Genomic DNA, 72089 nt, shown 5'->3' with positions numbered 1-72089 from the left:
CTAGGGCATTCACATACCTCACCCTCGCAAGATGGAAAAAGAGGGGCTAAGAAACAAAGGAAACCTCGCCGTACCCTGAGGAGAAGACTGAGAGGAGTGGAAAGAAGAGGGAAACTTCACAACGATCAAAGAGGTTTCTAGGTTGCATCTGCGAGAAAAAAAAAGAAAGAAAGAAAGGATTAGAACAATCATTTACTCCACCGTAACAAGATCGAAAGAGAGGGGAATACGAAACAGAAGAAATCGCCCGAACCTGAGGAGGAGATGAAGAAGATTCCAGGGAAATGAAGAACCTCACCACAATCAGACGGGGTTTCAAGGGCATTCAAATACCAAACTGTCGCAAGATCGAAAGAAAGGGGAAGAGGCAAAGAGCAGACCTTCGGTAAGAACTCCAGAGTCTCCGGCGAGAACTCCCAGAGAAGGAGAAGGAGGAGAGAAGGAAAAGAACAAGGCATCGGGGTTTGCGTTCAATGGGATGGGATGGGACATATATAGAGAAAGAGAAAGTGGGACGCGGTAATGAAATGGGACCGGACCGTTGGGAAACGTTCTCAAGCTAATAAATTTGAAAAAACAATTATGACAAATTAAATCAGATTTTTTTTTCTTCTAAATTTAGTAGGTATTTGGATTTTGGAAAAAAAGATATTATTATTATAATTTTAAATTTTGAAAGTTAAAAATAAATAACAAATTAAAAAAAAATCATGTCAGATCTTTAAAAATTAAGTAGGTATTTGGATTTTAGAAAAAGATATTATCATCATAATCATATTAAATTTTGGAAGTTAAAATATAACAAAATAAAAAACATTTATGACACATTAACTGTCAGATTCTTTTTTTTATTAAGTAGGCAGTTGAATTTTTGAAAAAGATATTGTTATTTCAATAAAAAAATAACAATTTAAAAAACAACTACGCCACATTATCCGTCCAAATTTTTTTTTTTAATTAAGTAGGTATTTAGGTTTTAAAAAAATATATTATCATCATAATAATCCTTTTAAATTGGGAAAGTTATGAAATAACAAATTAAAAAAAAAAAGATTATGACTTTTTTTAAAATCAACCATATTTTAAATATGGGAATCATTTGTAATAAACTGAAAATAGCACTTATGACTTTAACAATAAAATGTTAAAAAATATTATTTGTTAGTTGTTTGATTAATGGGTCCTGATGCTATTTGAAGAAATATTCAATTACTCGTATGAATAATTAGATTTGTACTTTTTTTATTGAGTTTTAAGCTTTATTTTTATTAAAAATATACGTGATAAAGAAATTTCATTAATGTAACATCTATAAGAATGCTAGTTCTTGGTTGTCATTTTTATTATGCTTTTAATTAGTCCATTTGATTTAGTTTTTTATAAAAATAATATTAAAAATTGTTTTGTCATTATTTATTTAGCGTTGATATTTCATTTTTACTCAGCATTTGTAAACGAATACATGTGGGTTTTAACATAAAAAAATATATACTGTAGAATAATTTAATGGTCCATTTTTTCTCTTATTAGTTTTTGTTTTTTATTATTTTTGTGTGATATCCATTTTTAATGGAGTTATTAAAAATTCTTTACCCCTCATGATGCCGTCACCTTGGATCAGTATTCCAACACTATCTTTGGTGAGTATGCAAGATGATCAATAGTTGACAAATCCATGAACTGAAATATAAAGTCTAAAAATTTACATGAAACTAAATTAGTAATATAAAAAAAAGATTTAAAACAGAAATATTCAAATTAATCCAACGTGGCAAATTACAAAGGGCATCAACTGCATAATTTCTTACCAAAGACAAAGCACAAGTACTCAATTTCAAAGAAATTAAAAAACATGAGAAATTAGGAAGTACAAAGACAAATATTTGTGAATCTAACTATTAACTTCCCCACCAGACCAACGATCCGCAGGTTCATTTCTTCCTCCAAAGCATAAGTTACTTGACATGGGCCTTTCACTGGAGGTAACTCCATGTTAAGGCACTCTCAAAGGGCAGCAGCACAACTATGCCAGTGACCAGGTGACAAATTTTAAGACCATGGTTAAATCTAAAAGAAAAAAAAATACATAATAAAAATTCATTTACAGTTTACACTTTATACCAAAATATCAATAAATTTTAAAATAGTATCAAAGTTAAAAAGCTGCATTCCTATAATATCAGTTTTTTTTTCAAATAATAAAAGAAATAAACAACCATAGGCAAATCACTTCACGTTATGGTGATTTGAACCGCCCATCCTTCACATACACAATTCAAAGTGTTGCACAAATTCTATACTTTGAATATCTGTGAAGAATATGTTTAACGTGTCTTGTGAGATATGCTGCCATATATACATATAATTTTTATTAACAAAAAATATTAAAATTTTAAATGTATATTTTGATGTAATCCCCAAAAAAATCCAGATGACACCAGTTCAAATGCAGGAGCGTTACAACCATTGTACAGTCTACTCTCATTATTTACAACCAAACTCCATAACTTTTTGCTATCAACCCATTTGTATAAAACTTTAAAAATTTCAATAAACATATTTATTAATTAGAATTAAAAAATACTAATACTAAAAAATATATATTATTAATTTTAATAATAAAAATTCAACTTTAATTAATATTAATTGACTCATAATTTCTTACAAAGGACAAAATATACGTACTCAACTTCAAAGAAACTTAAAAGCACAAGAAACTTAGAAGTACTTTGAAAATAGAAGTTCCATATTAATGGAAACACTACTTGAGATCATATCAAGAAAAGTCAACTTATCACAAACCCTATTACATTCATGTGACAATGTATGAACCATAACAAAGTAAAAGAGGACAATCATGAAGTCAATGGGCCACCAGCCACCTCAACTTTGAAGAGGCTTATAATTTATGGCATTCTCATTACAACATTGGAAGGACACTCAGTCAAAGGCTCTCCAACTCTTAAAAAATCCTTTCAACAACTGATTGCAACTAAAGGCCTCTATCTACAACCTGCATTTCATACCTCTTAAAAAGTTCAGTTTCAACACTTCCACAAAATTTGTCGATAATAAGATGAATGTAAGAAGGAAATTTAATAGCAAATGTACAAAACACAACCACTTGAACTAAACTTGCACATCATTAGTCATCCCTTCGTAGCTTAGTACATCATACTAAGGTTATTTTTTATACATTCAAAACAAATGATTATTTTTACAGATAAAACACAATTCAGTCAAACGGTTTAAGATAATGAAATTAAGCAAAAAAAATCTAAAACGTAAAAAAAAAAAAAAAATCCAACCATGTAAGATAAGGTTCATAATTCAACAAAAGAAGCAGTCATGCTGTAGAATTTCTATCATCCAGTGACTATATGATCAAAAGCATGGTTTTTCAATAAATAAAATAAATGAAGGAACACATCCACAAATAAAGTAAATTCATCTTCAATCAAATGCTGAATTACCAACAAGGACAAAATTATCCCACTAATTTTCTGTTTCAAAGTTAGATCAACTCCAATAAAAATCTCCCACCAACTAAATTTTCAAAGAAATCCTTTAACCTATCTTTATCCTTAAAGGAAGACCACACCTAAAATTTGACTTCAGCTAAAATAGTCTAAATATCTAAGTGAAAATTTGATCTAAGAGTTCTCCTCCAACTAAACTTTTGAAATAGATTCTTTTACCCTACATATAGCACTTAAATCCATGCAAACACCTATATATTAATTTTTACAGGGCTTCTAAAGCTCAATCATGTTAAATAATAATGGTGCGGCAGGTTATACATCATAGTTACACAATAAACTCACAACAAATGGTGAATAAATAACAATCCCATGCATTAGAGCATCATGCACATATACAATAAAAGGCAAAATTTTCATTGAAATTAAAGCAGAAATAGCACCAACCAAAGAACCGCTTATTTCAGTGAACCAAACAATTATACAACAGAATTACTTGTTAAATAGAACAAATAAAAACAACCACACCTGCTAACTAATGATGATCGAAAGCAACCTTTATTGTAAAGATACATTCACGAATAAAACAAACAAGATTAAGCAATGACATTTCGCCAAATGACAAACATATAACGGTGACATCACTGACATGCATAACATAATCCAGATGTAAAAAACCAAAGTTTCTGCATAAAGAAGTTGCAGCGAAAAAATGACAAAAAATCTGCATATAAAACAAAGTTCAGATTCATAACGCCTGTGCTAGATCGGAGCAACCAAATTTCTATAAAAAAGATAAATAGATGACAAAACCATGCATGCATACTGCACAAACACAACCATTGCCCATGCCAGAACCTCATTCTCTACTTTATTAGCAAACAAAAGATTTGCAAGGAAATTGCAAAAGCCAAGCCATAAGCTCATGCAAAATCAGCAAAAAGTATGTACCTTCAATTACAAACCAGAAAATTTCTGTTCCGGACTTCTAGCCATCTCAGAAACACCTGCACACTTTCTCATTTCATATGTATTGTCCATCCCTCAAATTCAACATCAAAAGCATTCAGAGAAAACAGTCACAGATACTCCAGCCTCGAGAAAGAAATTCAAGACCAACAAATCAACCACGAAGCAATTGATTGTAGAAACGGTCAACTAGCAGCGTAACCCATTTTCTTTCCTGTGAAAGATGAAAGGAAATACTACACAAGCACTGTACAAAAACAAATAAAGACACAGATCAAACAGCGGGCATTTTCTCATTTCAAATCTTATTAAATATCACTACTATCTTCATCATTTTTTTTCATTTTTTTTTTTCTTATTCTGTTTAATGACTGTTTTGGCCATTCTCCACACCAAGACCATACAAGACGCCTGCATACTTCTCAGGAGACCCATTGAAAAAGGCTTCCTTGAGCTTACGGAAAGCACAAGCAGTAAGCAAACTATCAGAACCAGCCTGATGGCAGATCCCAACACGCTCCACCTCAAGCAGCTCAGCAAGCTTGTTCAGTCCACCATGCAGGCTATTGCAGAACTTCATCAGATGCTTGATATCGTAAACAGTTGGGAAATACATGTTGATGAGATTAAAAAAGCCAACTTGGGTCTCAGGAAGGTTCTGGCAAGTCAGAAGCTTGAGCAAGTACCCGAAATCATATCCACTGTGGAAGGTCACCCAATGAACGGAGTCATTAAGGACGATCCCAGAGGACATGAGGAGCTCAGCGAAAGCGCTGAGCTTCAATACCCTTCTCGATGTTCTTGGTGAAATCGATGCCGCTCTGGCGGAGCAATTCGATGGAGTCATTAGCAAAGACATCGCTTGAGGGGTCAAACTCACGGAAATTGAACTGCCAGACGCAGCCACGACCAGTGCCACAGGTCGGGAGGTGGCCAAGCTCGTCAGAAAGGGTGAGACCCAGCTGGATAAGCTTCAGCATGTCGACGTTCGCCTTAAGGGTCGCATAGTTGTATTCAGAGCTCGAACGAAAGCTAGCCACTGGACGGCAAACGATGCCAGGGAATTCGGTATCCATGGCCACATAAGGGAACTCCTCCACGATCGACCGGATCAGCGCGAACTCCGCTTCGAGGTTGTCAGCCCAAACCTCCCGGATCTCCACCGCATCGCTTTTCGGCAGCACCGACGACATCGCCACATAAATCAACGAAAAAAAAAGCAAACAAACCCTAGAACTTCCAATCTGGAAAAAAGATCAACAGTCCCCTTATCAAATCCCCATCCAAATCGCCACACAAACCCTAAAAACACGATTCAAACACCAAATTCGCCATAGATCTATAGAGGAAGTCGAGATCTAACCTGAAAAGAGGAACTCCGAGCGGATCTAGGCTTCGATTTGGGGAAAATTAGGGTCAAAGACGGGGTTCTCCGCGAACGCCCATCGAGGGTTTCGAATTGGGACGATGAGGAAATGCGATTTGAGGAGGAAAAGAGAGAGAGAGAGAAAAAAAATAACAATAGGACACGGTATGCTGTGCCATCGGAACCGGATAAGGTTACCGACGGATGGATTACGTGTTGGACTTTTACATGGTTCTCATGACATCCATTGAGATTGTAACACGTGGATAAATTCGACAGTGGAGATTTTTAGGAAGGAGTAGCGGGGTCCACTTTTCGTTGGGGAAGCCGACATTAAGACGTGGGAGGAGGGGGATTTTTTTTTAGCTTTTTGCCCCCTTGATTTTTGGTTTTTATTCTTTTCTTTTTATTATTGTGTTGAATTGCACAAAGGCCCCTCAGTTTATTTTTAATTATATTTTATTGGTCTAGAATTCTTGGACTTATTTGTAAGTTTGAAAAGAACACTTGGGTTGAGATTTTTTTATAATTTTATATTTATGTTTGATAAAAAATTGAGTGAAAAAACAAATTTTGAGTGAAAAGTCTTAAGCGAAGGTGACGGTATCTTTCCATGGAGATCAGGTCAATATATTTTAAAATTGAACCTCTTCACTTATGGGAAAAAAAAACCTGTTTAATTATTTATGATTCAAATATATGACTTGTATTTAAAAAAACTTTTTTTATATAGACATAGATATTGTAAAATGAAAAGAAAAATAAATAAACAAAATTAATGGAGTTTGATAAATTTAACATGTAGAAGCTAGATTCATACAATGCACCCAACATCCAAGACCCACATAATTGCAACAATTCAGGGTCTTCTTGAGGATGCATGATTTATATATTTAAAAATAAAGAATTTTTTATATAATGTTTGCATCTATGATGTGTCTTCTTTTGAAACAGAAGTACTCAAATAATTAATAAAATAATGACAAATAATTTTAGAAAATTTATAAAATAATACTTTGCATTATTAGTTTACTGCCAAAAAAATTATTAGAAAAAATCTCACTTTTCAACTTTATAAAAACACTCCTATTTAGAGGGGAAATATAATATTTTTTTTTGTTTTCTTCATTACCAAAATAATAATTTCAAAGCTACAAATTATGTTATCAACACCGAATTCACATGGTTTTTAAATTTAATAATTTAAGTTTTTCTCATAAATAACCCTGAAAAAAAGAGAAATCATACGAATCTTAATAATACTTCCCAAAGCATAAATATTAATTATATATCTCTCAAAAAAGAGTCTATTTTTTTGTTTATGGTAAAAAAAAGAGGATATCTTCGATAATTTTTAAAATATGTTTTTTAGATATATTTTCACTAATAAAATCTAAGATAAATATATAGAATAGTTATAAAGAAACCAAACATTTATAAAATAAAAAATAATAAAATTTAAATTTAAATAAATAAATAAATAAAAAACAAAGTGACGTTTGCAGGTATACCCTCCAATTTTATGATTCCTCTGGTTTGATGAATAAAACAAAGTCATTGGTTTTCCATAGTACGGTGCATTAAGGAAAATGATTGTTTTTGTTTTATCGATGATATCTAGTCATGTCCTAGTAAACGACTTTCATCTTTTTGTGCGTGGTTGTCATAAAATTACTATTTCACATGGTTATATATGCATATATATAATAAACTTATTTTTTTTAAAAGAGTATAACAATTATTAATTTTAATATATACTTGGAGAAAAGAATTATATTTGACATGCTCAGTGCATTAGTGAGGTTTGATTATCTGTGATACATACAAGGGTATATACATTATATATGCAACGCTGTCTTTTATATATATATATATATACACAAAAAAATGATAAGTACAGAAATACATTAATTTTATAATTCCATAAAAATTCATCATAAAAATTTGGCTAACACTAAGTAATAAAAACTTGTCACGTACGCGTAAGATAATAAATTTATGAACTATAACCCATAATAATAAATACCCATTATGCAATTTTATTGGAGGTGAAAATATGATTCAACTCGATAAATACTAAATAAATAATGTTTTATGATACTGGAACTAATGCATAAATAGTACTATCATGCATTGCCAAGTCCCCTTATCACTGTCTGAGCAAGTGCTGGCTCTAAACTTTTAATACTATTCATAAATGAGCATTTAGCATATTAATGTGATAATTAAAGTAATTCATGCATTTGTATTATATATAGATATATTATATATATTGTAGCCGCGTGACAGTTGACGCTGACCAAGAATAAAAGAAGCGTTTATCATGAATGAACGACGTGTGTCTCACGTTTTTGTTTCTTTAATATGTTTTTTGCACAAGCACCCCACTAAAAATTGAAATCATTCTACACACCTTTATAAACCAAACTTCTTATTGACTGATTTTTTATAAATATATATATATATATATATATATATATATATGTAACTCTTTGAAAATGGATAATTAGATTTTCCAAAAATTACACTACTTGCATATTTCTAAGATAGATTAACATTCTTGTGTATCTATCCTCTATGACTGTTACGTAATTTTTATACTTATAATAGCAAAGTATCTAAGGTGGATAAATACTAAGGTACCTCTAAACTATAGAACAATATAAGCTCGGTTGAATGTTCACTAACAGATTTTTTTAAAATATATATTTTATTATTATTATTATTATTATTATTATTATTATTATTATTATTATTATTATTATTATTATTTAAAACCTATATAAGAGAGTATACGTGTACATCCAATTATGAGATTTTATTAGGGGGTCAATATGTAATTATATAAGCATAAACTGGTCAACAATGGATCAACAATGAAAGCTCTACAGAACTTTACGGAACATTAGTCAATTTAGGCTACCTCATTGACCTGGATCCATGCACCCCAGGTCAGTCTAATTGTCCCTTGGCTTGGCTCTTGACTGCCCTAAGTCAAAAATCAAATGTGCAGGTACCACTATGCTTTTGAATTATTTTATTCACAAGAGTGACTATTATGAAAAAGACACATCAAGCTTTTTTTTTTTTTGGCAAAATAATTGGTTAAAATAAAAAAAAAAAAAGGTCAAACTTCTCACTTGCTTTCGAATTTCCTCACTTGTTTCCTAACAATCATTCTCCAATACTCTACCCATCCATGCTAAACAAACAAATAACAAGCACAATCATTTAACAAGATGCTCCTCAATTCCACTTGAGAATAATGTTCAACCAGTCAGTAAAAATGATTTAATCTTCTTATTATCATTATCTTAAATTTTCTTTAATGAAGATATCTTTGAAATATTATATATACACAGATCACTCTTTTACTACACATACTCTAATTATAAATTTACTTAGTGTATAATAGCCTGCTCCATATAATAATAGAGTTTGTACTTTGGGGCAGAGCTAGTTTTTATAATTTAAATTTTATGTTATATTTTCCTTACCCAAATTCCCAAATATTTTATTTATTTTTAAAGAATATTTCCAAATTGGTAAGTTGGAAGATGTTGATGTAACATTGTGGTGACGATGAAGAGCATGTACGTTAATAACTTATATTGTACGATAATATCATGTGGATAACATCTCAAGACCTACTTAAAAACGTTCACCTTAAGCAAAATTAAGACCTGGTCCAAAACACATCTCATGATGACTCATCATTCCATTTCATGGTCCAATTTGCATCAAATGGCAATATTTTGTATTACTTTGCATCAAACTTCTCTATCACAAACTATTGGTTTCAACATGAAAAAAGCAAGACAAAGTTTTTTGCAGTTTTAACCTCAGCAAGAAGCAGAAAACAAGTGAACTGTAAAAATTCGGGGGTAATTTTATGAACACAGAAAGTAAAAAGGCTATGCTTAAAAATATATATGAGAATTTAAACCAATGACTTGATACATCGACATGCTCTTTAAACATATATATGTAGGAAATGATAAGAGACCAAGCAAGAAGAACAGTACAAGTAGAAAGCATTCTAGTAATACATACCTGATGATCAATGAAGTCAAGCTGTACTTTGTTCAATGAGCAGCAAAGTGAACTACTGAGGAACAATGGTGTTCATGAACTTCCTCTTTGCAAATGCCAACCACCATTTGTTTGGGGTGCCATTGGGCCTGTAAGCACAGCTGAGCAATCTCCCACTTGTTTCTTCCCTTATCTGCTTCAGGTAATTCCTGAATATCTCTGTTTTTATGAGAAGAATAAACAAACGGCAAGACATCTTAGCAAAGGTGATCGATTTATTTTCTTTGAAAACGAGACATTGATAGCAAGATCACAACATGAACATTTAGCTATAAGTCTGAGGAGTTAAAGAGAAACCTGCTTCTTCCTGAGATTGAGGGAGGGAAAAGAGGCCACCAAAAGGAAAGCCAGCTTCTCCCGGCACGGGAACATTCTCAAGACCTAAGTTAATAATCGCCTTGGTTCCTACAGCTAAAGTTCTGCAGCCCTCGAGCCGTTTCAATGCCACGTTAATGTAAAATGTTAAATAAATGAGAAGCTTGTCAGCGGAACTTTGAATGTTAAAGTTTCTGAAGAAGACGTTTGCTCGAAAGAATGATATTGCTTCATCAACAATGTCAACTTTATCTGAAAAAACATACATGACCCAGATATCGGACAAGTGAGAAATGGATGGAAAGGGGTGTGAAGTTCAGATACCATGGCAGAAACTTGATCACCTTGTTCAGAGACTGGTGCAGGACCCTTGATATGACTCTTCAGGGGAAGTAGAGGGCAGCCACAAGCTTTGGTGATTCCCTCTTCATCAACAAAACTAGAATGATACACCTGCCATACCAACAAAACATCAAATTAACAAGTATGAAAATTGATGCAATTAAAACATAAATCTGCAGGGAGATGAATCATTTTAAGAAATTAGGCTTATGACTACAACTACAGCTTATTTTTCATACTCAACACACTCCAAATGTTTATCTTCTTCATCCAGAGCAATTTTTTTTTATTTTTGTCTTTCCTTTTCACCAAAATTCTAGTTTCTTACGGCTCTAAGGATTTTCAAACAAACTACAGGCAACTTCCATAGCCTTTGGCTATCAAGGAATCAACCAATAAAAGCAATTACTTAGCCGCCAATGCAAAAAATTGCAAGCTGTAAAACTTGGGACGAACAACTCCCATCTCAGACAAAATGTTCACCATCTTCACCTACCTGGGCATTAGTCTTTGGCAACCAACCTGATCATAGACAACCAGTGAGCTTCCAGAAATATGTTGCATTCACTCAACTGGAGCTGTAAAAATAATCTATTGGAGTCCAATTCTTAAGGTAACATAAAAAATCATGAGCTACATTCATAAATCTTCTCTCGTCATACTTGCAACATGTTAAGAGTTTTGAAAATGCTCTAGAAACAATGCATTAGGAAAAAAAATTCATCATTCCCATCCTTCCTCAAGCAAAATCATACACAATGATCCATAAGCGATGGAATTCAGACTACAGTCATCCGAGAGGATTTGATCTTTCTGAAGAAAAAATTTTGCTTTCAGCTTCCTAAATAATTTAATGTGATGCAAACCTTATATTTATCTTGACTGTTGAGTAATGAGAACTCTATCTGCTACATGTTGCCCGATAGATCCAAAAAAAGAGTTTTCATTTCATCAAGAGGCTTTATGCAGTACAATTGCTAATGCATGCATTTCCACTAGGCCATGCAACAAGAGTTGCTCCCTCTTCAAGAGTTGCCCTATCTTAACTCCATTAATTTTAAAATTCCACCATATCTCAACTTCACATAAAGAAGACATCAGGAAGAAGACAATCATGCCTCTTTAATATCATTTATAATCAAGTATGGCCATCATCTTGGTTGCACTTTTATCGTGTACCTATTTTTCACAGAAGATTTGAATCACTCTGGCTATTCAACTTTTTTGCTGACCTCGTAGATAATGGAATGATCTAGGGTTGACAGTGAATCTCAGTCTCAGGTAGATGACAGAAACATTTCATTATCATTCATGATTTCTCCATAAATCTGCTTCTTCATCTCTTAAAACCCAAAAGCACACTATACTAATCACCCCAATTAAACAACAAATAGCCTAAACTGCATCGGCAAACATTGCAAATTTGGTAAACTTGATGTTGAAGCTATGAAAGGGCCCAAAATGAATTATGGACAGCCACTTATAAAATGAAATGCGACAAAGCTGAGCCCACTATAAACCCAAGCAACCACCTTCACTTCTCCAGACTAAATTCTCTAGTTAATCACTCAGCCGGTGTATTTACAGGATTTCTGCTCATAAATGTAAATGAAACATCAAGATCAAGATAAAAAAAATAAAAAATTGCTTAAACTAATTTAAACATTCAATTTACTAAACATGGGAGACAACCAGCAGAACCAGGAACCCTAGACTGATTACCAGGGATGAAATGAACACCAACAGTCAGGGACAAAGAATTCTCCAACGACCTCACAAATTCTTAACCTTCTATACAATACAATCCACAAAAAACCAATCAGGCTTTCAATTGAATCCACAAAACTCCATTTCACTAAAAATCACAGCAATTCATGATTATCACTTGAAGATGCATCCTTAGAAATGGCATTCATCAAACATACATGTAAAATTATATAATTTTTTTACAGCAATACCAATTCAAAACAAAATGAACAAATGGGCACAAATCAACGAGCAATTATGAAATATAACAGAGTAATTGTAAAGAAATTGCCGATCAATCAAATCGCGGAGAAAAATTGAACGAATTCAAGTAGAATTCAATCGAATTCGGGGGCATGAACCTAGATCTAAAGGAAAGATGGAGAGAGTACCATTGCTGGGTTGCTTCTCCGGCGACGAAGAGATGAGAAGGGAATTGCGTGAAGAAAATTCCCCAAGGGTTCGGATGAATCAATTCACTCTTTGATTGTGAACTCCGAATCTCAAAGCTTGTGTGATTAAGCAGGCCGGGCCATATGAGATGGGCCATCCATAAGAATCTTTGCCATTTTGTATCCAAAATTAAAACTAAGATTGTTTTTACCACCCTTGCAAAAGTAGAGTGGTGATTCATTCCTATCCCAAATTGGATTGTTATTGTCATTATTTTGTTATTAGAATATTTGATATACAATCATTATGATTCTTACTAATAACAATGGCAACATTACTATTTAATTATTATAAAAATAGTTTAGCTCTGGTATTTTTATTATCTAAAAACATAATTTTTGTCAACTATATTTATAGTGTATATATATTTGTGCAATAGATACATACGATCAAAACAAAGTTAAAAAAATTAAACTAACAATGCCGTCAAGTTCAAAATATATAATAATATATCTTCAATAATAATACAAATTCCAAATGCAATTGTCTAAAAGTAATTTTTTTATCGTATTTAATTTGACTTAAACTTTCTATTCTCAAAAAGTTTATGATCAACACCTTTCCAATAAATTGATAGTAACCCTCTTGCTTGCTTGGTGAGAGATGGAGCATCAACTCTCTCTTAGAATGATTAAAAAAAAGTCTCATACGCACCATATTAGCCAAAATTTTGAGAATTGAGGAGAATTAAAGTGCATCCAAATACCTAATAGAACTATACATGTTTAAATTTTAATTTAATTTTAAACTATAATTTGGTGGCAAAATTCAAATTACTTTTAACATCTTCCCATTGATAGTTGAAAAAATTATCTTAAGATCGTTCCCCATTACCGTCTCCCTCTTTCTCGCCCTATATATATATATTCCCTATTGAATGCAAACCGATACCATGCTATTTTCCCTCTTTCTTCCTTCCTTCTCCTTTTCTTCTTGATCTACCCACATAAGAGTTCTTCTTTGAGACTTTGACGAGGTATGTTGTTTCTCTTTCCCTTTTCTTTTTAATTTTGCGACATTGAGATTTGTGATTGTGTTTCTAGTTCATGGATTTGTCAACATGGATTTGTCAACAGTTCATTCTTTTGCGTGCCATAATTTAAAGGCCTCTTCAAAGTTGAGATGGGTAGTAGCCCTTTGATATTTTATTTTTGTTTATTTTTTTTATTTCTTTATTTTGCATGAAAATAGCTACTCAATAGCTGTTTATTAAACAAATGACGATAAAGCTTGCAAAGGGAAACCAAAAAGAGCAACGACTAGCAAACCCGGACTAAAAAACACATAACAAAAGTTACATATTATAATCAATTTTTTAAATGGTTGTCATCAACCACCTAAGAAGATCAAGACCCTAATAATAAAGAGAAAGACAATGGGAGCCCTTTCCTCTAATAGTAAAGCAATAAGCCAAATCATTCCAAATACGGGGGATAACAAAGAAGCCTGAGTTGTTTAAATTATAAGTAGCTTTCATTGAAACAATGTAATGTCTGCATCTCCAATTGATATCATTATTTGCTTGATCAAAAGCTTGTTTAAGATTTTTGTAATATGTGAAAATTGAACAAAGCTTTAAACCCCAATTATCAGCCACTTTGAAAGCAATCTCTACATCTCAAAGCTCACCTTCAAAAGTAGATTCAACTTCAATTTTAGAGGAGACAACAACAATGATTCTATTATTAGAATTAACAATAACAAAACCAAGCCTCCTATAAGGTCACTATTAACCCAAAACCATCAGAAAAAAAAATAGCAATTAGTGGAAATGGAATTAAAGTGATTAAGGAAGAATATCTCCCGTTGATAGCAAGCAAACTTGTTAAAATCCCCCATATGATCAATGGCGATCCAATTGAGATCCCAAGGAGTACACTTGAAAATAAGATTGCATTTGGATTTCCATATAAACCAAGAGGCCTTAGTAATTAAGGATGCAACCCAAAAGTTTTTATCATAAGAGATATTCTCCAACAAGAAACCTATGGAGATGTTATAAAAAAATGCACTTTGAATATGTGTCCTTTCCTTGATAGCATCCCAAACTACAAAGAGTTTTGGGATAAGAATTGAAGAGGTGGTTAATATTTTCCATGCCATTATCACATAGATCACAATTCTCATCCGAAATCAAATTTAGAGAATGAAGAAAGCTTCGAGTTTTGAGTCTTCTGAGGAAAAAAAGCCCGATAAAAAACTTAGATCCAGTAAAAGAATTTAGTCTCCAAAGATTGCTCCTACCCTGCCATTGATCATTGGAATCATAACTAGAATTAAGTGCATATAAATTTCAAAAATCAGAGTGGCTTTACTGGAGTTTACCATCCAAACCCAAGAATTAGGAGACATTATCATTGTCTCCTTTAACTCTGTTATGGCACATAGATTGTCACATAAAGGTAAGGTTTTTGTAATAAGTTGATTAATCTAGAGTGATAGTGTTGTGGGAGAATTTTTTTTTTAATAAGTCCACTAAAAATGAATAGCGCATCCCCTAGGAGAAGATATGGCCTATTAAATTATTCTATAACTGGGTTTTCTTTTTAATATATTTTTTGTTAAAACCTTATTGAATTCATTACAAATGTTGGGGTCAAAATGAAACCTCTCCGCTAAATATATAAATGGCAAAATGAATTTTAACATTATTTATGTGAAAAACTAAATCAAACAAACTAATTAAAAGCATATAATCAACGAGACAACTAGCATTCTTATAGACGTGACATTAATGAAATTCCTTCATCATAAATATTTTTAATTAACTTCATCATGAATATTTTTAATAAATTAAAGCCTTCATATAGACGTTGCATTAATGAAATTCCTTTATCATAAATATTTTTAATAACTTCGTTATGAATATTTTTAATAAATTCAAGCCTTCAAACTCAAGACATACAAATCTAATTATCCACATGAGTAACTGAACGTTTCTTCAAATTACCGTCACGACCCATGAAACAAACAACCAACATATAATATTTTTTAACATTTTATCTTTAAAGTCATAAGTGTTATTTCAAGTTTATTAGCAATGATTCCCATATTTAAAAATATACTGATTTGAAAAATATTCTGACAGTTAATTTGTCATAATTATTTTTTAATTTGTTATTTTTTAACTTTTCCAATTGAATGATAATATCTTTCCAATTGAATGATAATATCTTTTTCCAAAATCTAAATACCAACTTAATTTTTTAAAAAATCTGATAGTTAATTTGTCATGATTGTTTTTTTAATTTGTTATTTTTTAAACTTTTCAAATTTAATAGGATTATGATGATAATATCTTTTTTTTTCCAAAATCCAAATACCTACTTAATTTTTAAAGATCTGACATGATTTTTTTAATTTGTTATTTATTTTTAACTTTCAAAATTTAAAATTGTAATAATAATATCTTTTTTCCAAAATCCAAATACCTACTAATTTAAAAAAAAAAAATCTGATGGTTAATTTGTCATAATTGTTTTTTCAAATTTATTAGTTTGAGAACGTTTCCCAACGGTCTCATTTCATTACCGCGTCCCGCTTTCTCTCTCTCTATATATGTCCCATCCCATCCCATTGAACGCAAATCCCGATGCCTTGTTCTTTTCCTTCTCTCCTCCTCCCCCTCCTCCTCCTCCTCCTTCTCTGGGAGTTCTCGCCGGAGACTCTGGAGTTCTTGCCGGAGGTCTGCTCTTTGCCTCTTCCCCTTTCCTCCGATCTTGCGACAGTTAGGTATTTGAATGCCCTTGAAACCCCGTCTGATTGTGGTGAGGTTCTTCATTTCCCTGGAATCTTCTCCATCTCCTCCTCAGGTTCGGGCGATTTCTTCTGTTTTGTATTCCCCTCTCTTTCGATCTTGTTACGGTGGAGTAAATGATTGTTCTAATCCTTTCTTTCTTTCTTTTTTTTTTCTCGCAGATGCAACCTAGAGACCTCTTTGATCGTTGTGAAGTTCCCCTCTTCTTTCCACTCCTCTCAGTCTTCTCCTCATGGTACGGCGAGGTTTCCTTTGTTTCTTAGCCCCTCTTTTTCCATCTTGCGAGGGTGAGGTATGTGAATGCCCTAGGGTTTTGTCTATAGTTTTTATTTTTCACAAGTACGCCCTTGATCTCTCCGATCGCTGTGAAGTCTTCCTTTTTCTCTCAAACCCTATCCATCTCCTTCACTAGCTGCGAGGTTTGCTAGTTCTTACCCTTTTAGTTTAAATTTGCTAGCCCTCGGTCACTGTCACATGCATACTTGAGAAAACACTCACACACATTAGAGGCGTTGAGGATATGCTGAGCACCAGTGCATGTAATTTTTGTGTGTTTGAAGGTGATTGATGCTTTACTGACCGCACCCCTTGACCAAGTTGATCTCTCTGTTATGTAAATGGCCCAGCAGCTTGGATGGCCAGCTACCTAGCTGGCAACCGCTGCGACCTTTACGTACCTGAGAGCCAATGCATTGGTTGAGCTATAGTGATTGGTTGGAATCTGGTGACATGCATACTTGAGAACACACACACATATTAGAGGCGATGAGGATATGCTGAGCACCCGTGCATGTAATTTTGTGTGTTTGGAGGTGATTGATGTTTTACTGACCACACCTCTTGACCAAGTTGATCTCTCATTTAAATGGCCCAGCAGCTTGGATGGCCAGCACCTAGCTGGCAACCGCTGCGACCTTTATGTACCTGAGAGCCAATGCATTGGTTGAACTATGGCGATCGGTTGGAATCAGGTGACTCGCAGAAGGCGAATCTGAGCCTTATTTTATTTTTGTTGCAAGCATTTGACTGCTATTTTTCCTAAAGAGGCACTGGTTTTCTTGTTTTTTTCAAAATATGTTCGCAAGTTTTAATAGTGGACTGTGTTTGGCTCATTGCCTTTCTTTTTATTATTATTATTATTATTATTATTATTATTATTATTTTCAGGTGACATGCATATTTGAGAACACACACAAACACACTAGAGGCGATGAGGATATGCTGAGGATCAGTGCATGTAATTTTTGTTTGTTTGGAGGTGATTGATGCTTTACGGACCGCATCTCTTGACCAAGTTGATTTCTCTGTTATGTAAATGGCCCAACAGCTTGGATGGCCAGCTACCTAGCTGGCAACCGCTGCGACCTTTACGTACCTGAGAGCCAATGCATTGGTTGAGCTATAGTGATTGGTTGGAATCTGGTGACATTCATACTTGAGAACACACACACATATTAGAGGCGATGAGGATATGCTGAGCACCCGTGCATGTAATTTTGTGTGTTTGGAGGTGATTGATGCTTTACTTACCGCAGCTCTTAACCAAGTTGATCTCTCGGTTTTGTAAATGGCCCAACAGCTTGGATGGCCAGCCACCTAGCTGGCAACCGCTGCGACCTTTACGTACCTGAGAGCCAATGCATTGGTTGAGCTACGGTGATTGGTTGTAATCAGGTGACATGCGTACTTGAGAACGCACACACACATTAGAGGCGTTGAGGATATGCTGAGCACCAGTGCATGTAATTTTTGTGTGTTTGGAGGTGATTGATGCTTTCTCGACCGCACCCCTTGACCAAGTTGATCTCTACGTTATGTAAATGGCCCAACGAGCTTGGATGGCCAGCTGCCTAGCTGGCAACCGCTGCGACCTTTACGTCACGAGAGCCAATGCATTGGTTGAGCTATAGTGATTGGTTGGAAACTGGTGACATGCATACTTGAGAACACACACACAGATATTAGAGGCGATGAGGATATACTGAGCACCCGTGCATGTAATTTTGTGTGTTTGGAGGTGATTGATGCTTTACTGACCGCAACTCTTAACCAAGTTGATCTCTCTATTATGTAAATGGCCCAACAGCTTGGATGGCCAGCTACCTAGTTGGCAACCGCTGTGACCTTTACGTACTTGAGAGCCTATGCATTGGTTGAGCTATGGTGATTGGTTGGAATCAGGTGACGTGCATACTTGAGAACACACACACACATTAGAGGCGATGAGGATATGCTGAGCGTCAGTGCATGTAATTTTTGTGTGTTTGGAGGTGATTGATGCTTTACTGACCACACCTCTTGACCAAGTTGATCTCTCTGTTATGTAAATGGCCCAACAGCTTGGATGGTCAGCTACCTTGCTAGCAACCGCTGCGACCTTTACTTATCTGAGAGCCAATGCATTGGTTGAGCTGTGGTGATTGGTTGGGGTCAGGTGACATGCATACTTGAGAACACACGCACACACAGCTTGGATGGTCAGCTACCTAGCTGGCAACCGCTGTGACCTTTACGTACCTGAGAGCCACTGCATTGGTTGAGCTATGGTGATTGGTCAGAATCAGGTGACATGCATACTTGAGAACCCCCACACACACATTAGTGGCGATGAAGATATGCTGAGCATCAATGCATGTAATTTTTGTTTGTTTGGAGGTGATTGATGCTTTACTGACTGCAGCTCCTGACCAAGTTGATCTCTCTGTTATGTAATTGGCCCAACAGCTTGGATGGCCAGCTACCTAGCTGGCAACCGCTGCGACCTTTACTTATTATTGCTGGTGAATTTTTTTTTAGTTTTACTTGCTGCCCCTGGTAATCATGAATGTTTAGGCATATGGCAAATGAATGTATTAATTAACTTTGATATAATGTTTTAACCCTACACAATATGTTGTGCTGATTACTGAAAAGTTTGGATAAGATACCTTGAGTTATAGATTCATATTCGTATTGAATGACTTGGCTGAGTTTGGAACTATTAGTCACTCTATTAATTGAGGTCGTGATCAACTCCAAACTTTGCATCTATATCTAGTTTGAAGTGATCAACTTGGCCCCCATCTATGGCTTTGTTTGTTTGTTTGATGCTCTAATTTTCTCTGTGATTCATTAGCTGGTTCAGATATTCTTCGTAAAATATTGGAAATGATGAAGCAGTTTGGATGGCCAGCTGCTGATCTGCAGTTTGCTGCAGCATCATTACATTACCGCAGATGTATCGGTTGGTTATTCTGGCTGGATAACTTAGTGCTTGGAAGAGGCATGTCGGGTAAGGAGGCGTAAAGTATGATGCCGTCCTTCTTTTGAAATAGTTGCGTAGTGCCGGTTAGTTTGTGCTTGCTAAAAAAATTTGGCTATGAAGTGTGGGACAAAACAATTTTGTCTTTCCATGTGGGTTAGAACTTTGTCCTCATGCCGGCGAATGATGATATGAATGACCTTGCGATCTTTGTGTGGTTGAAGGTGTAGCCACTAGCCATGTATACATCTCTGTGTGTGATGGTAATGGCAAGCTTGCTTGGAATGCTAGCTATCTTGCAGGCAACCTAGGGAACTATTCCATTTAGGTCGATATCTTCGTATTCTATAACCCTTCATCTGAAAAGCCTCTGTTCTTCTTATGAGAGTATCTTCCAATCGTCTGTGGATTTGTCTCTTTCGTTTTAATTGTTTCTCTAACATTCTTATGTTATTAGATTCTTAATTGCCTTTGTTTTTTTGTTTTATTTTGTTTTTTTTTTATTATTATGTCAGCTCGGCCATGCAGGCAGAAGGAGTCGAATTCTTGAGCTGCTGCATTGAAGTCTAATGTCTTATCGCTTGATTATTGGTGCGGTGATTTCTTAATTGCTTTTCGTTTTTGCTTATTTAAAAACAGAACAACTCCTGGCTTAATCTGGCATAATAATTATGCTTGATCCTCATCTGCCTCGCGTCAGGTAAGCCACTATTGCATCTCTCTTTCTCTCTCGTCTTTATTGTTGCGATAAATAAAATTCCTCGAGTGTTTGTGGGTGCTGTGTTGGACAACCCTGTGCTATGTATGCGTATGGGTTCGCTCCATGCCTGTCCATGTTCTTGAATTCAGTTGAGTTAGGGGTGCTTGTTGTCAATTTGGCATCTGCTAGCCCTCGGTCACTGTCACTTGCATACTTGAGAACATACACATATACACATTAGTGGCGATGAGGATATGCTAAGCTCCAGTGCATGTAATTTTTGCATGTTTGGAGGTGATTGTTGCTTTACTGACGGCACCTCTTGACCAAGTTAATCTCTTTGTTATGTGAACGGCCCAACAGCTTGGATGGCCAGCTTGGTCATCTACCTATCTGGCAACCGCTGTAACCTTTACGTACTTTGAGAGCCAATGCATTGGTTGAGCTATGGTAATTGGTTGGAATCAGGTGACTTGAAGAAGGCGAATCTGAGCATTGTTTTATTTTTGTTGCGAGTATTTGTGACTTCCATTTTTCCAAAAGAGGCACTGATATTCTCTACGATTTATTTGTTGGTTCAGATATTCTTCTTAAAATGATGGAAATGATGAAGCAGTTTGGATGGCCAGCTGCTGATCTGCAGTCTGCTGGCAACCACTGCATCATTATATTACTGCAGATGTATTCGTTGGCTGTTCTGGCTGGATAACTTTGTGCTTGGATGAGGTATGTTGGTTAAGGAGGCCTAAACTATGATGCCGTCGTTCTTTGAAATAGTTGCAAACTGCGGGTTAGTTTTTGCTTGCTAAAAAAAATTGGCTTTGAAGTGTGGGGCAAACCAGTTTTGTTCTTTCCATGTGGGTTAGAAGTTTGCCTTCATGCTGGTGATGATGATGTGAATCACCTTGTGATCTTTGTGTGGCTGAAGCTGCATCCGCTAGCCATGTATACATCATCTCTCTGTGTGATGGTAATGACAAGCTTGCTTGGATTGCCAGCTACCTTGCTGGCAACCTATGGAACTCTTCCATTTCAGAGGGCTGGTTAATTTCATGAGCTGTATTGTTTGGTTGAAATTCTATGACCAAACAACAAGTGAATCTGAGCCATGTTTAAATGCTTCAATTGCACATGTCAGTTCTCTTTTGAATATGTAATTGCTTTTGGTTCTTTGCCTAATTTTCAATCTATTTTTTAAAATGTTACCCAGTGTTTGGTCGACTTTGTCATTGTGCTGTTATTTGATATTTGGGTTTTAATGTAGCAAAGATAATTGCTATGAAGGTATTAATTTGAGACATTTTGTATGTGTATGTTAAATGCACACAAATTATCACCATCGTAAAGGTTTTAGCTGATCGTATCAGGCACCTAATGTTGTATATTCGAATATACTTGTTAGTCAAGCACTCAATTTATTGACACACTCCGCCAACTTGTCATTTTCATGTAATCCGTTTTTTTTGTTTCGGCATTAATATTAGATGAAAATGTTATTTGCTTACAAAATTTTTTGCAAATGTCTGCTGGATTTTCTTAATACGATTGTAGCTTGAAGGGAAATGTATTGCCTGTAATATAGTTTGAGATTTTTTTTAAATGCCTAACTAGGCTGATATTTGTTGGATTTTTTAATGGTTGCTTTGTCATTTCTATTATGGTTTGAATTCTTGCTACATTTAGTTTTTATAAAGGGCGAAGAGTACTCGAGAGACTTTGTTTTTATTTAGGTATTTGCTGGTTTTTCATCATTTTGGTGCTAAACCCTGTTTTGAAAGAGAATAAATGGTCATAGGTTATATGTGTCAGACTTTGAAAACTGAGAATCCATAGGCTGGTAGACGATTCATTTACTACGTGATTTCTTTTTTTTTTCTTTGTTCTTATATTTTATAATTTAAATGATTTTTTGTTGTTGGCATATATAGATGCACTGATAGTGTCTATTGGTTTCTGAACTTCAAATCATTTGGATAGGCAGGTACTGAGGTGTACTAGTGATGGTGATTTATGACCTCTAGGGATTTACTATGTGGGGTTGGCTAACACACATGGTAATTAGGGTTTGCAGTGTACACCCAAGATGATATATCACGGAAAGCTCTATGAATAAATACTTTTTTTATTATAAATTTATTTATTTTGCTGATAGATCTATGGTGGTCGTGGTATTTGCTATTTTCATTGGTGACTGCAATTAGTCTTTTAAAATGGTTATGATGTTTTTTCTTGCGCTTATTTCCTGTAATGTTTTCATGCACGACCTTTATCGTCAGTGTTATGCCTGTAGTAGGATTTCCTCATGTTTGCAAAACATCTTTTTATCTGAGGAGGCTGTGATGATATTGCCTGTGAAGTTGAATGGGAAATACTCGTGCCATAAACTCCAACCCTAAACCCTAATGTGTGTACCATATGCACTTTGATCTCCAAAGATGGCGAGGCAAGTGTTTGCAGCCATTGGAGTATGTTCAGCTTGTTAGCTGTATTTAGTGGCTGATTCTGAGCCTCCATTATATCACCTATTAATTATTGTTTTTTAATCTAAAGTTCCTATATTTGCCAAAGCTTTGACACCAAAATGATGGTGTCAATTCTCGAGCTAAGGATGTTTATGATGGAAGTGGTAGACTTTTGGATATATTGGCTGAATGATAAGGATGAAAAAAAAGAAGATCAAGCTACATGGTAGGTGTCTTTCTAAGCAATAATTAATTTATATGGTGTAAGCATATCTTATGATGAAAAACTCTCGATCTGACTCTATTATAGTGAGTGGTCTAAGTAATTCTATTTCCATTGTAAATCTATTAGCACACGTAAATTTTAGCAAGTAAAAATTACAAGTTTGAATTTGGAGACAATTATACTTACCTGACCCTCTCTCAGCTGGCTTCACAATAGTCTAGCCAATGAATTATACACCAAACCTTGAGATTTGTGTAGGCACATGCTAGCGTATGGGCTGCCCTTCTACCTTTTTCTCCACTCTTTGTTCTTCTAGTAATTTCTGATATCGCTGCTGTGCTTCTGTTTTGTAGATTCTATCTTCTTCGGCAACATCCGCTAGTTTTCATACCTATGTATTTCATTTTAGCAATGTTTTGGTGATTGGATGCCCTAGATGTTCCACACAGTTTTTTGTTTTCACACAAATAAACTCAAATTCTGATCACACATTCCTGTTGAGAGTTAGAGAGGTATGTTCTCTATATTTTATTTTTATTTTTGTTATTTATCATTTTGCAAGTATTTGCCGGTAAGAATACATTTTCACTTGCATCCTCGAAATCTTCTGATGAACCCGGGGAGGGTTATATTTGGAAATAGTGCTCTCTTTAGCCTGCGACCTCTGCAGCCATAGAAATGAATGAGGGATCGAAGATGATTTTTTGTTCTTTGTTTTATTTTATTTTATTTTATTTTATGTTTTGACAAATGTTGAACGGATCTGATTGAACCTTTGACCTTTGAATTGGCACCGATGATCTCTTTGAGCCTTTACTTTTAACCCTCCCAAAAAACCAAAACCTGAAATGGGAGGCAGGTGGATGGCTTGCTTGCAGGCCTATGCTGCCATTCTACAAGTAATGCAAAGGAGATGATCTCTTTTAGTGTTTACTTATTTATTTGAGTGAATTGCTTGTATGCCCCCATTAAAGTGGTTAAACGCTGATATACCCTTGTAAGAACTGATACTTATGATGGTGAGGCAGAGGGGGGAGCCTCTGCAACCATTCTACGAATAATGCATAGGAGATAGATCTCTTTGCAGCGTTATTTTTTTAATTATTTGAGGGAATTACTTCTTTGCCCTGTTAAAGTGGGTGATTGCTATTATGACCGTGTAAAAACCAGTCCTTGAAATGGTGAGGCAGATGGATGGCCTGCTATTCAGCAGGCAACCTCTGCAGCCATTCAACAGCAATAGTGAAGGAGATGATCTATTTAAGGTTTATGTAATGATTTATCTGATAAATTTTCATGTTGAGAGTTAGAGAGGTATTTTCTCTATATTTTATTTTTATGGCGAGGCAGGTGGATGGCTTGTTTGCAGGCCTCTACTGCCATTCTACAAGTAAGGCAAAGGAGATGATCTCTTTTTGTGTTTACTAATTTATTTGAGTGAGTTGCTTGTATGCCCCCATTAAAGTTGTTAATCGCTGATATACCCTTGTAAGAACTGATACTTATGATGGTAAGGCAGAGGGGCAGCCTCTGCAACCATTCTACAAATAATGCACAGGGGATAGATCTCTTTCAGCGTTATTTATTTAATTTGAGGGAATTGCTTCTTTGCCCTATTGAAGTGGGTGATTGCTATTATAGCTGTGTAAGAACCAGTCCTTGGAATGGTGAGGCAGATGGATGGCCTGCTATTCAGCAGGCAACCTCTGCAGCCATTTGACAGCAATAGTGAAGGAGATGATCTATTTTAGGTTTATGTAATTATTTATTTGAGAAATTTTCATGTATGCCATGTGAAATTGGATACGATCTGGTACTAGAGGCTTGGATTGGTTGAGGACCTTGAGGTCAACCCTTTACTGGGCTAATTCTTCCTGTTTGTGGCACTTTCTGTAATGGTGCTTTTTCTGGATTGAGTGATGCATGTTCTCTTCTTGTAGAAGCCTTCTATAGGACTTGACCATGTTTAAATCCATGAGTGTCCTAGAGGCTGTGATGAACAACCCTTTGCCAAATATGGCGGGGCGTGTTACGTTGACCTGCAGCCATATGTTTCTAACGAATTTCAGTATGTTGGCACTTCATTTCTTTTTCTATTTGTTACTAATACTACTACTATTATTATTATTATATTCTTTGTGATAATGACCAATGCATGGCTGATATTGAAGGGTCGTTCTGAGTGTTACAATTCCTTTCATATTTACATCTTCTGAAGTTCAGATTATTTTTTGACTTGATGAATCTTGTTTTGAATAAAAAATAAGCTGAGCTTGCGACCACTGCATCATTACATTACTGCAGATGTATTAGTTGGTTATTCTCACTGGATGACTTTTGTGCCTGGAAGAGGCATGTTGATTAAGGAGGCCTAAGTACGATGCCGTTGTTCTTTTGAAATAGTTGCAAACTGCAGGTTAATTTTTGCTTGCTAAAAAAATTTGGCTTTGAAGTGTGGGAGAAAACTGTTTTCTTCCTTGTGGGTTACAACTTTGCCTTTATGCCGGCGATGATGATATGAATCACCTTGTGATTTTTCTGTGGTTGATGGTGTAGCCGCTAGGCATGTATACATCATCTCTGTGTGATGGTAATGGCAAACTTGCTTGGATTGCCAGCTACCTTGCAGGCAAACTATGGAACCATTCCATTTCGGAGAGCTGGTGAATTTGTGGAGCTATGGTGTTTGGTTTAAATTTCATGACCAAACTGAAGGTGAATCTGAGTCTTGTTTTAATGTTTCAGCTGCGCATGTCATTCTCTTTTGAAAATGTACTTGCTCTTGGTTATTTGCCTATTTTCAAATCTGTTTCAAAAAATGTTGCTGGTTTTTGTCCTGTCTTTGTAGTATGATTCAATATGTTTTTGAAAATGTTACCCAGTGTCCTTTCTACTTTGTCATTCTGCTGTTATTTGATATTTGGCTAATAATGTACCACCGGAAATTGCTATGAAGGTATAAATTTGTGAGGCATGTTGCATGTATTAGTAAAATGCAAACAAAATGTCACTATGGTAAAGGTTTAAGCTGATAGTATCTGGTGCCAAGGTTGTATGTTCGAATATGTTTGCTAATCCAGCACACTATTCATGAACACACTCAACCAATTAGTCAGTTTCTTGCAGACTGTTTGCTGTTCAACTTTAATATTAGATAAAAATGTTATTTGCTTACAAATTTTTTTGAAAATGTCAGCTTGAATTTCTTAATAGGATTGTAGCTTGTATGGACAAGTATTACCTGTTATATATGACTAGATTTTTTAAATGGCTATCTAGGCAAAATTATCTTCGGTTTTTTAAAGAGCCGCATTGTCAGTTTAATTTCTACATCCGACTTCGTTTAGTTTAAATTAATGACGAAAAGGTCTCAAAAGACTGCTTTTATGCAACTATTTGTTGGTTTTTCATTTTTTTGGTACTAATTCCGGTTTTGAACGAGAATAAAAGGTCATAGGTTATTTGTGCTTTTATGGTTTACTGACTGATAGTGGAGAATTGAGCAGCCTGGTAAGACAATATGTTCACTAAAGGGTTACTTGTTTGTTTTGTTTTGGTTTTTTAAAGTTTTTTCACATAATGATGAGTTTGTATACAGTCAACATTTAAATTTCATCTTGATTTTTAAATAAGTTCAGTAATGTTAATTGATAAAATCTGGAATATATGCCACCATTTTATTTTGACTTCAGGTTGAAAGTAATGTAGTTTACAAATTGGTTTTACAGTGAAATTTATTATTATTACTGGAAGTTAATTTAATTTTTTTAATAGTATTAATGTTTTAATAAAATTGATTTAATTATTTTTTAATAATTTTAAAAATTATTTTTTCACCTAAGTTAAGATATAGAAGAATGCCTTCCCCTAGACTGCGAGAGCAGGGCGTCCCCATCTCTGTAGCTTTCTGTGGATCTTTTTTATTGCAGGCACTAGTGATGTTGTTTTCCTCCATTTCAAATCGTTTCCGTCCTGGCGATATCTGTAGTTTTTGTGTTTCGTTGATACATTTTTGAAACCTCGTTGACTGTGATGGTATTTTTCTCCTCTTGATCATGTCCATCTCGTCGTGAAGTTCCGGCAGGGTTTCTGTTTCTTACCCTGTCGTATTTCAGTGTTCATTAGGTTCTGATCTTGCGACGATGAAGAAATGGATGCTGTAGTTTCTTTTTCATCCTGGAAGCCTGTCTGATGTACTCTATCTGCTCCTCTTTAATCCTCACCCTCTCCATCGGCAAGGTTTGGTACTTCTCATCCTTTTCTATTTGGTGATTGTTAAGATGAGTAGGCCCTAAGTTGAGTAAGGCATGCTCTCTTCTAATTTGATTTTTAGCATTTATTATTTATCACATGTATTCTGGTGAGCTGTACATTCTCCCCTGTCCTTGTGTTTATATTTTTTTGGAAGAGTTGTTTTCCTCCAAGTCGTTAGATGGCGGGGCAAGTGTTTGCAGTCATTGGAGTATATGTTCAGCTTGTTAGCTGTGTTTAGTTGGTGATTTTGAAGCTCCATTATATTACCAACAGCTTGGACGCCAAAATGATTGTGTCAATTCATGAGCTGAGGATTGGATAATAGGAGAAGTCAACGATGGAAGTTGTAGACTTTTGTGTTTATTGGTTGAACAATAAGGATAAAAGAAATAATCAAGCTACATTTAGGTGTCTTTCTAAGCAATAATCAATTTATATGGTAAGCATATCTTAAATAAATTCTCTATCTGATTCTATTATAGTGAGAGCTCTAAGTAATTCTATTTTCATTATAAATCTATTAACACATGTAAATTTTAGCAATTAAATATTACAAGTTTGAGTTTTGAGACAGTTATACTTACCTGACCCTTTCCTAGCTGGCTTTACAAATAATGCAAAGGAGATTCTCTCTGTCAACGTTATTTATTTATTTATCTGAGGGAATTGTTTCTATGCCTTATTAAAGTGGGTGATGGCTATTATAGCCTAGTAAAAACTTGTCCTTGGAATGGCGAGGCAGATGGATGGCCTGCTATTCAGCAGGCAACCTCTGCAGCCATTTTACCATGAACACGAAGGAGATGTGGGAGTTAATTGTATGCCCCCTATTAAAGTGTGGGTAGTTGCTTAATGTACTCTCGTAAAAATGTAAGAATTATATTTGCTTGTATGGCTTTTTTAAATGGTAAATGTCTGCTGCGGATAGGCAAACCAATAATCTTTATTCGTTGTTGTTGTTGTCGTCGTCATCGTCGTCACGGCCTATGAAACCGGGTAGTAGAAGTAGTAGTTGTTGTTGTTGTTTTGTACCATGGCGAGGCAGATGGAAGGTGTGTTTAATTCGCAACCTCTGCAGCCATTATTCCAGCGTTCAAAGATTTTGCCTATTATGGCTATGTTCCTGCCTTGTTCTCTCTTTACTTTCTAGAGGCTGTGATGACTGTACCCAGGGATCTATGGTTATTTTCTGGGTGCCCTTAATCAATTCTTGCGATTTTGTTTCTGGGTTTAGAATTTAGGGTTTTTAAAGCTACATGCAAGCTCTTATATTGCTGTCACATATGATTGTTGTTGCTGGTCTCCTTCATGGCGGGGCATTTATTTGCAGCCACTGGAGTTTCCATGGCAGAATTGCTGAAGTCAAAGTGTTATTCTGAGCCTCTTTTGAGAAAACATGTTTAATTGTGGTAGAAGTCTTCTATGTGGCTTATTACCATGATGGAATTCTTGTTATTGTGGTCTTCTACGAGCTTTTTGGTTGTTTTCTGGGACATTAAGTTATCATATGCAAACTCTATTTTGTTCTTTAGAGCTAATCAAGCTTTCATTGTAGGCAGCACGCAAATAAGCTATTGGTATTTAGGTAATCTATTATGGATGTTGATCCTTCCATTCAAAACAAGATCAGACATATCATTTCGTCCAATTTCTTACCAAACACATTTGGGTCAATATCTTCTTATTCTATAACCCTTCACCTGAATAGTCTCTGCTCTTCCTTTTTAATTATTTCTCCAACATTCTTATGTTAGTAGATTCTTTTTATTGCCTTAAGTTTTTTTTTTTTTCTTCTTATCGCTCGGTTATTTGGGCGGTGACTTAATTGCTTTTCGTTTATCCTTATTTATTCATATTCTGATTCAGAACAACTTACTCCTGGCATAATAATTATGCTTGATCCTCATCTGCCACGTGTCAGGTAAGCCACCACTGCAAATCTCTCTCTCTTTATTGTTGGGATAAATAAAATTCCTCAAGTGTCCATGGATTCTGTGATGAACAACCCTGTGCTATGAATGTGTATGGCGGGGCAGGTAATTATGACCTGCAGCCATATGTTGCTAAGAGATTTCAGTATGCCTTCATCATCTTGCTTTTCTTCTTGTTTTCCTTGTTTTCATTCTATCTTTCTTCATTATAATGACCAGCATATAACTGATGTTGAAGGGTGGTATTGAGATTTTCAATTCCTTTTATATTGGCATCTTCTGATGTTCAGATTGTTTTTTCTTGATGAAACTTGTTTCATAATAAATCAGCTGAGCTTGAGCTTTGGTTTTTTTGGGTGAGCCCTTTCGCTCGCACCGTACACACTAGAGGCGAAGGGAATGATGCTAACACCAGTGTATGTCATTTTTTGTTTGTTTGATGGTTAGCGATGATTTACTGACCAAACCTCTTGACCCAGATGGTCTCTCTATGAAAAGGGCTGAACAGTTTGGATGGCCAGCCAGTAGCTGGCAACCGCACCCTTTACATTTTTGAGAGCCAGTAATAGGTTTAGCTATGGTACTTGGTTGGAATCAAATGACCTGCAGAAGTTGAATCTGAGCCTTGTTTTTGTCTTTATTGGTTTATTTTTAGAATCTTCAGTCAGGATTTAATTTTGAATTGTGTTTGACTTGTGTTGGGTGCTGCTTTTAGTTTTTGAGCACTTGATACTGTGTTCGAAGATTTTTATTTTTATTTTTATTATTATTATTATTATTATTATTATTATTTTTAACTATTGTGAAATTTGAAAAAATTATTTGTTGCCTTTGCTAGCTTTGAAAGTTTGGTCATGTTGCCAACAAACATACGAACAAGCTCTGATATAATGTTAGCATGATTCATATCAGGTTGGCCTGATTCATATTCATGTATAATAAATTTACCAATGTGAGTCTATTATTTACTCTAATAATTTGAGGTCTCTGGTTCAGACGTTGAGGTGCTGAGCAATGAAAGGACTACTTGCTTCCTTTGGTTAACATTAAAGATAATATTGAGAAACTGAAGAACTCTGCCCAGGAGTTTAATTTTGCTGATGCTGACTTTTGTTTTTGCACACAAGAGTAAATGACGATATCTCTCTTTCAAGAGCTTCTTGGGAAAGTGCCTTTACTTGAACACATAAGGGTGGCCTTGCTTAGTCTTTGGAGGGTATTGGATCTTTAATGATGGCGTATGTGTCCAATGGTTTTTATTTTATAAGGTATTAGAACTGAGTGATGTTGGAAACCCCAATTGTTGGCTTGAGAATTGCTCACACTCTCAAGCCAACAATGGCAGATTTAGAATAGGGAGAGAAAGAGATGGGAATCTCAGATAAAGATTTGGAGTCAATGAAGGATATTGATGAAAATACAACCTTTTAGGCAAATATCAAAGGAATGCTAAAGTTGAATCTTTAGGCTATAGAGGAGCTATGAAATTGGCCTCTAAATAAAACTAGCATTGGAGTTAAAAATCCCTGCTCTAAGCTCTTTCCTATTGTTATCTTCTCTGTAGTATTTTATTGTGTTGACTTGTGAGAGTGTGTCAAACCCTAGGACTGCAACTTGAGTTAAAACACCTTTGGCAATTGAAGGGTGATGTTACATGTTTGGTGGAAATTCTACCAGCGCTAATGAAGAAATGGTCGTCTGTTTTTTATCTAAATTTTCTAATCAATGTGAATGGGTGGCTATCCTCCCTGAAGGCTTTTCATGAAGCATTAATTGTGTTCAGGACCCGAAATGTCAGTAAGAACTGTAAGATCACTCCACTCGCATACTTTCTTTATGTGTTGCGTCTGGTTATTTTTTCAGCTAAACGTTCTGATTAGGTATCTTTTGAAGTTTATAATGGTTAGTGTTTCGATTCAGAAGGATGTTTGGAATAGTCTTTCCTGTTTTTCTGTGCTTAAGCTGCCCTTGGTTGTAGTTGGTGATTTTAATTCTATATTATGTTCCAATGAACATCAGGATGGTAGTTTTAACTCATTATTTTATTAAACCAAGCCTTTTTAATGAAAATTTTTAAAAGAATTGTTTGTTTGATTTGGGTTTTTTTGTGTTTAAGCTTCACATGGTGTTATTTTCAAAGAGGATTGGTCAGACGTCGGATTGCCAATTTTTATTCATATTGTAATTAGCATTCATTCCTTAAAAACACGGGAAAATTATTCAATTACTATTATTCGTACTAGTACTGTAAACAAGGCTTTCAAAAGGATGGGCTTGATTAGAATAGATACTAAGTTGGATAGCCATCTGGAATTTGATGCCCAGGACCAGTCTAATTTTGATACAATGGAATGCTATTTTTGCTACCCTTGCCAGTTGCCATTATGAAGTCTCCCTGAAAATTGGATATCTGAAGTCAAAGTTTATTATTTTTCTCATTATGGTCTGCGCGCTTGGATTGGATTAAAAATTGCAGAGGAATTTGGTAAAATGATTCAACCTCCAATTTTTTTTTCTCTTTATATAGGTTGAAGGATTTCTTTGAAAATTTAGTTGGTGGGAGATTTTTATTGGAGTTGATCTAATTTTGAAACAGAAAATTAGTGGGATGCTTTTAATACTTATTGGTAATTCTGCATTTGATTGCATTTGATTGAAGATGAACTTGTCTTTATATCATTATATGCGGATGTGTTACTTCATTTCTTTTGTTTTTTGAATTACTGTGCTTTTGATCATCTATATTTACTCGATGGTAAAAATCTTATGGCATTCTTTTGTTGAATTATGAACCTTGTTTGATATGGGTGGATTTTTTTAGCTTCCTAATTTTTTGTGCTTTTTGGTTTCTTTGAAGTTGAGCAATTATACTTTGTCCTTCCTGATAAATTATGCAGTTGATGCCCTTTGCGATCTTATGGCATCCCTTTGTTGAATTATGTTTTCAATCTTTTTATATTGCTAGCCCTAGTTTCATCCAATTTTCTAGACCTTTTGAATGGTGTTTCTAGTTCATGTACTTGTCAACTGTTTATTCACTTGTATGCTCACCATCGAGGGTAGCTATGCATTTAGTGTTAGTATAGGCTTGTTAGGTGGAAAAGATTAATCAATTTTCATTACAAAAATCTACAATTGTACAAGGTATATATAGATACACAATTATATAAATATGGTAGCTATACAAATATAGATATACAGTTGTATACACAGCTGTATTCCCTAACAACCCCCAACCCCCCTTCCCCCAACAAACTCACAGGGGATCACATCGAGAGTTTAGACAAGAGAAAATCATGTTGTGCCCGTGTCTGAGATTTAGTAAACAGATCCGCAAGCTGACTCTCAGAAGGAACAAACTGGGGAGCCAGAATGCCTTTGTTGTACTGATCACGCAAGAAGAAAGCCAATATGCTTGGAGAGGGAATGTTTGACAGGATTCAAAGTGATCTGAATGGCACCGGTGTTGTCACAATGTAGAGAAGTAGGAGCATGCGAGACAACACCAAGATCATGCAAAAGCCAACACAACCAAACAATCTCCTCAGCAGTAGTAGCCATAGTACGAAGCTCTGCTTCAGTGCTAGATCGAGAAACGCCAGTTTGCTTCTTGGATTTACAAGCAATGAGAGAAGAGCCTAAGAACAAACGTAGCGCGAATGTAACAACGATCGATCGGATCACTAGCCCAAGTAGCATCGGAATAAGAACAAAGCTCCGAGAACTGCGGCCGAGAGAAGAGGAGGCCTCGAGACGGAGTTGCTCAAGATAGCGCAAAAAGCCTCAAAAAGATGGGCCATAGTGAATGAAGTAGGTGCACTAACAACCGACTCAAAACATGCACAAAGATAAGCAATGCCTGGACGAGTGAGGGTAAGATAGACCAGACTCCAAACCAAGTGATGATAGCGTGTCAGATCAGATAAGGGAGCCTCCACATCAGCACGCAACTGAAGATGTAGCTCCATAGGAGTGGTCACAAAGACAAGAGTCGAGAGTCGACTGCGTGCGAGGATATCAGATGTGTAACGCTGCTGGGACAACTGAAAACCAGTAGAAGTAGAATTGATCTCAATGCCCAAGAAATAGCTCAATCGACCAAGATCAGTCATCTGGAAATGTTGGTGAAGGTGATGCTTGACAAAATCCACATGAGCGTGATCATCACCAGATGATGATCATATCATCCACATAAAGCAACAACAAAGTCCGACCATGAGAGAAAGAGTGCACAAACAAAGCGGGATCATGCGAATAGGTCAAAACCAAAGAACAACCACGCAGACTCGAACGCTTAAACCGAGCCCGAGGAGCCCTGCTTTGAGACCATAGAGAGCCTTCCAGGGCTGACTGCATCAAAACCGAATGAGAAGAAAAAAAGCGGGGAGGAAGCATGTAAACCTCATGCTGAAGATCCCCGTGAAGAAAAGCATTCTTCACATTAAGCTGAAAGAGGACCATCGTCGAACAGCAACTACAGCAATGAGAGCTCGAATGATAGTCATATGAGCTACAGGAGCAAAAGTCTCATCATAATCTCGTCCCCCGCCTCCCTCGCAGAAACCACGAGCCACAAGACGAGCCTTGCATCGCTCTACGTAACCTGCCGAGCGAGTCTTGACTTTATAGACCCACTTGTAGGTAATGGGAACAACACCAGGAGGAAGGGGAATCAAATCCCATGTAGAAGTGCGCTCGAGAGCCTCCAACTCAGCAGACATAGCAGCTTGCCACTCGGTATTTTCGACGACCTCTCAGAAGAAGATGGCTCGGAGGGCCATCGAGGGAGAAATAGGTAGGTCAAGAAGCTGAGAGGCAAGATTAAGGCGATCAGGGGGATGACGATCACGAAGAGGATAATGACGTGCAGGGGGATCATCCGCAGGGAACACATCAGAGGAAGCCGTTGGCGCCGGGGGTGACTGCTCAGGAAGAGGAGGATCGGGAATAGAAAACTGGACAGGAGGGTCAGCAGTCAACGGTGAAACAGATGGAGGAGAGGAAGGATGAAATACAGGTGGAGGTGGGGACAGAGGAGGTGGTGAGGACACAATGAGAAACTGAACATCGGATGATGTAGTAGAGGAGTGAGAAGAAGAGGAAGGGGAAGGGACAAAGAAAGGACGATCCTCAACAAAGGAGACATCACGCGAGATACGGATGCGACGTGTAACATGATCATAACACCGATAGACTTTGTGCTCAGGACTATAACCAAGGAAGACACAAGGAACAGACTGAGTAGAAAGTTTAGTCCGCTCTAGAGGCATAAGGAGGACATAACACAAACAACCAAACACACGAAGATGAGAATAATGGGGTGGGCTGTAAAAAAGACATTCTCCTACACTACAACCCTGAAGAAAGGAAGAGGGTTGAAGATTGATGAGGTAAACAGCATTAGAGACAGCCTCAGCCCAAAAGTGAGGGGGAACATGGGAGGCAATGAGAAGAGTACGAGCGGTTTCAAGAATATAACGATGTTTCCTTTCAGCAGTGCCATTCTGAGCATGGGCTCCAGGACAAGAGAACTGAGGAAGAGTGCCGTGGGAGGCAAGAACCTTACGAAATTCATGAGAAAGATACTCCCCTCCTGAATCGGAACGGAAAGTACGAATTGTGGCATAAAATTGGGTGCGCACCATATTATAGAAATCAATATAAACCTTTGGAAATCATCAATACATAAAATAAATCCAAGTGTAACGGGAGAAATCATCAACAAAAATAACATAATAATATGTCCACCTTTGGAAACAAACGGGGCAGGACCCCAAACATCCGAATGAACTAATTCAAACGGAGACCTAGACCTAGACACACTTGAAGGATACAGGAGTTGTAGCTGTTTGCCAAGCTTACAACCCGAACAAGAATGAGAATTATCAACTGAAACACGACCTAAAACACCTTGATTAATAAGAGAAGACAGGCAAGAACCACTAGGATGGCCAAGCCGATGATGCCACTGATGGAAATGAACAGTAGAAAAACAATAAATAGAGGCCGCTAGTAACGTAGAAGAGGACGGAAGACGAAGGTGATCGAGCACATACACCCTACTATGGCGATGGCCAACTTCAATGAGGGTCCCTGTAAGACGATCCTGCACACGACAACCAAACTCATCAAAAATAACAAGATAGCCAAGAGAAGCGAGCTGGCTAGCTAAAATAAGATTCATGGAGAGCTGGGAACGCGTGCGGACGGCGCGCAGGCGGCGTGCGCTGGGGACGCGTTGGGCCGCGTGTGGGCGGCGCACGGGGGACGCACGCGGGCGGCAGGTGTCGCTGGGGTGCGTGTGCGGGCGCGGTTGCCGAGGGCGGCGCGCGGATCGAGGTGGTGCACGCGGATCGAGGGCGGCGGCGCGGAGAAAAAAAGGTTTAGAAAAACCTCTCTTATACCATGTTAGGTGGAAAAGATTAATCAATTTTCGCTACAAAAACCTACAATTGTACAAGGTATATATAGATACACGTTATATAAATATGGTAGCTATACAAATATAGATATACAGCTGTATACACAGTTGTATTCCCTAACAAGGCTCACCCCATGGGATGCCTGTCTGTATTCCTCATTACTTCCTTTTTTTTCCCTATAACATGCATGTCATAAATGAAATAAATAATTCACAAAATATTTTTTTTAATAAATCATAATATAATGTATCATGTAACAAGTTAATTAATATAAATAACATAAAATTTGAAATTAAATTAATAAATTAAATTAAAATATATGCTTTATTTTTACTGGGAAATCTCCGCGAGCGCGTGGATTTCTTGCTTTCCTTGGGGATTCTCACGGGGAACCCCACAGGGCGTGGAGAGCATTACCCATCTCTGCCTCACCTCACTAAACAAGGAAGAGTTTCCCCCTGTTCCTCGCCCCATGGGAGATTGTGGAGAATTTTCGTCCATCAGGGTGGGTCCTTGTGGAGAGAAGGGACTACCCACCCCACTTGCTTCCCTAGATGATTGTGCCTGTAAACTTGATTTATCATGCTCTACTAGGTTTTTTTTTTGTTTCTTCATGATTAAATGTTCATAGACACCAATCCTATGTCAAAAAAATTTTCTATAAAATATTAATTATAGTCTGAGATGGATGTTAAACTTTTAGGGTTGTTAAATACTCATTTCAGCTTTTTTATTTATTTTATTTAGTTTATTTTTTTATTTGTACATTTGAAAATTTTATAAAGCATTAAATATTTTTTTATTCAAATTTATACTTTATATTTAATGTGTTTCTATAATTTTCAATAAATTATATTTAGCAACATATTTTTTAAAATATATTATTAAATAAGAATAATATCAAAAAGTTCAACTAATTTTAACTAATTTTTTTAATTTATATATGATTTAGTTAAAATGGGCAAATAAAAAAAACCAAAGGTAGTATACGTATATTCTTTTTTTTTCTATTTACAAACATAAACCTAGTGTATATGAGTTAATTTGGGTAAAGCTAAATCGATTAAGCAGGCAATTGTAGTATTATGATTGGTTTCGTTTCACTTTGCCAAAAGCGATGCCCGGTTTTATGTAAAATGCTGCTTTGGTATGTCTTTTGTGGATATATACTTGATTCCATCTGAAATGGTAATGGCTGACAGTTAGGTGTTTGCGAAAATTAATTTAAAAAAAAAAGGTTGAAAAGGTCAAGGTGTCAACAATTGTATGTATGTTGCTTGTGCTTCATGTAGTTGGTCGGGAAATAAATGAGCAAATAATGAATGAAGATGGTGAAAATGTTGAATTGTGTATATGTATATATATTTAAATAATTTTTTTTTTTTTTTATCATTTCTTTTATTAGAGACTTCTAATATTAACACAGTGTGGGCCTTAGATTTCTTGAGAAGATTGAGTGATTACATAAATACCTTTCAGCTCGGCTGAAACTAATGTTATGGGTTTTAAGGTATTGTCTTCTCTTAATCTCTAGAGTATGTGCAATTGAAGTAATGTTTAAATTTTGCCTGAAGTAATTGTCATCCAGATTTTCGGAATAATACAAGTAATATGTAGTTTAAAATTTATGAAGGAAGAGTGTTTCCCTTCGATATAAACATGTTTTTGGTCATTTCAGTGAATTGATGTGTTTAAAGATTATATTATTTAAAATAAGGTTTTATTTCGGTTTTAATTTTATTTTAAAATTAAATTTAAAAACACAAAATGAGTGAATAATACAACAGTTGCCGTTATTATATATCCTAAAAATAGAAGATAAACAATTTTTTTTTTTGGGAAATTATTACATTACCTTTAAAAAATAATTTTAAAATTGTTTATTTGTATAAATTGTTTTAATGATCATATGCATAAACATCTTATCAGAAGTTATTTATTGTTAACTTAAAAATTTGCTACTTTTGTTAAAAAATCTAAAGCAAATATTAAATTGTGTCACAAATAGTTTCTGGCACGAGAGAATGGTTTTTGCCCAAGAAAATAAGTAAGCCAATCCAAACGTATCCAGCCTCACCTGCAAAGCAAAATCCTAGAAATTCAAAATGTATGATTTCCTACCGTGATTATGTCAGCGTTTAATGGGCAAGTATTTCAAGAGCCCACAAAATACACCAATGAATTATATGCAACACAATGCTCAAGATCAAACCATACAAATGTGAATACTGTCAAATGAGTGAACAACATTGGAAACCCAACCAAAGCCGTAGAGAGCCATTTGTCAATGGCGAAAGGACCAAAGCCTAAAAAAGTCCAACAACACTGCCTAGTCAAACCAACCACTACCCCATCCTGCCCCTTTTGACTCACACTACTAGACAAAGTCCCTCGTGATCACCAACACACCGCATCAGTCATCACACCATGCCTTCGGTCCCACCAATCGGACGGTTCACATCGCCGCAACACTTTAAATGAGAATTCGATGCCACCGACATTAGGGGTGTTATCGTCATTATAACAACCAAGAACGCACTACAGTGCGGTCCCGGTTATTTTATTCCTCCACCACGACTCGGTCCCCGCCGCACGATCCAATCACAATCGCTTATCACAAAGGCCACGCTGGACCAAATCTGGCGGTTATTCTAAACCGACCTCTTTAATGATCAGTCATGGTTGTACGTTTCGCGTCGTCGCTTTGACTCGCCACTAAAAGCACCGGATTTACGGCCAGGATCTCGCTAATAAACCCGCACGTGTTACCCAAACGGCCAGAATTAAAGGCCTTTTTTCGAGTGAATCGCTCTAGTATCAACCGAACATTTTCCTCGAGATCAGGTCTTGATACCGTATCTCGAGGAATTCCCAAGTGAATCGGGTTGTATTCGTTTCCCAAACAGAGAATCATATACCTCGAGATCCGAACCATCGAACCATAATAACCATTGATTAGCGGGCCCACAATAACATCTCTACAGTGGCAATCCCTGTAATTTATCTGATATTAATGGCTTATGGTTAATGGCGCATGCTTCACCCTAGAGTTGGCGCTTCTTTTCCTAACCCCATCTTTTGTAAGTACACTCTTACATGTAATATTAATTAATTATTCAATCAGTCTTAACTATAAAATCATCTTCCCAAGAAGTGGCGTTTCTTTTCCAGATCTTGTTTTTAATATAAATTTTAAATTATTTAATGTTAATAGTGTACTAAAACCACTGCTTACTCTACACTTTGTTTGCATAGAACCCCCTATGAAATTATAATTATTTAATTGCATAACTTATCCAAACCGACAGGGGGGTATGGAGAAAAAAGGCAAGAGAGAGAAGCGAAGAAGAGCCTGGGAAACCGAGCTCCGTTATATAAACAGAGACTAGAGAGAGTGGGGAGTACCTTGAGAAAAGGTTGCGGCGGCGGTGACGGTACGGCAATGGCTTCTCCAGCAAGCCATGAAAAAGTATCTCGTTTTCAAGATCAATCGTGTCCTCAGCTGCCAATGTGACAATTCTCAGATGGCGAAGTGTGCTCGAGCCGACGTGGGAGCCCTCGCTGGGAATGGAGGGTTCCGATTTTGGCCTCTGGTTTCCGCTGCGGTGCTTCGGCGTAAGCTCCTTGAGACTGTGATGTGCGGCGCATCGCGTCAGAAGCGACGCCATTCGCCGGCACCGTCGCCAGCTCTGGCGCCGGTATCGTCGGAGTCGAGGAGGAAGCATGGATCGGAGCGGCTTGCTGAGCTATTGATGGCCGAGGCTTCGGAGTCGGGATCGGAGGAAACGGAAGCAGAGTTTAAGCGGAAAGTCGAAGTTCTAGAAGAGTTAAAGGGCGTGGTTAGGAGACTACAAGAGGAGGATCACGATAGGAAGAGATCGGCGGCGATGGACGTCCGGCGTCTGGCTAAGGATGATCCCGAAGCGAGGGAGACGCTTGCGATGCTCGGATCAATTCCTCCTCTTGTTGGGATGGTCGATTCCGACGACCCCGAGGTCCAAATCACTACCCTCTACGCCCTCGCCAACCTTGGGATCGGAAATGACATGTGAGCATTCTCTTTCTCTCATCTCTTGACATCCAAAACTTCGATTTTCCACTCTCTTAAAACTATCGATTTTGTTTCAGGAACAAAGCGGCGATCGTGAAAGCAGGAGCGATTCACAAAATGCTTACCCTGATCAGCTCCCCTTCTATCTCCCCTTCTATCTCTGAAGCCATTGTTGCCAACTTCCTCAGCCTCAGCGCTCTAGACTCGAATAAACCCATCATCGGCTCCTCCGGCGCCATTCCCTTCTTAGTAAACGCGTTCAAAAACCCTCACCCTAACCCTAGTTCCACTTTCAAGCAAGACGCTCTCCGAGCTCTCTTCAATCTCTCCATTGCCCCCATGAACGTCTTCAACCTCATCGACGCTGGACTCGCCGAATCTCTACTCGCCGCCATTGGCGACATGGAGTTCAGCGATCGCACCCTCGCCATCCTCTCCAATCTCGTCACCGTCTCCGATGGCCGGCGCGCCGTGAGCCGCACGAGGGACGCGTTTCCCATCCTCGTCGACGTTCTCAACTGGTCCGATTCCCCTTCTTGCCAAGAGAAAGCAGCTTATATACTCATGGTGATGGCTCACAAGGGATACAACGATCGAACGGCCATGATCCAATCGGGAGTCATCTCCTCCCTCCTAGAGCTCACCCTCCTCGGTTCCCAACTCGCCCAGAAACGCGCTTCCCGTTTGCTAGAAATCCTAACCGTCGACAAAGGGAAACAGGTTTCCGAGGGCTTTGGATCCATTTCCGCCCCGATCAAATCAACGCCATCAGATCCAAAATCAACGGCCGAGATCGAAGCGGGAATGAGTGAGGAAAGACGCGCCGTTCGCCAGCTGGTGCAACAAAGTCTACAAAGCAACATGTGGCGGATTGTGCGCCGTGCGAACCTCCCCGGTGATTTTGCGCCGTCCGATCATTTCAAGGCCCTCACTTCCAGCTCAACATCCAAGAGCTTGCCATTCTGAAACTGCGGGGTCATCATTGAATGAACTTTAGGTAAAGTTCGGGTAAGTTGTGAAAAAGCTTCTTATTACTTTTTTTTTTTCCTATGCGCTTTTCCATTCCCGACAACTCTTTCCATTGTTCTGGAACGGTTCTGTCATTTGTGTTGATGGACAGGGCCGTCGTCGTCTTTGTGTGATTGAATACCTACTTCGTCGCTTGCTTTCTGGGTAGCGACAAGGGAATCTCAAGTAGTTTTTTTCGATGCGTCTTTTCTTTTTCATATCATCCCCTCTCAAAACTTCAAATTAGTTTTTTTGCTGATGTGACTTGTTTTCCTTTGTTTTCTTTTGTTTAAAATTTAGGGCTTTTTGTAGTAATTTAATAGATTTTATGATGAAGAACTCGTCTTTTTGTTGGCTTTAACTTATTATGCATTTGAACAGTTACTCATGGCTCTTGGATTTTTATCAATGATTGTTTGGTGATTTGACTGATTAGAGATAATAGTATTGATGGTGTTTATCTTGTTTACTTTGGAAAAAAAATAAAATTTGTTTGTTTGAATGTTTATGCGTCGGTGAGTTTTTTTAAGTATATCAATGCTTAAATAGTATTAAGTTTTAGATGGGATCAAGGGTAACCGAAACATGTTATAATTTACTACAATTTTAAACCATAGTGTAATCCCTTTTGTTATTGTTATTATTTGGAATTCACCATTTTTTTATTGTTGGAGTATTTATTTTTTTAATCTTGAAAATTTAGTGTTAATGGTGTTAAATATAAGCTGAAGAAAAGCCTCGCCATTTCCAACGAAGCTTTTAATAACTAGTGGAATCTTTTGGACTATGAGCTTGGCTTTAAACAATACTACTCCTAAGTAAGCCTTGGGATTTCAGCAGTGTAAGTATAAAAATAGATATTTTTCCCCTTCTCCTTGCCGTTAACCATAATATATTAATTACATTTGATACAGTGCAAGATGGAGGGAGGAGGTGAGAAGCACGTTGAGGCCCTTGATGACGCATCAAAGAGGTACTTCTGGACCCCTCCCATGTGGTGAATGGTGAAGTTTTTTGTAAATTTAGAATCAGAATGTGCAGCTCTTTTTCTCTGTTAAGTATTCATATATATATTATATATGGCGTCACATGCATCATGCATTGTATGTAATGGTGGTAATACCAGTGGACTAATAGTGGTAATAGCTGTGTGTGTGTGCTGTAAATGAGGGATCTTGGATGCATTCATTTCTTCTATTCTACTTGTCCTTTTCTTTGAGAGGGGTCCTTGATTTAGTTGTTCTCTCTTTTGGTGGCAGCTGGACGACTGCCTTATTAAATTCTAGCTTGTTTTCTTTTATTATTATTTTTAGTGTTTTTAATTTTGTTAAGAAATTGTTAGAATTTGTGTGTATGACGGAGAATTAGAATGGTGAGTCATAGAAGTTTCAGTGGTAAATCTCTCTTTCTAATGAAGTAGGAAATACTTTTTTTTTTTAGGACTAAAATGGCTTAGGTCAAGTATGAAGCATGCTTTTATTCATTGTAACATTTTAGAATAAACCAATGCCCATATTTGGTTATAAATTTCTCTACAAACCTCTCAAATCACTTCGTGTGTGCAGCCTCAACAAATTATTTATAAACCCTTTGAATCATACTTTTGTGCAAGCTCAACAAATTACTTAGTAATTAGCTTACAAAAAGTGATTATGGAAACAAGAATATTAAAATGACAGATTATTAAGTTTGAGCCACTGTTATTTGGCCTTTGATCATGTTAAGTGTTTTGTACAGTTTGATATTTAGATGTTAAACTATGTTAATTTGCTAAAGCATTCAAGTGAGATGCGTTTATATAAAACTTTAAAAAAATGTTTTCCTTCATATTAATATCAACTGTATTTTGGTCTATTAATATCAGATTATTTACGTAGAGTGTTTATTTTAATAGCATGTTCAAACATTGAATTTTAAAACTCCACATAATATAATGGTATATATATATATATATATATATATGTATATTAATTATTAATTCTATGTCGGTATATCTCTGATTTTTCTTAATGAGAGGTGTCGCATATTTATAAAAAATAAAAACTAATATTGATAGGCATTAAAATAGAAGCTCATCTCAAAAATATAAATTAAATGTTTATTTTTACGAAAGTAAAATTTGCACATATCTGAGAAGGGATAATACATGACAAAACACAGCATGTGATGGGATCAGAGATCCAGAGCATGTGGATCATTGCAAGGTTATTTCAAGGTTTCTTTAAACGCATGGACATGTGAGGCTGCCTGGTCGAAATCCCAACTTATTTCTGCTTTTGTACCAAATATTGACTTTGGAATATGATTATATGAATAGTTATTTTTACAATGAAATTTAATTAATCAAATAATATATATTTTTTTAGTAGAGTTTGTGGGACTACCTTGTGCTTTATTATTTGATTTGACAATCAAAGAATTTTTCTCATTAGTTATTTTGCTTGGCTTTTAAATCTTTTAAAGAAAGTTTTTAGTTTTAATGAGATCGCACTTAATTTTTTTTATTATTTTAAAACAATTTTAATATGATCTACTTAATGTTTTTTTATTATTTTAAAACAATTTTGACATGATCTTGGAGATTTTCAACCGTTACCTAAATGAGCATTTTAAAGGCTAAACAACTATACGAAGAATTTAATAAAATCTCGATTTAGAAGTTATAAAATATAAATCAACATAAAAAAAAAAAAGCAAATCTTAACAAATAACTAATATATATCATACATGATTTAAAATAAATTTAAAATAATTTTTGCTATAAACAAATGGTTTCATAACTTATTAGCATCATATCTTTTTTATAAGATCAAATGTCAAGCTCGTATAAAATAAGGATATAAAAATATTAACTCCACATTTGTATTGGCTTCTCTTTAGATGGGGCTTGTCACCTATTTGCTTAAAAAAAACTTATTTTCCAACTCAACACCTTTAACAACGGACTCATTCTCTTATTCCAGAACCAGATTATTCTATAGTCTTCTCTTATTTTAGTTTGGCACGCGTCCCTTAATCACAACATACATAAAAAAATATATATATATAAAAAAGTATACGTATCAGGATGTGATAAGAGAGGATCAAAAGAATATCCTGTTTTTGGAACCAGCAAGATGAATATTTTAACAACCGTTAGATTTCCACCTGGCACAATCCGAATAGATGACTAGCCAATTTTATCTACAATTTTATCCTACGTGATTCTTAACCAGTTCCATCGGCGTAGTATACCGGATACTTCTGTTTATCATATTACCCTTTCCCTCGCAATCCATCACGAGTGTTTGCCAATTGCCGAGAGCCTTGACTCTAACCCTAGTTCCGGCCCAATCGAAGCACAATGGCGCTCGGAATCCCTCCATTTTAGGTTATATTTTGCTTTTATCATTACATTCATGGCGAATTTGATGTTTGCATTGCTCTTTTATGGTTGTGCATAGATGGAGATAGAACATTTGTAGGATAATATTCATCTTAGTTCCAGCTTGGGAGCTCTAGGGTTTCGAAAATTATGTGATTTTAAACTTGTAATTTTTTACTTAGAGCCATGTATGTCTTCAAAGAGATGATTTGGCGCAATGGTTAGTGACTAATATATGAAAAAAGTTTAAACATGCAAACAGTGCTTCATCAGTAAGGTGCCATTTGTTTTGAAAATCTCATTTTGTCATTAAAGATGTGTTTGATAATGTCTGGAATAAGATTTTGTTATTCCCATTTGGTTTTTTTAAGTGAAATGTTTTATCCCAATTATGTTATGATGTGGTCTGGCTTGATTAATATTTAGGTTGTATAAGTGCACTTTTGGTGCTTGAACTATACATGTATATTCATTTTAGTATCTTAAAAAGGTTTTGATCTAAAGGTTTAAAATCAAATTTTGAGCAGGAACCATATATATATATTTTTTTTTTTGAATAAAGCAGGAACCATATTTGATCACCCTGATTTTATATTAAGTAATTATGGTAAGCCTGCAATTTATTTCGATTAGATAATAAACTGATTGTACAAATGTTTCTTGTGACCAAACCCTCCCTAAATTAATATTAAGTAAACATGGCAGGTTGATACTCTTCATTTGCTTTTGACATTAATTTGTTTGTAATTTCAATATTTTCATCTTTTGATTTGTCAATAAAATGAGGTTAGAGGAAGTGTTTGGAATTTGTTCTTCTACCATTTACCCAGGGCATGTCATTCAATTTGTTCGAAATGATGCGAAAGTATTGGATTATTCTCTTTTTCTTTAAACTTTAAAGTGCATTGATTGTGATGAAACTACTCTGGTGGCATAGTGGCTGAATTGATGAATAGCATGTCATTAGTTACACAATCACTATATAAATTTAGAAGACAAAGATCATCTTCTTTTCATGAATATCTTAACTAAGTAGATGGATCATTTCCAGTGTTAACTATATATATATATATTCATTTTTTGGTAGTGAGAACTTCAAGATCTAAGCAGATTGAGAAGATAATTTCTCAGAGTACTTAAAATATTACATCGCTCTCTTACTCCTTTTCTGGGAAAATGCTTTTATACTTGATTCTTATTTGCAATAATGGGTCCCTTTTAGTTATAGCTTTCTTAGCAGATTTTCAGGTTTTGTAGATCCTAATGCCACAAGAATTTCAAAACAAAGAGAAATCCTCGCTGGACAAGGGCATATATATATATATGTAGGCAATTGCATGGGAAGAATATGACAATTGACACACGTGAGAGAACACTGTGAAACTTAGATTATTTTCTGCACTCTTGCAAAAGATATTGGCTCATTTACTTGAAATTTGCACATAATGTTATCTTTCTTAAAGGTCTCAACCTTTGACTTTGGAAGAAAGCGCAATTAATTGGTCTAAGAGGCGTGATAGCAATATTACTGAGAAGACCAGAAGTCCACAAAGAATATTGACAATGTTAGGATTGCTTGAGAGGATGAAAAATGCCAAATCTCTCTTCTTTATTTTTTTTAATCTTATGATAAATTTTAATATTTATCGTGATAAAGGGTAAGAAAGAAAGCCATCGAGCAATGAGCAGCCGCAAAGGAGTTGGAGCTGTGCATTCATTTGGTCAAGGTCAAGGATTCCCAATCACAAGCAGAGGGAAACATGAAGAATGCACAATCTTCTTGTCTTTTTATTTTTCCCATAACTTCATCTCATTGAATGCTTCTTTTGGTTGCCTTTTCTTTGTTTCTCAGAGTCTTATTTTCATGTGGTGGTTTATAAAAAACCTGAACATTTAGAATTATAAAAGTTTTGTTCATTTTGACTGAAGAAGTTCTTTTTCCTAGGTGGTTTGTTTGTCACCCAGCAAGGCGCGCTATCCTTATGTTTGTAGAGGAGTTTTTCATGCCTGGTTCCAAGCTTCTACACTCCATGTGATGCAGGATTAGGTAATAAGACCAATGAAGTTGCTGAAAAAAAATATTATCACATGTGTTTCTTGTCAAAAACACATGTTGTTCATCTTTTGTATGATGGAGAGCCAGAGAGAGCAACGCAGGCTGGCTCAGGCTGTTGTAGAATAAAAGCATTTATTTATATTGTGCTTTGTGTTTGGTGTGAACTTTTGCATCAAGTTAGTCAGTTTGAAATAATTAATTTTAATTATAAATTTTCAATATCAATTTATTAATTATATATATATACATTGAGCTTTAAATGTATAACACATGCATGGATGTTTGATTGATTAAATCTTTGGTTAAAATCATATTAGTTTTAGATAAATATAAGTGAGAAAAAAAATATATATATATATATATATATATATCAATGTTTAAAAATTTAAAATTAAAATCATGTAAAAAAAATAAAAATAAAAATCTTTTTAAATTTCTATACATAAATCACGTGATATAACCAAATATATTAGTGAACCTATATAAAATAATAATAATAAAATAATCATTGGCATACATGCAGAAATAGATTGCTTTCCAATCATCAATCAATCTGCATAAGTTCAAATTTAATTACATATAATTTTTTAAATATTTTCCTATAAAATTATTATTATTTTTTTTAACTCTTCCCAACCATTGGATATATATCTGACGTCTCCTAGTGAATCCACGCCTACAAAGGATCACAAGGAGATCACAAGTAGTGCGGACTAGAAACTATCTCGATAAACCGGAATACATAGAACGGGTGGAGTCCGCTTAAAACACCGCCTTATTCGATAAACAACCCTCTTCGTTCCTAGCGAGAGAGAGCCCGCAGCGAAGATCAAATCAAAGCATTGTTCCGTCATCATCGTGAGAAAAACTAGGGCAGGTATGGAACCGAACAAACCCTAGGTTTTCTTCATTCCTTCTCCCTTTCTCTCTCTCTCTCTCTCTCTCTCTCTCTCGCTCTCTTCTCTTTATCGCGAGCCCTAGTTGTTGTTTGGCATTTGATTTTTTTCTCGGATGCGCTTGGTTTGTAGGGAATTTGTGAGGTTTTGGATGGTGTGAGACTGCTACACGGAATTCTGAATCGGGGTTGATGGCGTGCCCGGAGAAGGTGCTTGAAGTGAATATTATGGAGGTTGGGTACTTGCTTTTGCGCCCGCCCGCCTCCGTGAAGGATCTCCTTGCCCTTCTTGATGTGAGTTCTTGATTTTTGTGGTTTTCTTGATGCTTTTAGGGTTAGGGTGAATGGTTTTTGTGCGTGTGTATATGTGTGCGTGCGGTTGCTTGTGAGATACCTTGTGTTTGTAATGCCAGAGATTGGCGAAAATGGCAGAAAATTAGGTATGGTTCATGGAAGAAGGTTTTGGTGAGGTGCTTGCTTTGGTTGTGGCATTCTCCATGCTTTTATGGTTAATCAAAAAATGGCTGTAATGCCAGAGATGAGTGAAATGGCATAAAACTAGGTATGGTTTCATCGAAGATGGCTTCGGTGAGGTTATTGCTTTGGTTGCGGAATTCTCTATGCTTTTATGGTTAATAAAAAAATGGTTATATATGGTTTTAGTATGCCAATTATTAAATGATGACAAAGAAAGAGGCTGTATGTTATTTTTGGCGAAGCTTTGGGGCAATCTGGCAGCAGATGGACATGAGTCTTCGAATATATATATTCTCTGTTAGATACTTAAAGCTAGCAGCTCCATATGTCAAAGAGCAGTTTCTTTGTTGTTATGTTTTACGCATGATCTGTTCTTTATTAACGGTTTTTGTATTGACAGCGAGCTGAGTCTCTGTTGTCAAGAGTGGAGCAATCACCTTCCCCAACAATGTCAGCTTCTATTTTTTCTGCAACAAAAGCATTGGTTTCTAAAGGAATTTTCAGACATCAAGATAAGGATATCAGACTTGGCGCAACATCTTGTATTAGTGAAATCACAAGAATAACAGCACCGGACACCCCGTATGATGATGATTTGATGAAGGTCTGATTAAAACAATATGTGATCTTAAGGATGCGTTTAGAGTCTTATTTAATTTTTTACCTCTATTTGAAACGATTTTTTTTATTACTGCTCAGGAGGTCTTTCAAAGGATTGTTGAAGCCTTTGAAAAGTTGGATGACATGACTAGTGAGTCATACCCAAGGAGGGTATCTATACTTGAAACTGTTGCTAAGGTTCGGTCCTGTGTGGTGATGTTGGATCTTGAGTGTGACGAATTAATTCTACAGATGTTTCATCATTTCCTGAGGATCATAGGGTGTGCACTAAGACAATTCTTTTTGATGCATCAAAATGTTGTTCTTTGCATTCAAGCGCATATCATTCCAAATCTGATGATGTTACCTTTCAGGTCTAATGATTCAGAAAACGTTTTTTCCTCAATGGAAACTATCATGACTCTTGTAATAGAAGAGAGTGAAGATATACCCTCTGGGCTTCTCTCATGTCTCTTAGCTCCAGTGAAGGAAGATAATAAGGCAAGTTAATCTTCAGAATGGTATTATATTATCAATTGTTCTTTATGATTGTTTCCTGTATGATAAATTATTGGTTCCCAGGATGTTTTGCCAGCTGCACGCAGATTAGCAGAGAAAGTTTTTATCAACTGTGGCACAAAATTGAGGCCATACTTGCTGGATGCAGTCAATTTGGCTGGCGGTTGTTTGTCTGATTATTCTGATATTGTTGCTTCGGTATGCCATGAAAGGTCTGAAGCTTTGGATCATGATGATTTAGTAGATTCTAGATCACATTTGGTTCGTATTTCTCTCCCTTATTTTTAATGCAAATGCAAATTAGATGTGTTTTATGTTATTGCATTTGCTCCTTGTCTGTCATTATTTGTATTCGACTATAATGGTTTTTTAATAAAATCCTTTAGCATGAGTTGGAAAATCAAGTGTTCCACTGGAGCTTCACCGGTGTTAGAATGCCATATAAGTAAATAATTTTGATGTTATCAGTATCTAGGGTATAAAGGCAGTATGTGAAATTGTAAGAATTCCTCCTATTCTGGCAGTTCTTAAGTTGTTATGATTGTGAATTCATTTCTATTTCATCTGTTCTGTTTATCAGGTTTCTGGAATTCTGGAACCAGAAGCTGGATATCCCAAAGGGGTTGACAAGTCAAAAAACTTGGTGATGAGCAACAGAGCTGTTCTGCTTGGTAATGGTGATTCCACAGTGGAAGCTACTTCTCAAGAACAAATGGCTGACAAGTTGAAGTCAGAGGCTGTAAAAGTGGATAATACCTCAGATTGCAATACCAAGAATTCAAGGAATCATAAAAGAAGTTTTTCAGCTCAGTTGACTGAGGAGGCTGATGATTCCCAAATAGACAGTGATAATATGGTGCCTAATAGGAGAAGAGGCCAAGATAAAGAAATTGGTAGTTTGTCTTCTGGTAGTCCATCTATTAAAGAAGCAGACCCTTCAACATGTTCTGAGCATGGTGAAGCTCAGCCTCCCATGCATTCAGAAAATGGAGGTGCACTTGTTACTTCACTGAAAACTAATGGGGATCTTCCTGAGGCAGGTCGTCCGAGAAGGAGCAGGCATTCTGGTTTAAAGACTCAAGTGAGAAAAAATGGTATGGCTGTAATGGGTTCATCAAAAGGTGATTCTCGGAATGATGGAAGGCTGGATGAGGGGGTGGTCTCTCCCAAGACTGATGTCAACAGCGCTGGTGACTCTGAAGTGAAATTACGAAGGCGTTCTGGCAAAAAATTGCATGTGGACAATTCTGATGATGGCGGAATCCTTGCAATAGATAATCTCTCAAAGAATGATGGTGATTTTAGCAATGTGGCAGCAGAAGACACAAAGCGGAATGGTAAAAAAGGAGGTCGAAGAAGGCCAGGTTTGGATGATTTATCAGGAAAACGGAAGTCTAACATCGTACCTCAGAAGAGAAAAACTTCACTTGGAATGAATGAACCTGTAGAACATAGTTTGAAGGTGAAGTAGACTTGCTTGCAGCAATTTTCGCATCTGTTTATTGTGTTTAGTTCTTTTTTCTTATAAATTTTCTTATTGATATGCTCGTTAGAAACCCTTTATTATTTTAGGGAAAGGACCTAGAAGTCTTTGATAAGTTTCAGAAGGATCTTTATTATTTTACACTAGATTTTTAGAAAAAAAATACCACATCACTCCCTTTTTTTTTTTAATGAAGTTACTATTTTTCACTTAATATATATATATATATATATATATATATATATAATATGTATGTTTCTTCTTAACTGGGTTTCATTGTAGTTATTGTTACTCACTTTCATAAATAATTTGTTGTCCTGGTTTCACGTAAAGCTATGCCAACTTGTTTGCTACTCTTTTTGGGATAACTTCTCTTTTCTCTATTGAGGGCTTATTTTTTTATTTACTATTGTGATTTCCTTCCACCCTCTTGCATATATCCCATGATACTGTATACTTACATGTGCAATAGCATGGGTAGGATGTACTTCACAGGGCATGAAACTTTTGCTTCTTGCAATTCCTGGGCACGTAGATAATCCTAGTTATTAGTTTTTTTTTCTTCGGTCTCTTTCTTTTTATAAATATAAATAGCCATTAGTCTTTTGTAATGTCAGTCTTGTTATGTGATGAATAAGGCAAAACTGTTCGTTAAAATATGACTGCTATTTTGTGCATCTTCTAGGAAATGGGTCGCTCACACAAAGCTGCAATCAAAGTGCCAAGTAAAGATCATAGTCATTTGGATGAGAGTGCCAAAGACAAAATCTCGTAGAAAGCGTTCCCGCCGTGCAAGAGAGGAGGTAATAATAGTTTTTGTAAAATGTGTGCTGTATTTTACCAGGAGGAATTCTAGATTCCTTATTACTTGGATGAGATAGAAATTGCCTTTATTTCATTTTAAATCTTCTCCTTATCTTCATTGTGGTTGTCCAATGCTATTTTTTTATTCTTTTATCCTTTTTTTTTCTCTCAACATTATCGCTCATCCCTTTATTTTTATATTGTAATGTTTCCTCACTGTAATGTGTTAGGAAGTTAACTACTGTTATTATTGTTTCATAGTGGGAATCTACTTATGGTCTGCGCCTAGAGCTGGTAATGATAGTCTTGGACTCTTTTTTTAGAATGAACTGTCAAATGAACTTTTAATATTCCCATTATCTCGATATGAATTGAGACGAAAGCTTTATAAAGCCTTTGTAAAGATTCCGATCTTCTGTTAAAAATTAAAGAGTGCGTCACTTGCGTCTTTTTTCCACATCGAAAAAGTAAATACTTGGATCTTTTTGCACAGAACTTCCTTATAGTCTGTCTAAACCAGATCGAGCCCGGGATCTTCTTGGAAATGGGAGAATAATGTATCCATTTATCATTGACATCTTTCTTTTCACTCCCAACAACAGGTGAAAATGATTTTTGTGGCCTATTGCAAGCTACTGGGAATTATTGAAAGTCTATAATTTCATTTTTTTTGTGTGTGCATTTTATCATTGCCCTTTATTATTTCTCATGAATAAACTGTTAAGCATAAACACTCACTTGAAGTTAGTGCGTTGTCCCTTCAATTTATCTATCTGTAGTATGTACTTATTGAGAAATATCGTTTATTCTGCTACTGTGTTGATTCCATTATGTTTACGTTTTTAGGTTTTATAATACTTTACATCTTTTTCTTTGATATTTGGACAATTTTTTCTAGATGCCATTTCTTGCATCATATTCCTTTACTTTTATGTGATTGTATCTTTCTAAGCAAACTTTCCTCTCATGTTGCTCGTCACTGTTGTCGGCTTGCGTGAATGATGGCTTTACTATGTGTCCTTATTTTATGTTCATGTCAGACACCTGAAATTGAAGATGACAAGGAACAGCTTGATGAGAGAGTAGTTGGTTCCAAGATTAAAGTCTGGTGGCCAGAAGACAAGTTGTAAGGATTTTAATCTGAACCCTTCTATTGGATGTAGTTATCTTGATTTTAACTGAATCTCCAATACTGATCGTTTGGCTTAAATATTGCTACACTGTTTTGTTTGGTTTCAGAATTAAATTAGAACTATATAATTACCATACTGAGGCAGAAAGCATGGATCATCACTTCATTTGCTTGATTTGATCTGTTTGTCTTTTGATGTTTTGAACATATCATGTTCGCATTGGATCCCTATTCCCTTCAGACCGAGAAATGTGGCCATGACATTTTGTTGTTCTTTGTTTGTTTGTTTTTCGGCCCTCTGCTTTATTTGTTATTCTAGATTGTCCTGGGATAATGCTTCATGACATTTATGTGTTCTTCTATATTGTCCTGGAATAATTTCATCATTGTTAAATCAAATACTTCGCTTTCTATGCTACATGTGTAAGCCAAACTAGGTGGAAACCAGTAAAAATCGTTTTCCTGATCTTTGTGTGTTCTTTGTTGTCAAACTTTTCCTTTTTATAGCATACCATCGGCTTTATGCCAAATCAAAACTGCTCTATAAATCTGTTTGTATGTGGGTTTGGACTGATTGATTTCTAAGTTATTCTCTTAATTTGGGACTAGACAACACATTATTCTTATAATGGCTGTTTACTTTCATTTATGTATTTTTTCTTTTTTGGAATTTCTCATTAAAGTCATGTTCTTGTAATTATTTGATGAGATTCAGGAATTTGCTTATATATAATATTTTAGGTGTTGGAATAAACACAATTTGTGGTATTTCTAATAATAGTAAATATGCATTTGTATAATTTTTTTCTTTCAAATGTGAATAAGGCATACTACTTGAGCTTCAATTTATGTAATTTTGTTAAATAGGTTTTTCAGAAAATTTTCTTGTTATTTTGCAGGTTTTATGAAGGTAAGATTGATGCTTTTGATCCTGCCACAAAGGAACATAAGGTATGATGGTTTTGAACAAAGGAACATACAGGTTCTGCCTTGACCATTGCTTTTTTTTTTTTCTGTAGTTTTAGAATGGTGAGTTGAATGTTATTTTTCCAAGATGTCTCTGTGATCTCTTTATGGTTTTCTACAGGTTGTATACCTTGATGGTGATGTTGAAGTTTTGCTGCTAAAGAATGAACAGTATAAATTAATTGAAGGTGATGCTGTGGAAGATGAGGTGCGCAGACACACTGATTTTGCACTACTTGTTAACTGTCATGTGCCATGCACGCTTGTTGAATCACAAGATAATTCGATGTTGATAAAAACTTTTGAAGTATATTAAAAGTCAACTATAGCATTAGGATTTGAATTCTTTTGAAAATATTGACCATGGTAATAAAATTGAAGCATGTGGAATTTAACTTTTTTCTGATGTTCCGACTTTTTATTATATTTCAAGATTAACTTTATGTTAAATTGTAAGTAGTAATTACTTTTACTTTTTTCCAGTTATGTATCCTTTTAGTGATTTATTTTCCTTAGATTTTGTTGGCTAATTTATCCTTTTGACAGGGCGAAGATGAACATACTCCAAGTCCTAGCGGACATTCAGAAGGGTAAGTTTTCCATGTATTTTTTCTTCATAGATTTGCTCCAAGATATTGAATAACCAAGACTAGGACATTGCTTTTTTACCCCTGACTTGTACTGTTTTAATTCTATGATTGTTCTGATTCCATTGAAGATTATTGGCTACCCAACTATCTTAAATTATTTGCAGTGCTCATGCCAACTCCTGTTCAGCCATGCACTTGTGTGCCATTTGCATGCTCGGTACTAGCATGATTTATCACATATCTAGAGACACACGTGTATGATATTTAATGGTATTTATTATTCTACAAGTTTCCTCTGGAAATTGTTTTGGGAGATTTTTTAAAATATTTTTACATGTTAGGATATTTGACATTATTCAAAGTAAAAAACATGGGATAATATGTGGCAAATCTACACTGCACAAAATTTTGATATCACACTTTTCATGGTATTTTTACTTCTGTGCTGTTAGTTTTCCTGAGGTTTTGTTTCTTGGAAATTGGAATGGAATCAAAAGCCATTATTAATGAGGACATTGCATGTCAATTGATTTTTTTTTTTCCCAGTTCTCTTGTTAAATTTTTGTTTTTTTTTTCTCTACATCTTGAGATTGGGAGGCTAAATCCAAGAGCTTGTTCATGTGGTTCCATGTAAATAATGAGACTAATGGCAGTTGTATCTAATTTTAATTCATTCAGTGGTTATCTTTGCTTAATAAACAATGCTTTCCTTTCACTTAATGATACCATCTTGCTTAATAAACAATACTTTCCTTTCACTTAATGATACCATCTTATCTCATATTTCTCTTATTGCCAATTTAACCAGGCCACCCGTCAAGAAAGCAAAAAATTTAAATTCTGTGCCTAGAAACCCTACTAAAGATGCAAAGGAGAAGAGGTGGGTTATTTTGATATCAATTTTTGATGTAGATTTTTCTGTGTGAACAAATTATTGAAAGAGCCTTGCTTTTTTCTTCCAGTGCTGGAAAATCAAAGGGCAAATCTAGGTCAGGTGACCAAGGTTCCACCGGTAAGCAGGGAAGTGACACCCGTAGGACAAGGTCCAAAGTTAGCGCCCCCAATGTTACTAGTCCACTGGTTCCTTCTGTCAAATCAAAGGAAAAGGCTGCAACAAAAATTCAAGAAAGCACTACCAAGATAGGCGCCCATGAGAGGGAGCATCATAAGAAGTCCATGGATGCCAGCTTGGAACCATCTTCAGCTGCCGATGCCCCAGTTACAAAGACCAAGGTAAAGGAGGGTGCACCAGCTAAAAGCGGCAGCAAGTTGAAGGACACTGTTTCTAAAACCAGTGCTGTTACCACCGATGCAAAAATATCTGAAACTGCTGGTAATTCTGACAATGAGATGGTTGATGCTGCCATTAAGTTGAAGAATGCCGACAAAGACACTCCGAAAACTGGCCGGAAACGTGGAAACCCTATGGCTGCTTCCATTTCTAGTAAATCTAAGGTGAACTCTAATTCTTCTACCAAAGGTAAATCAAAAGTTAAACAAATTATGACATCTGTGGCCAATGCTTCTGCTGACTCTGACAACATACAAGAAGAAAGCGTCTCTGCAAGTGGAAAGAAGCGCCGGAGGAAGGTCCACAGTTAGACAAGCATGGGATGCTTATCATGTCGTGTGCTTTGTTTTTTCCATCGCCCACTTGTATCTCTATGCATGTTCTGATGGGCTCGCAGGATGTCCCCACTTTTGCACTCAACTGTTCGGAGGATTAGGATCATATCTGGACTGGTGATATACTGTGGTGCAGCAAATCAATGGGTTTCTATCAGTGAAAGCATGACATGCCTTTTGATGTGTTTTTAGGAGATCATGATGCGAGTGGCTGATTGTTAGATGTTTACCTTTTAGTTTTAGATATAGATATATATATATAAGAAGTTAGAAGTCTTGTAGGTTGTTTAGAGCGTGATGATGTTAATATCCCGTTGAAAGTTTGTGAATTTTGAGAAAGAAAGATCAAGTGTTGAAACGTAGTAAAAATTGTTTGGTGCATGCTTATTATAGTGCCTAGCCTTGTTAAACTCAAATGGTGTTTCACAATACATGCATGCACACAGAAGAATGCAGCCATGCTGTATCCTTCCTAATTAACCCTTTTGCTTCGTAATACTTATATTTCTTGGGGGTATAATTGTATAAAACTGGCTCTCTTTGAATGAAATAGTCATACTTGTGTGAAAAATATTCTGTTTTCTTATAAAGCCCCGCGCGACGTTATGATTGGCCAATTATTAAGAGGGTTAAAAAAAGAGAACAGAGCCTGAAAAACACAACGACAACAAATGAGTAGTAGTGACAAGGCGACAAATCGGTCAGACAGGTCCAATCGGCTCTTCTCATGTATATATTCCCTCTCGGACAAAACAACACACGCATAACAGCAACAACATCCTTCCCCCATTCTCAGACGCCATCATACACTCATTTCACACGCACCACCAAACACTGACACACACACCCCCTACTTTATTTTTCTCCGCCTATGTCACAATCATTTATATATAGATATCACATTCAAGAGAGCTAAACGACAACTACATTGTCAAATGCAAAGGAAGGCAAAATGAAAAGGACCACGACGTGCAAGACGGCAACAACACCAAAACCTCCTCCCTCTAGTCAAAGGTCACAGTCCTCACACAGCTTACCATTGGATGGATCATCCTTTCCTCTCCTTCCCTTCTCTCTCTCTCTCTCTCTCTCTCTCTCACAACGGCCGCAATAAACAAATAATATATCTTACTCACAGCCCATTACTACCTATTGTTCTCTCCTCTCCGTAGATTTCAATTTTTATTCAAACCCAAACACACATCTGATAAAGATGTCCTATAGAGTGCTATCATTTCACCTCCCTCCTTGACCCACCATCACCTCCCCCTCCACTTTAATTTTCTAATATACTCTTAAAAATAATAATATAATAACATTATACTTATAATGCTCCAAATCAAAAGATAGGCACCCAATTCCTCCGACAATCCACAAACGACAAATGAACAAAACTAATTTAGACCAAAAGCATACAAAATAATAAAAAACAAGAGAAATAAACAAATAAAAAGTAAGATAGAAAGAGAGCGAGGAAAAGAAGAGCGAAAAAAGAGAAAGAGAAAAAAAAAAAAAGAGAGTAAAACCATGGTGGTATGGTATGGTGTGGTGTGGTGTGTCTCGTTGACGTCGAGTGAGACTTGTTAGTCTCTATGAAGCTGCTGATCCAAAAGACAAAAAAGAAATGCACGCCAGCAACACAAGTCCTTTTCCTTTTTCACACTCTCAAGCTTTGACCCACCACTAAGACTCCTTTCCCATCTCTCTCTCTCTCTCTCTTCCCCCACTCCTGCTCCCCTCCTCCTCATTCTCTTCTCAACTACTCCACCACACCTTCATACTTGTTGTCGTTTCATGGCTTAGAAACAGAAGCCGCATCTTTCATGGTATCAGAGCCAGCACCCATGGCTGACTGCACTGTTAGCACTGACATACTTGGAGATGAAGGTCCATCACCACCATTAATACCAGCACCAACACCACCATTGTTATTGTTACTGTTAATATGGTTGAGAGATGATGGGATGAGGCTGGATGTGGTGCGAGCAGTAGCTGAAGAGATGGCTGATGCAAGAGAGATGGGCATAAGACACAGCCCTTTCCCTTGTAAATACTGCATTGCTGACCCCATGTCTTCTTCCATTAACTTTGCCACTTGATGTTCCGTTACTGCTAAGCTATCGCTGCCCCCACTCCCTCCTCCGCCGCCTCTTCCCGCCTATTTTTTTCACATAATAATTAATATTAATTAGTATTAAACGATTTAAGTTAATTACGAGAAAAAAAGTCTAGGGGTTTTTTAGGGAATGTAGTGCCAGCACGCGCGGTCTTGAACTCTTGATCAATCGTTTTCTGTGCTAGTTATGATTATATTATTAATATATATATATATACATTTACAAACAGATCCTTATAAAACAGGTTAATTATATTAATAAAAAAAATTTGTATAATTTGAACTGGTGTGCAACTAAAAACCTACATATCATATCACCAGAGAGGTGACACACAAACAATTCTACTTTGTTTCAATGCGCGCTGAACATGTTTTTATTTAAGAATCAAAACTTAATCTCTATCCATTGGTTGCTTTAATAAATTCATTCATTCTTTTATTAGTATATATATATATATATATATATATATATATATGTGAGATTAGGGATAACAAAGAGATGGATTTAGTGAGTTTGAAAAATGGCACCTCAGAGGAGACATCGGCGACAAGAGGGGCAACAGCAGCGGCGCCACCTAACCGGCTCATGCTGAGAACCTGCAGGTACAATGTACCGGATCAGAGGGAATCAAGGATTTTAGTTAATTAAAATCATGTTTAAGTTGCCATTTGTCCTTAACAAATGAAAACATAATGTATTCATATACTATTATATTAGAGCCAAAAAAAGGGAAAGATCATTGCCTTGACTTGGAGCTGGAGGAATTTTACGTAGTCGATGATCTCATCCAGCATCGACGCCTTGTCAGTCTGTCATTCCATTTTAAAGGATTTATTCAGCATGATTGAACTTTAAATAAATGAGATTAAAGCCCCAAAGAGAATTCCAACATGTGGTCCAGATCTCATGCGGTCTGTTGATCCGCCGGCCTCGATTACAACTAACTACTAAACTAAGGTACACCCAAGAACACGCTGCATAACAGGCTTTCAGAAAATAGGCATGTTCTCGGAGAACCGCAAGCACATCGTTAACTAGTGAGATATAAATATTGTACTCTTTCAACATACACCATAAACACCAGGGATCACTTCCCGCGAAACAGTAACCCCCACAAAACGAAACAAGGGATGAAAAAAATTATATTAATTTTTAAAAATCGTCCTAATTCAAAATTATGTTGAAAAACAACTCCACTTTGAAGGCTAGCCACTAATTTATAGATTAATTAATTATTAACACTTATTAAAGCGGAAGAGAACAATTAAGTATGGATATAAGCAAAGAGAAACAATTTTATAGTACAAATGTGAAAATTCGGTAGGTATGTTTGGTAGGAAGTAATCACTAATCACATTTCAGAAGATAATTGGTGTTATTATTATTGTTATTATTATTTTTTTGGTTAAAATACATTGCTAAAGTGGAACACAGGTACATTGATAATTAGTTATTAAATTAGTTTATTTAGTATTTTGGCACCAAATAGAACCACCAAACTACATCCTAATTCTATTCTAAAATAAAAGTTTTGAAATAGTAAATTATGTTTGGGTGGTTGATAGTGTAAACTGGAAAAGAATGAAAAATGATGAAGATGATGATACCTTGTTGGCGTTAGGCACCAGCTCCTGCAAAGCTTTCATCCGTTCTGCTATCCTCTCCCTGCGCAGCTGCTCTCACAGGCAAACAAACAAACAACTTGCAGACAATTCCAGACTAACAGAAAACCCATAGAACCAGTACTACAACAAACTGTTTCTCATTCTCAAATGCTCCTTAAATAAATAAATATATATATATATAATAATTGATTTTTTTTAAAAAAAATTAGGAAATAAAGGGAAAGGGTTTGGTTTCGTACCCTTTCGGCGATGCTGTGAGGGTCAGTGGCTTGGCCACGCCGAGCCCTAACGCGCTGACGTGGCGGCGCGGCCGCCGCTTGCGTCGTGGTGTTGCCAGAGGACGGCGGCGCTGCTCCGAAGCTTTGAGATGGGACCGGCGAACCCTGATTTTGTTTTCAAAAATTTGAATATTAGAGAGCAACATGGCGGGAAAATTGGGGGAAAATGTGAGGGTTTTAGGAACCTGGAAATGCTGCTGATTTGCCGCTTGCGCCATGCGCTGCGCCGATCCGGAGCTGAATCCGTTGTAGATTCCTTCGCTTCCCTGTTGAATTGTCTTTATTTTCTTTATTTCTTAAAGAAAATGGGAAAAATGGATGAATTTCAAAAAGGGAAATGGAAGCATACGGTGGAATTAGGGGGTTTGAAGGCGGCGTCGACCTCGTCGCGAGATCGGTCCAGGAGAAGTCTCGAATCGGAGGATCCGCCGTTGCCAAGGCTCAGCGGCATCGGGATCAAGCCACCGTCGCCGGCACCGACTGGAGACGATCGTCCCATCCCCGCCGCGAGCATCATCTGCTGATGCTGAGCGAGATGGAGCCCCATGCTCTTCTCCGCCGGCGATCCCCCACTCCCTCCACCACCACTAATCTGGTGCTGCCTCAGCCGCGACGCAAGCAGCGATGACTCGTCGTACGGCGGGTACTCCCCCGCGGGGTCATCTTGGGGTTTTCCAGCGAGATCCCACGGCGACTTCGGGTTTCCGAGATCCGGCCACGACGGAGGGAGGCTAGAGAGCATCTGGTCAAAGAAATCATCATGCGCGGCGATCTGGAGCTCCTGAAGAGCCATCGCTTGCATTTCTCTGCTGCAAGGCTGCATGGCGGTGATCTCCGAGATGGAATCCTCTACTTCCTTCTCCTTCCTTCTCGCCAAGACTTCGATCGAGAGCAAAAGCGAGAGCGCTCTGGGAAGAAGAAGAGAAGGCTATCGTAACGGAGGCCTATTTATAATTAAGAGTTTTCTCGCAATTGCTTGCCTAGAAAGTGTCTTTTTTTGCAAATAACCCCCGCGTTTTTCATAATTGCACAAGCATCCCTCAAATTTATAAAATATTCGTACAAGAGAGATTAGTTTTAATTAATTTAATAAGATTAAGGGTGGGGTGATTAAAGAAATGGGTTAAGTGGAAGTAGTTTGGAAAGGGGGACCACTAGTGGACGGAGTCGACAAATCACATCCGTTGGATTTAGGAGATCAGGGAGGGATGCTTTATGGTGGACCTGTGAGAGCTCAATGATGCGGTGTTGACCGTGCGATTTCGCCGGGAAAGGAAGTGCCCGCACGGAAGTCAGAGTTCTCTGGCACGCGTTATTCCTCGGGATTTGTGCTTCTTTGATGGACCTTTTCACACGTGTACGAATTTTTTTTATAACTTATTATGCTGTATTAATATGTTTTTAGAATTTTAAAAAAATAACTCAAATAAAATTATTGAATATATATATATATTATATATAAGTAACATTCATTTGAGCTATATTTAAAAAAAATTGAGAGAAAATACAAATGAGAGAAACAAGAAAAGATGAGTACAATCACGGTATACAGTTTAGATTAAAATATGTGTTATTTATAAAATAGTAAAACTATTTAACTGTATGAGCAAAATCATTAGAATATAATCTAATAGCCGATAATCAACTTGGGTAGATTTCTAATCTAAGAACATGAGTAGATGACGCAATTTAAATTTTTAAAAAATTATAGTAAAAAATATATGTTTATTTATTATGGAGTTTTCATCTATAACATTGATGGATGTAGATCCGGTGATTATAAAATACTGATCTATAATTGAATTTTTTTAATAAAAATTTATGAATATATTTATATAATATAGAAACTTAATTATGCCATTTTTAGTTATAAATACTACAAGTATGCCCATAGTTGAAAGGTTGATAAATGTGGAATATGTATTTGAAGTTTTGGTGACTATCTCATTTATGATTTATTGCCAACACACGTACTAAATAAAATGGCTACATTAACTTTAGCATGAACAGGGCTAGTGGAAGATAGTTGGCCAACTTAATCTGTTTATGGAACAATAAAAATAAAGCATATTTTCATTTTCCATATGAAAAATTGGCATGATTTTTTTTATTATTTTGGAAGTTCTAACAACATACATTTGATTATAAAAAGAAAAATGACTCTTTTTTTTCAATCTATATGATTTTTATATTTATTTAAATTCCATCTATATGTGTTTTGGTGTTACAAGGGTGATAACTGATAAAAGAGAATGATAAAACAAAAAAGATATTATTAGTTTATCACAAAAAGTGTAAGGAATATGTATATATATAAAACCATGTGTGCGTGTGATTATATACCCACAATTCTATTAAAAAATAAATAAATATTTTATAAAATATTTGTAGTTAATTTTTATCATATATTCCACTCCTAAAATAAGGTTTTTTTTATATAAATACTTTTTAAAATTGACTTATTAAGATAAGCAAATATGGTCTTCACTACCATATAATAACAAATACCCTTTGGAATAATATCTCTGCTATTGAGTTAAAAAACTTATGCTCGAAATGGCTTTTTCTAATAAAAGTAATCTAGATATTAGCTACTCTATCATTTATAATAATATTGATAATGATAATTTTAAGTGGATGCCAGATGAGATGAATTAAAATAGAAAACTTAGAAATAGGAAAGGCTAATAAGATCAATGAGTGAATGAGTTGTTGGGTTGGTTAAGAACCACAAAAAAGCATGAACTTGCTGGTTTTGATCTTTGTTGTTTGATCTATTTATAGTTATGTTTAGTGAACGTGCTACGCACTACCAATTTGTTTATCTTATCAAGTGTGTGGACTTTATCAGAAGGCACACTTCTAAGTACTTTTTACTAAGCATGCTTCACATCTTTGCATTCATTATATTATTATTATTCTTTTGGATTTGTTTTGGCATACATATTAATATTATATTCTAGTTTAGCATATCTATTATTAGTTTAACCTTCTTCTAATCAATGCCTTAATCAAGGGTTATATACATAAGAAAATTGGTTTTATAGTTTTGTGTATATACGTGAAAATTCCCTTTATTTTGCACATATATATTCTTTTACTAGTGTGACTAATATATATAAATATATACACATGATATTTGATAAAATACGGACAAACTATGTCCCAAGAATGTGTATAGGCATGGAGTTAATCTCTTAATACATATTTATGCTCTTTTTCTTTTGAACTAAGGTTCACATACGAACACCATACTCAAAAGATCCAGTTCTAATAGATTAAGATGTCATTGGCGTAATATCATTCATGTATATATATATATATATATATATGTTGTTTTTTAAAAAAAAAATTACATCGCTACATATTTTGTATATGTATATGTACATGCATGCAATAATTAAGGTGTTGCAAATATATACAAATGTAACCATTTTTGTTTTTTTCCTTTTCCAGGTTATAAATAGTCTAAATTACTCTAAAAAAATAGTTTAGTATTTGTTTCAAAGACACAATTAAAAAGCATTGCTTAATAATCAATTTATATGAAGATATAACTTCTAACAATTAAATGGTGGGTTTAAGAGTTTATTATAAACGAAAAATTTTCTTTTTTTTTTCATGTCATGAAAACATGTATCATTAGTTATTTATAACAAGTGAGGCATGTCATGTAATTTCTCTATTTTCAATGAGATAATGACAACACAAATTAACACACATCAAGTCCTAGACTCGTCGTGGCATCTTATGTAATGTCGTGGTGTTCATATCATTATATAATTCGTAACTTGTAAGTGTAGAAAATTATAAAATAATAATGTAATATCCAAATATTTGCTACCATGAATAAGATATTTGCTTCCATATAGGAGGTTGAGTTTAAATCCCATTAAGCATATGATAGGCAAAAAATATACAGTACAATGTACATTGGTGATGAGATCTCTTCATACATATGGTACCATAAAAGATCTTAGGTGTGGGAGCGGATTTATAACTAGTTCTCTATGCTATCGTTTGAAAGGGTATAAACAGACAATCAATTTTCGGATGTACGCACAATCGTATTATGCTTGTCCCATTTATCAAAAATAATTTTATAAAAATTAAAATGAATCTTAACTCTAGAATTACCATCCAACCTTATTTACATCTAAATAAAAATATAAACAAATCAAACCCCATCAAACACAGCAAAACACAAGTACAAAAGAATGATTACTGTTTTCCTTATTGTTTTTGTTATTATTTGTGTTTTTTTTAAAAAATTTATGTTTCTCTTCTCTATTCTCTCTATTATTATTATTATTATTATTATATAAGAATGTCTTACAAACTTCCCCAGTTGATGATCACACATATATATATAAACAAATATAACTTTTATTGATTATTATTAACAAAGTACCTATTTTCTTAGGGTATATATTCACCTCATGAGGGTTAGTTTTAAAGATGATAAAAAATGCCATGACATATCATTGATTTTAAAAATGAAATTAATGTATATAATTGGATTATGGGCATGCAGCAAAACACAAGTACAAAGGAATGGTTACTGTTTATCCTATTGTTTTTGTTATTGTTTGTGTTTTCTTGTATTTATGTCTCTCTTCTCTATTCTCTCTATTATTATTATTATTATTATTTTTTATTTTTTTATTTTTTATTTTTATATAAGAATGTCTTACAAACGGCCCTAGTTGATGATCACACACACATATATATATATATATATATATATAAACAAACATAACTTTTATTGATAATTATTAATGAAGTACCTATTTTCTTAGGGTATATATTCACCTCATGAGGGTTAGTTTTAAAGATGATATAAAATGCCATGACATATCATTGATTTAAAAATGAAATTAATGCATATAATTGATTATGGGCATGCTTTAATAAAAGGGCATAGTTTTGAACCTTAATACTTAATGAGCAAGAATAAGCCAAAAAAAAAAAAATAATAATAATAATAAAAAAAGCCACAAACCGTAACCCGTGACAGATATAGCTAGGTGTTAGCAAAGAATAATGTGTGTTGACTTAACCATGGTTTTTCAGCTGAAGCTTCCTCTTAAGCCTCTTAACCATCATATCTTTACTCAATTTTCAACAATAGAAAGAATATCACAAAAAGTTTGATATTTTAATAATATATATAGAGAATTTATCAACTGGGGTGTTTGTAGAATGTCCAGAGTTGAGGAGAAGTTGAAAAAAAAAAAGACACACAAATAGGTGTATATAATAGGGAAAATTATTTTTAGTTCACGAAAAGTTTAGCTAGTCCCAGGACAGAGCCTCGACATTTGAATTCTGCAGAACAGTCCTTCTTTTTGTGAAGCTTATTTTTCAATTCAACGAGTGTCTTTTCAATTAATGCGAACTATACTTGATACATTCTATTTCTGCACATGTACTTTCATTTAAAATTATTAGTTTTCGTTTAAAATTTGGTGTTTTTGCTTAATTACATAAGTTTTCACTTAACATATAACACATTTGCATTTAAAATTTGACTTTTCCGCTTAAAATTATGGGTTTCCGCTTAAAATTTGGTATTTTCACTTAAAAACTGAGAGTCAACCCAGTTAATATATGTTACCTTTATGTCAACGTCAATCACCTTTATGTCAGAAAGGTCTGAAAAATAACCTGTCAGAAAAAGGAAGGATCTTTTGGGAATACTCAAAGTCATGGGGTTTTTTTGTGAATACCTGAACTTTGGAGGGATTTTTTGTTCATTTCCAGTATATAATATAAACAATATCATGAATACTACTTGAAACCTTTGCATCCGAAATAGGTGGTTGGGTGGATTTTTGTTTTATATATTTTTTTTCCAGGGGGAGTAAATCATCTTCAATTGATGTGATTGACCGAGTTACTGTTACGATGATGATTAGATTGTTCAAACTAAAGAGCTGTACATCCCATTTGAGAAAAGGTAAAGATACAGAGAGACAGACATAAATAGGTATATAAATAATATCATGAATAGTGCTTGAAACCATGTCCTTACATCCAAAACGGGTGGTTGGGGTGTCAATCACCTTCAACGATTGTGATTGATCAAAATACAGTTATGATGATAATTAGATGGTTCAAATTAAAGAACTGTATATCCCATTATGTATTAAGTTCGTATCACTGTTCACAACACTGTTTAATAGTATTATGTAAGTTTACTATTACATTTATTATTTATAAAAATGAATGATTTACAGCCGTTGGATTCAAATTCAACAATTAAAAAATGGATGCGATAGAGAATCCAACGGTTGAAAGACGGACATCCGTAGAAGTCGCGATATAAATATGCCAATGTCAATGCCAATTGTTAGTTATTAATTCAAACAATAATTATTTATCTCAAACTAAACATATACATGACTAGTCTTCATTGTTCTAAATGTGATCTCAATTGACATGATAAAACACTAAGAGATAATTAAGCTACCGTAATTGATCCATTACCGAACTTGCATGTCTCTTTAACACCCTTAATTAAGGAACGTTTGGCCCCTATTCGTCCAAAAAAATTTAAAAATATATAATAAATTATAAATTAAATAACTAATAAACACATTAAAAAAATCATTAAAGTGATCTTAAAAAAAAAAAATCTTAAATGATCCTTGAAAGCCAAACCCCAAAAGCACCTTCAAGAAAGCCAAAATAAAAATAATTAAAAATTAAAAAAAATTAAAAATAAAAATTAAAAATTGAAAAAAAGAAAGAAAGATTACTTGGTGCTAAAAGGAAGGGTGAGCTGTGCCCTTGCCATATTGAGATGAAATGAAGAGCAACCCAAATCAGAATGACAAAAGCAGTACCCACAAAATTTAGATCCTTGTGTTAGACAAGCAAATGAAGCAAAATGTATTTAGAAAAAGTTTTTTTTTTTTCATTATTTTCATGGTAAAAATTTAACCATAAATTAATTGCCAAAGATTTTTATCATTCTTTGCTTAAAAAAGTCTATGTAGACTTAGACTTGTCCAAAAAGATTAAAAGAGTTCAACCAAAGCATAGTAACATTGGAAGAAAATTCTTAATAAAGCTAGTAAAAGTTAAGGGTGTAGGTTTTTCTTTATTTTTTTTTTGTTTTGTTTTGTTTTTAAACTTGAGTTTGTCTATTGAGAGAATGGAAATATTAAATTGATATAAATGTTATAGCTTTTAAGAAAGGTTATGTAGATTATCTATAGGCAAAGATTATTGGTATCCATCCTTGTCTCGCAGCAATCACATCCTAACTTTTTCTTTTTTGTTTTTTTCCTCCTTCTTTAAAAGACAAACCATCTTTACAACACATTCCTGCTTTTTTTTTATTTATTTTATTACAGTGATTTTACAATAGGCTTAATTATATATATATATATATCCAAAAAGACACTCTTTGTAACCACCCACCCTTTGCTACAAAAAGCTGTTCAATTTGCATTCTATTGAGGGTGTTTTGCTTTAGAGGGTTTGGTCAAAAGGGATTTTGACAAATCTGGATCTTGAAATTCTTTGTTTATTTGAAAAGATTTCGATCTCGCTGTATTTCAATCCAAAAGTAGTGGGATTATGGAATTAAATTTAAATAATGGTACGAATTCAAAAATCATCCAGAATCACATGCTGTGATTTGCACGTGAGAGATTAACGTGTAAATATATATTAATTACTAATAATATTAATTACACTATAATTATATTTTATAAAATATTAAATAAAATATAATTACAATATTATTAATATTAGTAATATAATATATAATTGATATATTATATTATATTAATTATTTTAATAAATAAATAATATATTATATTTTATTGTAATAAATTAAGTATAATATTAATTATATTAATCACTAATAATATTAATTACACTATAATTATATTTTTATAAAATATTAAATAAAATACAATTACAATGTAATTAATATTAGTAATATAATATATCAATGATATATTATATTATATTAATTATTTAAATAAATAATTCATATATAATATTTTGCTATAGTAAGTTAAGTATATATTAATTTTATTAAATATTTATAATATTAATTACAATATAATTATATTTTATAAAATATTAAATATAATGTAATTATAGTATAATTAATATTAGTAATATAGTATATAATTAATATTTTATATTATTTTAATTATTTTAATAAATAATTAATATATTATATTTTATTATAATAAATTAAGTATATATTAATTATATTAATTACACTATATTAAATAAAATATAATTATAGTGTAATTAATATCAGTAATATAATATATAATTAATATATTATATTACTTAATAAAATCCAAATTTACCAATCTCTCCAACCAAACACAAAATTCTGTGATCCAACATTATAAATACATCCAACCAAACACTGGATTTGACTTTTCTGAATTTTCAAATACAAGGATTTATAAATACAAATCCACTGGATTTTCAATTACTTCCAACCAAACGCCCCAGTATTCTTAAATATACATCTAAAAATTATAAGTATTTATATGTGTGTATGTGTAATTTTGTATGGATATCAATTTATCAGTAATATACATGCAGTAGTATTTATGTTTGATGAAAAATAATTTATATAATTTAGAAATAAAATTTAAACATGGGACTTTTGGAAATTTTCAAATAACACTGTCTATCATATATGTATCAATAATGAATTTTTAATTTAATTGATATTAAAATTTATTAATTATCAATTTATATTAATTATTTATTGGATTAATATAACTTGAAGTATAAAATTATTTATTTCAACCAATATTAGTAAAGTTTATGTTAAATTTCCCCGAAGTACTTCTTTGAAAAAAATACAAATTTAATTCAAAAATTCTTATTTGAATGGATACTTATAAACAATTATGAAGTTACACACGCATATAACAAATCAATCTTTTCTTTTTCTTGTTATTGTTCTAGACATGTTAAGTATAATAACAAATTAATAATTTTGATTAATGATTTAATTAAGCGATTAGGACATGCATGTGAATAAAATTGCAAGTTGTGTATCCGTTAAAAACAAACAAAACAAAAGACAAGAAACAAAATGTTCCTTCAAACTTTATTATTTAAGTGCAAGAAAAAATTATTGAAATTCTAAGAATTGATTATTTGTACCACTTAATGCTAATGGGGAACATGAATCTTACGTTTGCAATAAAAAAAGTAGATAAAAAAAATAAATAAAACATAGCTATCACTGGAGTTTACTTAAGAGAATAAGAGATAAACTGATGTCATTGCAATGGTAGCATGATTTGATACAAATATTCTCACAGCACGCATAAAATCAAATTTACAGAGAGCATAAGATTCAATGGTTTTACAATGAAAAATATTCTCACAAGTCAGATCGAAGAATATCTGTTGATAATTCTTGTTCTTGCTCTTCGAATTCGCATTTTTCTAACAATTTCCAGTTGATAACATTGCAATGTATTGAAGACAATCAAGACAATAACAGAACAAAAACATGTTCAATGGTTGCTAACCCACAACAACAGGAAATAAATACACAAGTAGTAATGAATTTTGACATGAAGAAATTCACAGCAAAACCGAAACAATTCTGAGTTTCGTCTCTTCCCTTTCATTGCAGCAAAATTGTGGCTAAATGCTTCACGGACTCGATCTATCTTCACGCTATTTGAGCTCACCATAGAAAGAATGCAGCTAAAATAAGCCTCAAACTCTTATGGTGCAAACCGATTAAGTGCTGCATCTTTACGTTGTGAAGCTAGTTTTGCAGTGTCTCTCCACCAACAAATCTCCATTTCTTTTTCTTGAAGTCTTTGCTCGGCAAGTTCCAATGCGGACTCCAGCTCGGCTATCCTTTCTTGCTGTTGTGCCTCTAAAAGCTCATGCAATTTTCTCTCAAGTTCATGTGGAGAAACTCCGAATTGTTCATTGCTGTCTTCGTTGTTAATGTCGTCGTCTCCATCAAAGATTTCACTCAAGCTTTCAGTAGGACTGCTGCCACCATCGGCCAACTGATATTGTTCACATGATTGTTGTAATTAGAAAATGCATGCGAAAAATTTCAAGATTATTCCAAAACCAATCATCATTCAGTATGACATATCACAGTTGAAGCACTTGAAAAGATATTGGTAAATAGAAATAGTGAAAAATTGCACTTACACAGCGAAAAGAATCTGACTTTATGCATTGAGACGGCAAAAATATGAATACCATACTTCCACTTTACCTGTGTCTCTAGATGTTGTGGAAGCACTGATGAGTTATCATCTTCCAGACCGAGACGCAGTCTTTGAAATTCAGCTTCAAGCTCTGCTTCCATTTGATCCATTTTCAGGTACTGTGTGGTTTCAGAAATTATCTCACACTTTGACCGACTACCATCAAATTCAGTAGGACAATGTGTTCTTATAGCACAAAGCGAAGATCTATAGTTTCCACTTGTATTTTTATTCCTCGAACAATCTGATACAGAGAAAGAAATGCTACTTGAGTCTGCAAGAGTAGACACTGCATCTTTCTTTTGAATTTCACACTCAACATCTCTTAGCAGCACTTCCATCTCCTTCCGCAATTCAGTCATCTTGTTAAACTCAGTTGTACTCCTCACAAGGAGGAAAATTAGACCAACACCCATGCCTAAGTTAAGAGACGAAACATCCTTGGACTCATGCCCTGCAAAGTTAATCAGTCATTTTTAAATAATTATTATATGTAAAAGAAAATACTGGGAAAATTGTTTGATTTCATAAGAGAAGTGATCACAAGTAGCTTTACTAACAAAGAGAACGCAGCCAATAATGATTTGAAAGCTGATCACAAAAAAATGCTTGTTTTACTAACAAAGCAACGATAACAAGAGACATTGAAACCAAGATTGCTACTTCCTATGATTTAAAGATAGTTTGCTTCTTTCTTTTATTCAGGGTTTAGACAATGCCAAAGACGAGAATCAAACTGAGAAGCAAAATTCAGCTGATAAACCAAATAAAGCTATGCATAACTTATTGTCGAATGGCATATCCTGACACCAAGATTTTTCCTAACTTCCATAGATTATAAACAGAAAAAATAAAAATGAAAATTATAACATGAAACCAAGCAAAATTTAAGAAAGCCAATTCAAGTGATGAATTAATTACTTGTTAACCAACATATCCTGAAACTAAGATTACCACTCTCTCATTCAAAGAATTAAAACAAAACATAGAATGAGAACAAAGAAGACAGCATTAAAAAAAATCCAACTAAACCAGATCAGGGCATGAATTAATTTCCTCAATCAGGATTTCCAGAAACCAACAGTGCTCCTTTGTTTTTTTTCTACAACAGGGATAAGCCACCCCAAACACATGCATTTTTATTATTATATCTCAACCATGCATTCAACCATGGGAATCAAGTGTCTTGAACGCCAGAGACTATTGCTGTGGTGACAACAGTGCTCCTTTCTCTCATTAAAAGAATACAAGCAAAATTTAACTAAACCAGATCAAGTCATGAATTAACAACTCACAAGTATATTCTAAAATTAAAATTGCGCCGTTTCATCATTCAAAGAATGGAAACAAACTATAGAATCAAGATATGAATCAAAATTCAAGAAAACCAAATAAAGCCCAAGAATCAATTACTAATCAGCATATCCACAACCCAACATTGTTATTTTCTCTCATTCAAAGAATAGAAACAAACAATAGAATCAAATCATGAAGCAAAACTCAATCACACCAAAATCAACCCATGAACAAATTTACTCACTAACCCAAACATACTCTAAAAACAAGATTGCCCCTTTTTCACATTCAAACAACATAAACAAACAAAGAAACAAAATTTATACCTGATGAATCAAAGGTCTCTTTCCCACATTGTTCCACTACTTCCTTCACCTCCAAACTCTCCACCACTCTCAATCCATCACTCTCACTCTCCTCTCTATTTCCACCCTTTCCCTCCCTCCTCTTCTTCCCACCATGCCTAGGGAACCTAACCCTACACCCCAAACTCCCATCTTCTGAAGGACTGAGCCACCGGGAGAGCAAGAACCGAGGAGAATATGCTGGAATAGGACCGCCACTGCAACTCCTATCCTTATCCATGGCCAAGCTTCACAAGCTCAAGAAATGATGCTCACCAAAGCATTCCTCTCTTCCTTCTCGCCTTCTCAATCTCCCATGGACGCTTGCTTCCCGTCTTCCAAGACGAGGTGCATTTATATATATATATATATATTGAGAGAGGGGGCGGGTCATATGGAAGTCATGCGCTAAATTTGGGGGAGCTTGAAAAATATTTGAAAATAATACACACTGTTTTAAAGTTTCAATGATAAATATTTATTATGATTTAATAAATATTTATTATGATTTAATAGTCCTCACTCAGCCTTTTAATGATTACAGTTACAGAGAGCCCAGAGTCACACTATTGGGGGGAAAAAACTTTTTATAAGATTGTAGTATTTTTTTTTTTTAATTTCTTTTAATTTTTGTAGCATTTTTTCCAGGAGTGTTTTTTATTTTCAAACTTTTACATGAATATTCTATAAGATCGGTACTATTAGTGTATAATTTTTTATGAGTAGATATAAATATTTTTATTATTAGTTAGATGGATAAACTTAATTATGTTTTTATTTTGGAAGGGTCCCGAGATCAAAACCTATGCGAGAAGAGAGCATGATATTGTTGAGTGTGTGAGTCTACATGCTCACCACTTAAAGC

The 72089-nt window shown here is 35.1% G+C and overlaps 6 protein-coding genes across 7 annotated transcripts; 2 read left to right on the top strand and 4 right to left on the bottom strand.

Moving 5' to 3' along the window:
- Window positions 1-4587: 4587 nt before the first annotated feature.
- On the bottom strand, window positions 4588-5965 carry LOC120267671 (probable CCR4-associated factor 1 homolog 7). Its single transcript, XM_039275345.1, is given in 3 exon segments — window positions 4588-5217; window positions 5219-5692; window positions 5812-5965. Coding segments are annotated over 2 exon segments (828 nt in total). The 5' UTR covers window positions 5642-5692; window positions 5812-5965; the 3' UTR covers window positions 4588-4812.
- A 3713-nt stretch (window positions 5966-9678) lies between these two features.
- Window positions 9679-12834, bottom strand: LOC120266475 (actin-related protein 2/3 complex subunit 3). Its single transcript, XM_039274108.1, has 4 exons — window positions 12702-12834; window positions 10566-10674; window positions 10204-10473; window positions 9679-10065 (listed from the first exon to the last, which is right to left on the bottom strand). Exons 1-4 carry the CDS (start codon window positions 12702-12704, stop codon window positions 9920-9922), a joined length of 528 nt encoding a protein of 175 aa, XP_039130042.1. The 5' UTR covers window positions 12705-12834; the 3' UTR covers window positions 9679-9919.
- A 26205-nt stretch (window positions 12835-39039) lies between these two features.
- On the top strand, window positions 39040-42120 carry LOC120267492 (U-box domain-containing protein 12). Of its 2 annotated transcripts, none has more exons than XM_039275167.1 (3): window positions 39040-39803; window positions 39884-40803; window positions 41729-42120. In XM_039275167.1, the coding sequence occupies exons 1-2, from the start codon at window positions 39217-39219 to the stop codon at window positions 40770-40772; spliced, it is 1476 nt and encodes a 491-aa protein (XP_039131101.1). In that variant the 5' UTR covers window positions 39040-39216; the 3' UTR covers window positions 40773-40803; window positions 41729-42120. The 2 variants fall into 2 exon arrangements, with proteins under 2 accessions (XP_039131101.1, XP_039131099.1); XM_039275165.1 differs by having other exon boundaries at window positions 39051-39803; window positions 39884-40814; window positions 41729-42050.
- A 4871-nt stretch (window positions 42121-46991) lies between these two features.
- On the top strand, window positions 46992-53223 carry LOC120266707. The gene is made up of 10 exons (XM_039274358.1): window positions 46992-47111; window positions 47263-47423; window positions 48007-48210; window positions 48306-48487; window positions 48581-48707; window positions 48789-48986; window positions 49306-50187; window positions 50894-51011; window positions 52053-52138; window positions 53044-53223. The coding sequence occupies exons 2-8, from the start codon at window positions 47322-47324 to the stop codon at window positions 50981-50983; spliced, it is 1785 nt and encodes a 594-aa protein (XP_039130292.1). The 5' UTR covers window positions 46992-47111; window positions 47263-47321; the 3' UTR covers window positions 50984-51011; window positions 52053-52138; window positions 53044-53223.
- Window positions 53224-56673: 3450 nt separating this feature from the next.
- Window positions 56674-60277, bottom strand: LOC120267433 (bHLH transcription factor RHL1-like). The gene is made up of 7 exons (XM_039275088.1): window positions 59696-60277; window positions 59532-59612; window positions 59308-59451; window positions 59051-59116; window positions 58187-58252; window positions 57971-58039; window positions 56674-57484 (listed from the first exon to the last, which is right to left on the bottom strand). The coding sequence occupies exons 1-7, from the start codon at window positions 60167-60169 to the stop codon at window positions 57119-57121; spliced, it is 1266 nt and encodes a 421-aa protein (XP_039131022.1). The 5' UTR covers window positions 60170-60277; the 3' UTR covers window positions 56674-57118.
- Window positions 60278-68749: 8472 nt separating this feature from the next.
- On the bottom strand, window positions 68750-71549 carry LOC120267596 (protein POLAR LOCALIZATION DURING ASYMMETRIC DIVISION AND REDISTRIBUTION-like). Its single transcript, XM_039275273.1, has 3 exons — window positions 71207-71549; window positions 69593-70038; window positions 68750-69374 (listed from the first exon to the last, which is right to left on the bottom strand). Exons 1-3 carry the CDS (start codon window positions 71463-71465, stop codon window positions 69078-69080), a joined length of 1002 nt encoding a protein of 333 aa, XP_039131207.1. The 5' UTR covers window positions 71466-71549; the 3' UTR covers window positions 68750-69077.
- Window positions 71550-72089: the final 540 nt, after the last annotated feature.

The sequence above is a fragment of the Dioscorea cayenensis genome, chromosome 8, assembly GCF_009730915.1.
Source record: "Dioscorea cayenensis subsp. rotundata cultivar TDr96_F1 chromosome 8, TDr96_F1_v2_PseudoChromosome.rev07_lg8_w22 25.fasta, whole genome shotgun sequence".
NCBI lineage: Eukaryota > Viridiplantae > Streptophyta > Magnoliopsida > Dioscoreales > Dioscoreaceae > Dioscorea > Dioscorea cayenensis.
Note: the sequence above shows the minus strand (reverse complement) of the source record. Positions and strands in the feature narration are given on the sequence as shown.

Coding starts and splice junctions, on each gene's coding strand:
- LOC120266475 (XM_039274108.1), bottom strand. Junction 10,474..10,565: donor TGCACCAGTCTCTGAACAAG/GTGATCAAGTTT, acceptor ATGTTTTTTCAG/ATAAAGTTGACATTGTTGAT. Junction 10,066..10,203: donor TCAATCTCAGGAAGAAGCAG/GTTTCTCTTTAA, acceptor TCATAAAAACAG/AGATATTCAGGAATTACCTG.
- LOC120267433 (XM_039275088.1), bottom strand. CDS start 60,169: ATGCAGCCTTGCAGCAGAGAAATGCAAGCGATGGCTCTTCAGGAGCTC. Junction 58,253..59,050: donor TGGTGCCTAACGCCAACAAG/GTATCATCATCT, acceptor ATGGAATGACAG/ACTGACAAGGCGTCGATGCT. Junction 57,485..57,970: donor TCGCCGATGTCTCCTCTGAG/GTGCCATTTTTC, acceptor TGAAAAAAATAG/GCGGGAAGAGGCGGCGGAGG.
- LOC120267492 (XM_039275167.1), top strand. CDS start 39,217: ATGAAAAAGTATCTCGTTTTCAAGATCAATCGTGTCCTCAGCTGCCAA. Junction 39,804..39,883: donor CTTGGGATCGGAAATGACAT/GTGAGCATTCTC, acceptor ATTTTGTTTCAG/GAACAAAGCGGCGATCGTGA.
- LOC120266707 (XM_039274358.1), top strand. CDS start 47,322: ATGGCGTGCCCGGAGAAGGTGCTTGAAGTGAATATTATGGAGGTTGGG. Junction 47,424..48,006: donor ATCTCCTTGCCCTTCTTGAT/GTGAGTTCTTGA, acceptor TTGTATTGACAG/CGAGCTGAGTCTCTGTTGTC. Junction 48,708..48,788: donor CAGTGAAGGAAGATAATAAG/GCAAGTTAATCT, acceptor ATTGGTTCCCAG/GATGTTTTGCCAGCTGCACG.
- LOC120267596 (XM_039275273.1), bottom strand. CDS start 71,465: ATGGATAAGGATAGGAGTTGCAGTGGCGGTCCTATTCCAGCATATTCT. Junction 70,039..71,206: donor AGAGACCTTTGATTCATCAG/GTATAAATTTTG, acceptor TTAACTTTGCAG/GGCATGAGTCCAAGGATGTT. Junction 69,375..69,592: donor CACAACATCTAGAGACACAG/GTAAAGTGGAAG, acceptor GAACAATATCAG/TTGGCCGATGGTGGCAGCAG.